Source organism: Bufo gargarizans, chromosome 2, assembly GCF_014858855.1.
Source record: "Bufo gargarizans isolate SCDJY-AF-19 chromosome 2, ASM1485885v1, whole genome shotgun sequence".
NCBI lineage: Eukaryota > Metazoa > Chordata > Amphibia > Anura > Bufonidae > Bufo > Bufo gargarizans.
Genome location: NC_058081.1, coordinates 442,743,990 through 442,816,078, shown reverse-complemented (window position 1 = coordinate 442,816,078; position 72,089 = coordinate 442,743,990).

Here is a 72,089-nt window from a genome sequence, read left to right as displayed (position 1 = left end):
TCCTAAGGCTCAGCGCCGCAAACGGAGCCCCTCAAGGGACCCTCCACGCCGGGGGTCAGCGGGGAAAGCTTCCTCCGTTACTCCCCGGCGTGGGAGGAATCCGGCCAGTAGGCGGAGCCTGCGAGGTGGCCGGGCCCGGTCACCTCGTCCTTCATTGACGATCGGCGAGGGAGATGGACCAGGTGCGGGGGTCTCCAGCCCGGGACCGGTGGCTGTGACCCCCCAGCGTGTGCAGGACGTCGGGAGGAACGGGGCTGCCGCAGTTGCAGTGGTGTCCGGCGGCAGGCCCCTGGCTTCGGTGGTTACAGTTCCAGGAAGAGGATGCTCCGCCCACTCGCCTGCTCGGGAAGATGGATGTCCTAACGTCCCTGGCCTGGGCCTGGCCAGGGGACTGGATGAAGAGGCGGCGACGCGGAGGGATGTTCAGCAGGATTCCGGATTGTCGGCTGGTGGGGACACAGCACCCAGGCAGCCAGGTGAGGCCTCTTGGGGAACGTTAGCGCAGTTTGTTGGGGGGGCTGGGGGTGTTGGGGGGTCCCCAGTAGATGTTAGCAGGGGTTTGGGGCAGCTGTTAGGGGGGCTGGCAGGTTTGCTTGCGGGTTGGGGTATGGGGCGGGCATCTCCGTTACCTGCGTGGGGGGTGTCCGGGCCCTCTGGGGGAGCGAGTGCGGTTGGGGGGGCCAGTTCAGGTGTGGGGTCTGCGGTGGCGTCGGTGCAGACGCAGGCGGGGGGCGCGGTTGAGGACGAGACGGTGCGGATGGACGATAGGGCAAGAGGGGAGGTGTATGTTTGCTTTGAGGGTCCATTGGGGGCGCATTTGAAACAGGAGGTGAGGGAAAAGATTTGGAGGGGGGAGTATGTAGAGATTTTTTCTTTGCTTCCTTTGGACAAATTTAACCTGGATAGGGCGAGACGGGATGAGGGTAAGAAAGAGGAGGAGGAGAAGCGTAGGAACCGCCTAATACCGCGGACGTTTGCAAACTGGCTGCAGGCGTTCGCGATATTAGCGAGCGTGATTGGGGAGAAGGCGCCGGAGTGCTGTTCGGCGTTGTTTTGTTATTTGGATGCAGTGGGCGAGGCGTATAGGGTGTATGGGGGGATAGCGTGGCTGCGGTACGACGAACAGTTTCGGCAGCGGAAGGCGGTGCGGCCCGAAATTAAGTGGGATCACAAGGATATAGCCTTGTGGTTGAAGGTTACCGCGCCGGTGAGACAGGGCCAGTCCTTTCGGGGGGAGGCAGGAGGCGGTGGGCAGCCCAATGTTGCGGCAGCTTCAGCAAAGGGGCTTTGTTTCGCATTTAATGACGGAACATGTAAGTTTGGAGCAAAGTGTAAATTTAAACACGAGTGCGGCGCGGTGCTTTAGGGGTAACAGACAGAGGGGGGGGGATTTCAATAGCAAAGGGGGAGACGCCGGTGCGTCTGGGAAGGATGGGCCCGTTCCTAGACAGATATCCGGATAGGGAGGCGGCAGTTTTATTGCGGGAAGGTTTTTCAGTTGGGTTTCGGATCCCGTTTGTTCAAGGGGAAGCGGTTTTGGTTAGGAAAAATCTGAGGTCAGCGTTGGAGCATCCGGAGGTGGTGGCCGAGAAACTTAGGAAGGAGGTCAGTTTGGGCAGGATGGCGGGCCCCTTTTCGGCCCCGCCGTTGCCGAATTTAAGGGTGTCACCATTGGGGGTGGTTCTGAAGAAGGAGATGAATAAGTTTCGGCTTATTCATCATCTGTCTTTTCCAAAGGGCTCGTCGGTCAATGACGGTATAGACCCCGCCTTGTGTTCGGTGGTTTATACCTCATTTGATGCGGCAGTGCAGTGGGTTAAGAAGTTGGGGAGGGGGGCGCTATTAGCAAAGACTGACATCGAGGCTGCGTTCAGGTTGCTGCCGATTCACCCAGATTGTTTACACTTGTTGGGGTGTTTTTTGGGGGGGGAGTTTTTTGTGGATAGGTGTTTGCCTATGGGCTGTTCCCTTTCCTGTGCGTATTTTGAGGCGTTTAGTTCATTTTTGGAATGGGCAGTGGTGGATTCGTCGGGTTGTGAGTCTATTATTCATTACCTGGACGATTTCTTATATATTGGTCTGGCGGGTTCCAGGGTGTGCGCCTTGTTGTTGCATACCTTGGAGTCTGTCATGGAACCATGAACCAGACGTACAACAAGAGATAAGTGGAAAATAAGAAGGTTTTATTGAAGAGCAAGCCGTAAGCAAAGTCCGAACGGATGGCTAAACCGAAGCAGGGTCTTGCGGAGACAGAGGTCAGGAACCAGAAGGGTAGTCAGACGAAGCCAGGAACAGGAACCAACGGGGTAGTCAGACGAAGCCGGAATCAGGAACCAACGGGGTAGTCAGACGAAGCCGGAATCAGGAACCAACGGGGTAGTCAGACGAGGCCAGGATCAGGAACCAGAAGCAGCAGCAGTCTTGGAAGCATGTGAACACAGGAGGACCAAGCAAGGAACTGAAGCCACAGACCTCCTATATATATGAGCTGGGCATCCAGCTCCTCCCAGTGGGAAGGAGGAGCCGCAGGGTGGGAGGCTACAAGAAAACCCAGAAACCAAGATGGCCGCCAGCACATGTCAAACGAAGGGAACAGCAAGGAGGTAAGACCATGACAGTACCTCCCCCTCAAGGGCCCCTCCTCCGCGGAGTAAGGAACGGTTTCTGAGGGAAGCGTGCGTGGAAGGCTCGGAGCAAAGCAGGAGCATGGACATCTGCGGAGGGAACCCAGGAACGCTCCTCTGGACCATAACCACGCCAATGGACCAAAAACTGCACCCGGCCGCGGACCAGGCGTGAGTCCAGGATATTGCTCACCTCATACTCCTCACGATTGCCCACTTGGACCGGACGAGGCCGAGGAATCGAGGAAGTGAAACGATTACACACCAGTGGCTTCAACAGGGAGACATGAAACACGTTGGAGATCCGCATGCCAGGAGGAAGCGCAAGGGCATAGGCTACCGGGTTTACCCTGCGAAGCACTCGGAAGGGACCAACAAAGCGAGGCGCCAGCTTGGGAGTGGGCACTCGAAGGTTGAGGTTGCGGGTGGACAACCATACGCGGTCTCCGACCTGGTAGGAAGGAGCGGGCGCTCGTCTGCGATCAGCCTGGAGTTTCTGGCGCTGCGCAGAGACCTCAAGGGACCTCTGGATCTGTACCCAAGAAGCACGTAGGACGGAAAGGTGATCCTCCACAGCCGGAATATCCTGGGGAGAGAATACCTCCGGTAACACGGCAGGTTGGAACCCATAATTGGCCATGAAGGGAGACGTCCCAGAGGAAGAGTTCACCGCCGTGTTCCTGGCAAACTCAGCCCAAGGCAGGAGGTCAACCCAATTGTCTTGGTGATCGGAGACATAGCAACGAAGGAATTGCTCCAAGGCCTGATTGGATCGTTCTGCGGCCCCATTGGACTGAGGGTGGTAGGCCGAGGAGAAAGAGAGATGAATCCCCAACTGGGAGCAAAAGGCGCGCCAGAACCTGGACACAAACTGACTCCCCCGATCCGACACAATCTCCTTGGGCAAACCGTGCAACCGGAAGACCTCCCTGGCAAAAATCGAGGCCAACTCTTGTGCAGAGGGTAACTTCTTGAGAGGAACACAGTGGCACATTTTGGAAAACCGATCCACAATCATGAGAATGACCGTATGGCCTCGGGATGCAGGGAGGTCCACAATGAAATCCATCCCCAGGTGTGACCATGGACGCTCCCCGGTGGCTATGGGTTGCAAAAGGCCCAACGGAAGGTGCCGAGGGGACTTACTCTGGGCACAAACGGAGCATGCCGCTACACGGAACGTAGAGAAGGCCACCAGAACAGACGTGAAACCGCCCAGGACAGCTGATTCTTTCCAGGGTGCCCCGCGGCCTTGGAGTTATGGTAGGTTCGCAACAACCGAGTGCGCAACTCCTCAGGCACAAAACCTCTGCCGTTGGGTCTCCCAGAGGGAGCACCAGATTGAGCCGCCAAAATCTGCTCACCCAGAGGAGAAGTCAGGCTGGTGCGAATAGCGGCCAGGATCTGATTCGGGGGTATGACCGTAGTCGGAATCGACTCCTCCCCGGACAGCTCGGAGTACTGCCGTGATAAGGCATCCGCTCTGATGTTCTTGGAGCCGGGTAGGTAGGAGACCACGTAATTAAAACGTGACAAGAACAGAGCCCATCTGGCCTGACGTGGTGTCAATCTCTTGGCCTCAGAGAGGTAGGTCAGATTCTTGTGGTCCGTCAGGATGAGAACCGGAACCACCGAGCCCTCGAGCAAGTGCCTCCATTCTTTAAGGGCCTGCACGATGGCCAATAACTCCCTGTCACCAATCTGATAGTTGCACTCCGCGGAAGACAGTTTCCGGGAGTAAAACCCACAAGGAAGCAGAGGACCCTCTGGTGTTCTACGCTGAGACAGGAGGGCGCCTACTCCCGTCTCAGACGCATCCACCTCGAGGACAAAAGGCAACCCAGGGTTGGGATGCGACAGAATCGGAGCCGACACAAAGGCGGACTTTAGAGCCTCAAAAGCTCGGATGGCCTCGAGCGGCCAGACCTGAGGATTACTGCCCTTCCTGGTCAGATCCGTGAGAGGCTTGGCTAGCATGGAAAAGTCCCTGATGAACTTCCGATAATAATTGGCGAAGCCCAAAAAGCGCTGCAGGGCACGAAGCCCACTGGGCTGGGGCCACTGTAAGACAGCCGAAACCTTCTCAGGATCCATGGAGAACCCCTCAGCGGAAATGATGTAACCTAAGAAGGTTACCTGGGATCGGTGAAATTCGCATTTCTCAAGCTTACCGAACAGCTTGTTCTCTCGTAAGCGTTGCAACACTCGTCTGACATCCAGAATGTGGGCCTCCATGGATGCAGAATATACCAAGATGTCATCCAAATAGACCACCACACACTGCTGCAACAGGTCACGGAAAACATCGTTGATGAATTCCTGGAAGACTGCGGGCGCATTGCACAACCCAAAGGGCATAACCAAGGATTCATAATGACCGGTCCTGGTGTTAAACGCGGTCTTCCACTCATCGCCCGCCTTGATCCTTACCAGGTTATATGCCGCCCTCAGGTCGAGTTTGGTAAAGACCGTGGCCCCTTTGAGGCGATCGAACAGCTCGGAAATCAAGGGTATCGGGTAAGCGTTCTTGATCGTGATGCGATTGAGACCCCTGTAATCGATGCAAGGCCTCAACTCGCCGCCCTTCTTTTTCACAAAGAAAAATCCAGCCCCTGCCGGGGACGAGGATTTGCGAATGTGTCCGCGTGAAAGCGCCTCCCTCACGTACTCCTCCATGGCCTCATTCTCCGCTACCGACAGTGGATAGACTTTGCCACGAGGAGGAACGGCACCGGATTGTAACTCTATGGCACAATCGTATGGGCGGTGCGGAGGTAGGGCAACCGCGCGCACCTTATCGAATACATCCCGGTACTCTTCGTATTCAGGAGGCAACAGAGAGTCCGAGGAAGTACACAGCAACTTGACAGGCCCATGGATGCAACTAGCCCCACACTGTGGTGACCACGAGAGGATCTCGACCGATCTCCAATCGAAAGTCGGATTATGCTTCTGGAGCCAGGGGTACCCCAAGACCACCGAGTAGTGTGGAGACGAAATAACCTGGAGACAGACCGACTCTCTGTGAACGGCACCAATGGCTATCCCCACTGGAAGGGTCTCATGAGTCACGTGTGGCGGCAGAAGGGGTCTGCCGTCTATCGCCTCAAGAGCCAGTGGGGAACCTCGAGGCTGCAGAGGAATGGAATTGGCGGCAACGAACACTCTATCAATGAACAAACCACCAGCACCAGAGTCCACCAACGCCTGGGTCGTCACCGAGCCCCCGACCCAGGAGAGGACAACCGTGATCAGTGGTTTGTCAACACGGGAAACCGGGGACGAGGAGACTCCACCCAAGATCTGCCCCCGACAGGACCTCAGGTGCGAGCGTTCTCCCGGACGGTTCGGACATGCCAACCGAAAATGCCCACCGAGACCACAGTACATGCATCGGCCCTCGCGTCTCCGGAGTACCCTCTCCCCCTCAGACAGGCGAGCAAACCCCCGCTGCATGGGTTCACCCCCAGACAAGTCATCCCCAGGAGGCGTGGGAGGAGAGGGAGGCACGGGTGGGACAGCAAACGTAGGCGCCAATCTGTTAGGAGACCTCCGCAGGCTCTCCTTAAAGGAAGGTCTCTCCCTGAGTCTGGTGTCAATCAAAATCAGGAAAGAAATAAGAGACTCGAGCTCCACTGGTAGGTCCTTAGCTGCAACCTCATCCTTCAAGGCATCCGAGAGACCATGAGAGAAAGCAGCGACCAGAGCCTCATTATTCCAGCCCACCTCTGCTGCCAGGGTACGAAACTCAATGGCGTATTCAGCTACGGATCGTGAACCCTGTCTGATGGACATAAGGAGCTTCGCAGCAGAGGCAGCACGAGCCGGCACATCGAATACCTTCCGAAGAGAAGCAACAAAACCGGAAAACTCGGCAACCACCGGATTGTTGTTCTCCCATAAAGGGCTGGCCCAGGCCAAGGCCTTGTCCGAGAGCAGCGAGATCAAGAAGCCCACCCTTGATCTCTCAGTAGGAAAGGCATGTGGCAGCAACTCGAAGTAAATGCCCACCTGGTTAAGGAAACCTCGGCACTGAGTTGGCTCTCCCCCAAAGCGCTGTGGAAGGGGGGCAGAACCGGTCATACCCTGAAACACCACAGGCGCAGCAACAGGTGTCAGGGTAGACTCTGGCGCAACAACCGGAGCGGCAGTAGGAGCGGGCCCAGGAGCGACAACCGACCCATCGGCAACGGAAGCTAAATGAGCCGTGCGTTCAAGCAGGGTTTGCAACGTCACAGCGAACCGACCCAACAGGTGATCCTGCTGATCAAGTCTGGCAACCAGCGTAGGTAGCGAGGGTGGCCCTGTACCGTCAGAATTCATGGCTTGGTCCTAATGTCATGGAACCATGAACCAGACGTACAACAAGAGATAAGTGGAAAATAAGAAGGTTTTATTGAAGAGCAAGCCGTAAGCAAAGTCCGAACGGATGGCTAAACCGAAGCAGGGTCTTGCGGAGACAGAGGTCAGGAACCAGAAGGGTAGTCAGACGAAGCCAGGAACAGGAACCAACGGGGTAGTCAGACGAAGCCGGAATCAGGAACCAACGGGGTAGTCAGACGAAGCCGGAATCAGGAACCAACGGGGTAGTCAGACGAGGCCAGGATCAGGAACCAGAAGCAGCAGCAGTCTTGGAAGCATGTGAACACAGGAGGACCAAGCAAGGAACTGAAGCCACAGACCTCCTATATATATGAGCTGGGCATCCAGCTCCTCCCAGTGGGAAGGAGGAGCCGCAGGGTGGGAGGCTACAAGAAAACCCAGAAACCAAGATGGCCGCCAGCACATGTCAAACGAAGGGAACAGCAAGGAGGTAAGACCATGACAGAGTCGTTGTTTGGGGTTTTCGGGGTACCGTTGGCCGCGGAGAAGACGGTTGGGCCGGTCACGGAATTGAGTTTTTTAGGGATAGTGATTGACACGGATAAGATGGAATGTAGGTTGCCCCTAGATAAGTTAGGGGATTTAAAGGGGGAAGTTGCGAGGGCGTGTCGTTTGAAAAAGCTACAGTTGCGGGAGCTTCAGTCGCTGCTCGGTAAACTCAATTTTGCGTGCCGAATTATGCCTATGGGGAGGGTGTTCTGTAGGAGGTTGGCTATGGCAACCGCGGGTGTGGTCTCACCGCATCACTATGTGCGTTTAGGGAGGGAGTTGAGAGCGGACTTGAGAGTGTGGGCTTCCTTTTTGGAATGTTATAATGGTCGCTCTCTATTTATGGGTGATGTGGTGAATTCGTTTGATTTTGAGTTGTTTTCAGATGCAGCAGGGAGCGAGGGTTTTGGGGTCTATTGCCAGGGGCAGTGGTGTGCGGGGCGGTGGCCGGACAGCTGGGTGGAAAGAGGTTGGGTGAAGAACGTGGCCTTGCTAGAACTGTTTCCTATTGTGGCGGCGGTGGTGTTATGGGGGGAAGTTTTTCAGGATAGGAAGGTGCGGTTTCACTGTGATAACTTGGGGGTGGTGCAGGCGATAAATGGGTTGTCAGCTTCGTCGGTGTTGGTGGTGCGGTTGTTGCAACGGTTGGTATTGGAGTGTCTGTTGATCAATGCGTGGGTGGTGGCAGGTTCATGTGCCTGGAGTGGATAATGGCATAGCTGACGCTCTTTCTCGTTCACAGTGGGACCGTTTCCGGCAGTTGGCTCCAGGCGCGGAAGAGTTTGGGAGGGAATGCCCGAGTTGTCTTTGGGAGGTACTGGAAGAACGGTAGCAAGTCTCATTCAGGCATCGCTTGCGCCTAGGACGTGGGAGTTGTATCTGAAATCGTGGCGGTACTGGGAGGATTGGTGCAGTAAGTTGGGTGTTGGGGAGGAGGAGCTAGAGGTCCCGATGCTGTTGTTTGTGGGTCACTGTAGAGAGGCAGGTTGGTCCGTGGCAAGGATGAATAGTTGCATGGCTGGATTGGCGTTCGGGTTTAAATGTAGACAACGGCCAGATGTGACTAAGTCATTCTTGGTCATGCGGGTGCTGAAGGGGTGGCGCAGGGCAGGTGCGGGGGGTGATAACAGGAGACCGGTGTCCTTCGGGTTGTTGTTGAGACTGGGGGAGCAGCTGGGAGTGGTGTGTAGTTCGGACTCAGAGGTCCGGTTGTTCCGTTTGGCCTTTTCATTTGCGTTTTTTGGGGCGTTACGGGTGGGGGAGTTGGTCAGTCCGTCGGTACGTAAGGCTGGGGGTTACAGAAGGCAGACGTGGAGTTATTCCAAGACAGGCTGGAGTTTGTTATTCGTCGGTCTAAGACGGATGTTGAAGGACGGGGGCGGAGAGTGGTGTTGTTTGGTGTCCCGGATTGCGCCATGTGCCCGGTTAGGAGTTTACGTGACTACTGGGGTGACAGGAAGAGCGGGATGTTGCCATTGTTAGTGCATAGGGATGATTCCTTTTTGTCGCGTTTTCAGTTTGCGGTGGTTTTTTCAAAATGTTTGGTTCGGTTGGGTTTGGGGCCTGAGGGGTACTCGAGTCATTCTTTTAGAATTGGGGCGGCAACGGAAGCAGCAAGGTGGGGGTTGGGAGATGAGATTATTAAGAGGATTGGGCGGTGGGAATCTATGCGGTTTAGATCGTACATTCGCTTGCACAGTTTATAGGGGAGCGGCCGGGGGGAGGGGTAGGAAGTTGGAGTATACGCAATGTCTTTACTGTTTGCTTTGGTTTTTTTTTTTGGTTTTTTTTTTCGTTACAGATGCAGTGCCGGCCCTAGTTTGGATCCTCGGGCATTCTTATGTCTTTTGGGGGGCTGTCCGGGCAGCGGTTCGGCCGGATGGTCAGCAGTTGGGGCTCCCGAGGTCTGTGGCGGTGGTGAGATGGCTAGGGCGGCGGGGTATGGTCTGGGTGGGGGTGTTGCCTGAGTTTCACAGGTTTGTGAGGCAGGATAGGGCACCCGAGGTGTTGGTTCTGCATGTGGGCGGTAATGACCTGGTGGCGCGGCCGTTCCGCGAGTTGCTGCAGGGGATTAAATTTGATTTGCTGCGGATATGGGCTATGTTCCCGCGGATGGTGACAGTATGGTCAGATATTGTGCCTAGGATGGTTTGGAGGGATGCACATTCTGTGGTGGGGGTGAATAGGGCCCGTATTAAGGTGAATAGGGCGATGGGCAGGTTCATGGCCAGGAATGGAGCGGTGGCAGTGAGGCATATGGAACTGGAGAAGGGTGTAGGGGGGTTTTGGCGGGCGGACGGTGTGCATTTAAATGCGGTTGGCTTGGACATGTGGTGCTTGGCAATCCAGGAGGGGATTGAAGTAGCCTTGCATTTGTGGAGGGACGCGCAGACTTAAGGTGGTCAAGTCGGCGCGTCAGTGGCGGGGGGAGGTCCTTGAAGTTGGTCACATTCACAGAGGAGGATGCTGGGAGGGCTCCATGGTTGGGGCTGGACTCCCAGTGGTGACGGATTTAAAAGAGGCCATTCAGTGGTGCTTCTGAGCTGGTGGGCAACGGCTGGAGGCAAGATGGCTTACCCGGTGGGGTATTTGCAGTTGTTTGGAGGCTTCAAGGACCTCCCCTCGGGGGGGGGGGGGGGGGAGAATTGTTATTTATTATATATGTTATGTTTATATGTTAATAAAAGACGGCTGCTGTGGCCGATTTATTCCAAGCCTGGTGTCCGTCTATCATTTGGGGCATGTTAGAGAGGAGTAAGGGTATTGGAACCGCGCTGCTCGGGGCTATGTGGTCCGTTTTGCCAGTGGATATAGCAGGGCACCCGCGTCTCTCCTCTTCACCTAAAGGGGATCCAATCCTTCACAGACCGCCTCCTCTACAAGGTCAAGAAGATTTCGCAAGATAGTGAAGTACCCTCCGTTATGTTGGTTTAAAAGGTTTTATTATACTCACAAGAGTTTACAGAAAACAGGCATAAAATACAAAAGAACCGTCACGTTCCTGCCCGACCCGGGTTTCGCTCACTAGCTTCCTCAGGGGCGACAACTGCGCATGTCCGCAGTCAGGCCCTTTAAATAGTCTGGCCTCTTATCTCACAAATGCCGAAAACGGCCCAAATTACATTTTCATATTCACTTTTGCAAGTCAAACAAACTCAATAAATAATAAAAGCATCCTATATATTCAAATTATAGCATTTTCTTTTAAAATACACTCTTTTCTTTACCGTTGTTATACAAAGGATCATTTGTCTTATTACAAACCCGCATCTTGCATACCACCTAAACAAGCTCTTTTTCGTTCCGGTTTACATAGTCAAATATTCTGATCTTCTAGGGTCACTCGATTTACATTTACTATTACATGCACATTTATCATTACGTTTCCCGTTGCATCATTATGCTTGCCGTTACATGTGATCCCACCCTCCTATGCCCACGTCATTCAGGTGTTCTCAGCCCTCCTCCCTCACAATATCCACGTCACCTAGCCTCGACACCCATCAGGTGGTCACTAGGGATGAGCGAACTCGAACTGTATAGTTCGGGTTCGTACCGAATTTTGGGGTGTCCGTGACACGGACCCGAACCCGGACATTTTCGTAAAAGTCCGGGTTCGGGTTCGGTGTTCGTCGCTTTCTTGGCGCTTTTGTGACGCTTTCTTGGCGCTTTTTGAAAGGCTGCAAAGCAGCCAATCAACAAGCGTCATACTACTTGCCCCAAGAGGCCATCACAGCCATGCCTACTATTGGCATGGCTGTGATTGGCCAGAGCACCATGTGACCCAGCCTCTATTTAAGCTGGAGTCACATAGCGCCGCCCGTCACTCTGCTCTGATTAGCGTAGGGAGAGGTTGCGGCTGCGACAGTAGGGCGAGATTAGGCAGATTAACTCCTCCAAAGGACTTGATTAACTGATCGATCTGCAGCTGTGGATCATTGAGCTGCTGATCCTCAATTGCTCACTGTTTTTAGGCTGCCCAGACCGTTTGTCAGTCACATTTTTCTGGGGTGATCGGCGGCCATTTTGTGTCTTGTGGTGCGCCAGCACAAGCTGCGACCAAGTGCATTTAACCCTCAATGGTGTGGTTGTTTTTTGGCTAAAGCCTACATCAGGGTGAAGCTGTCACACCAAGTGCATTTAACCAGCAATAGTCTGTTCATTTTTTGGCCATATACAAAATCAGGGGCAAGCTGCGCCTGTCACCAAGTGCATTTAACCCTCAATGGTGTGGTTGTTTTTTGGCTAAAGCCTACATCAGGGTGAAGCTGTCACACCAAGTGCATTTAACCAGCAATAGTCTGTTCATTTTTTGGCCATATACAAAATCAGGGGCAAGCTGCGCCTGTCACCAAGTGCATTTAACCCTCAATGGTGTGGTTGTTTTTTGGCTAAAGCCTACATCAGGGTGAAGCTGTCACACCAAGTGCATTTAACCAGCAATAGTCTGTTCATTTTTTGGCCATATACAAAATCAGGGGCAAGCTGCGCCTGTCACCAAGTGCATTTAACCCTCAATGGTGTGGTTGTTTTTTGGCTAAAGCCTACATCAGGGTGAAGCTGTCACACCAAGTGCATTTAACCAGCAATAGTCTGTTCATTTTTTGGCCATATACAAAATCAGGGGCAAGCTGCGCCTGTCACCAAGTGCATTTAACCCTCAATGGTGTGGTTGTTTTCTGGCTAAAGCCTACATCAGGGTGAAGCTGTCACACCAAGTGCATTTAACCAGCAATAGTCTGTTTATTTTTTGGCCATATACTACATCAGGGGCAAGCTGCGCCCGTCACCAAGTGCATTTAACCCTCAGTAGTGTGGTTGGTCAAGCTGTGACACCAAGTGCATTTAACCAGCAATAGTCTGTTCATTTTTTGGCCATATACTACATCAGGGGCAAGCTGCGCCCGTCACCAAGTGCATTTAACCAGCAATAGTGTGGTTATTTTTTGGCCATATCCCAGTCTAATTCTGTCACTAAATCCATACCGGTCACCCAGCGCCTAAATACTAGGCCTCAAATTTATATCCCGCTAAATCTCTCGTTACCGCTGTCCTGTTGTAGCTGGGAAAGTTATTTAGTGTCCGTCAAAGCACATTTTTTGTTCTGGGTTGAAGTACAATTCCCAATTTAGCAATTTCATAATTTAGTGGTTTCTGCTATATCCGAGCTATTTGAAATCTATCCCTAAAAGGGTATATAATATTCAAGGTGCACATTGGGTCATTCAGAATAACTTCACACACACCCGCTACTGTGTATTTTCAAGTCTAATTCTGTCACTAAACCCATACCTGTCACCCAGCGCCTAAATACTAGGCCTCAAATTTATATCCTGCTAAATCTCTCGTTACCGCTGTCCTGTTGTAGCTGGGAAAGTTATTTAGTGTCCGTCAAAGCACATTTTTTGTTCTGGGTTGAAGTACAATTCCCAATTTAGCAATTTCATAATTTAGTGGTTTCTGCTATATCAGAGCTATTTGAAATCTATCCCTAAAAGGGTATATAATATTCAAGGTGCACATTGGGTCATTCAGAATAACTTCACACACACCCGCTACTGTGTATTTCCAAGTCTAATTCTGTCACTAAACCCATACCTGTCACCCAGCGCCTAAATACTAGGCCTCAAATTTATATCCTGCTAAATCTCTCGTTACCGCTGTCCTGTTGTAGCTGGGAAAGTTATTTAGTGTCCGTCAAAGCACATTTTTTGTTCTGGGTTGAAGTACAATTCCCAATTTAGCAATTTCATAATTTAGTGGTTTCTGCTATATCAGAGCTATTTGAAATCTATCCCTAAAAGGGTATATAATATTCAAGGTGCACATTGGGTCATTCAGAATAACTTCACACACACCCGCTACTGTGTATTTCCAAGTCTAATTCTGTCACTAAACCCATACCTGTCACCCAGCGCCTAAATACTAGGCCTCAAATTTATATCCTGCTAAATCTCTCGTTACCGCTGTACTGTTGTTGCTTGGAAAGATATTTAGTGTCCGTCAAAGCACATTTTTTGTTCTGGGTTGAAGTACAATTCCCAATTTAGCAATTTCATAATTTAGTGGTTTCTGCTATATCAGAGCTATTTGAAATCTATCCCTAAAAGGGTATATAATATTCAAGGTGCACATTGGGTCATTCAGAATAACTTCACACACACCCGCTACTGTGTATTTTCAAGTCTAATTCTGTCACTAAACCCATACCTGTCACCCAGCGCCTAAATACTAGGCCTCAAATTTATATCCTGCTAAATCTCTCGTTACCGCTGTCCTGTTGTAGCTGGGAAAGTTATTTAGTGTCCGTCAAAGCACATTTTTTCTTCTGGGTTGAAATACAATTCCCAATTTAGCAATTTCATAATTTAGTGGTTTCTGCTATATCAGAGCTATTTGAAATCTATCCCTAAAAGGGTAGATCATATTGAAGGTGCACATAGGGTCATTCAGAATAACTTCACACACACCCGCTACTGTGTATTTCCAAGTCTAATTCTGTCACTAAACCCATACCTGTCACCCAGCGCCTAAATACTAGGCCTCAAATTTATATCCCGCTAAATCTCTCGTTACCGCTGTCCTGTTGTAGCTGGGAAAGTTATTTAGTGTCCGTCAAAGCACATTTTTTGTTCTGGGTTGAAGTACAATTCCCAATTTAGCAATTTCATAATTTAGTGGTTTCTGCTATATCAGAGCTATTTGAAATCTATCCCTAAAAGGGTATATAATATTCAAGGTGCACATTGGGTCATTCAGAATAACTTCACACACACCCGCTACTGTGTATTTCCAAGTCTAATTCTGTCACTAAACCCATACCTGTCACCCAGCGCCTAAATACTAGGCCTCAAATTTATATCCTGCTAAATCTCTCGTTACCGCTGTACTGTTGTTGCTTGGAAAGATATTTAGTGTCCGTCAAAGCACATTTTTTGTTCTGGGTTGAAGTACAATTCCCAATTTAGCAATTTCATAATTTAGTGGTTTCTGCTATATCAGAGCTATTTGAAATCTATCCCTAAAAGGGTATATAATATTCAAGGTGCACATTGGGTCATTCAGAATAACTTCACACACACCCGCTACTGTGTATTTCCAAGTCTAATTCTGTCACTAAACCCATACCTGTCACCCAGCGCCTAAATACTAGGCCTCAAATTTATATCCTGCTAAATCTCTCGTTACCGCTGTACTGTTGTTGCTGGGCAAGATATTTAGTGTCCGTCAAAGCACATTTTTTGTTCTGGGTTGAAATACAATTCCCAATTTAGCAATTTCATAATTTAGTGGTTTCTGCTATATCAGAGCTATTTGAAATCTATCCCTAAAAGGGTATATAATATTCAAGGTGCACATTGGGTCATTCAGAATAACTTCACACACACCCGCTACTGTGTATTTCCAAGTCTAATTCTGTCACTAAACCCATACCTGTCACCCAGCGCCTAAATACTAGGCCTCAAATTTATATCCTGCTAAATCTCTCGTTACCGCTGTACTGTTGTTGCTGGGCAAGATATTTAGTGTCCGTCAAAGCACATTTTTTGTTCTGGGTTGAAATACAATTCCCAATTTAGCAATTTCATAATTTAGTGGTTTCTGCTATATCAGAGCTATTTGAAATCTATCCCTAAAAGGGTATATAATATTCAAGGTGCACATTGGGTCATTCAGAATAACTTCACACACACCCGCTACTGTGTATTTCCAAGTCTAATTCTGTCACTAAACCCATACCTGTCACCCAGCGCCTAAATACTAGGCCTCAAATTTATATCCTGCTAAATCTCTCGTTACCGCTGTACTGTTGTTGCTGGGCAAGATATTTAGTGTCCGTCAAAGCACATTTTTTGTTCTGGGTTGAAATACAATTCCCAATTTAGCAATTTCATAATTTAGTGGTTTCTGCTATATCAGAGCTATTTGAAATCTATCCCTAAAAGGGTATATAATATTCAAGGTGCACATTGGGTCATTCAGAATAACTTCACACACACCCGCTACTGTGTATTTCCAAGTCTAATTCTGTCACTAAACCCATACCTGTCACCCAGCGCCTAAATACTAGGCCTCAAATTTATATCCTGCTAAATCTCTCGTTACCGCTGTACTGTTGTTGCTGGGCAAGATATTTAGTGTCCGTCAAAGCACATTTTTTGTTCTGGGTTGAAATACAATTCCCAATTTAGCAATTTCATAATTTAGTGGTTCCTGCTATATCAGAGCTATTTGAAATCTATCCCAAAAAGGGTATATAATATTCAAGGTGCACATAGGGTCATTCAGAATAACTTCACACACACGCTTCTGTGCATTTCCAAGTCTAATTCTGTCACTAAATCCATACCGGTCACCCAGCGCCTAAATACTAGGCCTCAAATTTATATCCCGCTGAATTTGAATACAATACATTGGGCCAAATAATATATTTGTTGTTGTGGTGAACCATAACAATGAGAAAAACATCTAGTAAGGGACGCGGACGTGGACATGGTCGTGGTGGTGTTAGTGGACCCTCTGGTGCTGGGAGAGGACGTGGCCGTTCTGCCACATCCACACGTCCTAGTGTACCAACTACCTCAGGTCCCAGTAGCCGCCAGAATTTACAGCGATATATGGTGGGGCCCAATGCCGTTCTAAGGATGGTAAGGCCTGAGCAGGTACAGGCATTAGTCAATTGGGTGGCCGACAGTGGATCCAGCACGTTCACATTATCTCCCACCCAGTCTTCTGCAGAAAGCGCACAGATGGCGCCTGAAAACCAACCCCATCAGTCTGTCACATCACCCCCATGCATACCAGGGAAACTGTCTCAGCCTCAAGTTATGCAGCAGTCTCTTATGCTGTTTGAAGACTCCGCTGGCAGGGTTTCCCAAGGGCATCCACCTAGCCCTTCCCCAGCGGTGAAAGACATAGAATGCACTGACGCACAACCACTTATGTTTCCTGATGATGAGGACATGGGAATACCACCTCAGCATGTCTCTGATGATGACGAAACACAGGTGCCAACTGCTGCGTCTTTCTGCAGTGTGCAGACTGAACAGGAGGTCAGGGATCAAGACTGGGTGGAAGACGATGCAGGGGACGATGAGGTCCTAGACCCCACATGGAATGAAGGTCGTGCCACTGACTTTCACAGTTCGGAGGAAGAGGCAGTGGTGAGACCGAGCCAACAGCGTAGCAAAAGAGGGAGCAGTGGGCAAAAGCAGAACACCCGCCGCCAAGAGACTCCGCCTGCTACTGACCGCCGCCATCTGGGACCGAGCACCCCAAAGGCAGCTTCAAGGAGTTCCCTGGCATGGCACTTCTTCAAACAATGTGCTGACGACAAGACCCGAGTGGTTTGCACGCTGTGCCATCAGAGCCTGAAGCGAGGCATTAACGTTCTGAACCTGAGCACAACCTGCATGACCAGGCACCTGCATGCAAAGCATGAACTGCAGTGGAGTAAACACCTTAAAACCAAGGAAGTCACTCAGGCTCCCCCTGCTACCTCTTCTGCTGCTGCCGCCTCGGCCTATTCTGCTGCTGCCGCCTCGGCCTCTTCCTCCGCCTCTGGAGGAACGTTGGCACCTGCCGCCCAGCAAACAGGGGATGTACCACCAACACCACCACCACCACCTCCGTCACCAAGCGTCTCAACCATGTCACACGCCAGCGTTCAGCTCTCCATCTCACAAACATTTGATAGAAAGCGTAAATTCCCACCTAGCCACCCTCGATCCCTGGCCCTGAATGCCAGCATTTCTAAACTACTGGCCTATGAAATGCTGTCATTTAGGCTGGTGGACACAGACAGCTTCAAACAGCTCATGTCGCTTGCTGTCCCACAGTATGTTGTTCCCAGCCGGCACTACTTCTCCAAGAGAGCCGTGCCTTCCCTGCACAACCAAGTATCCGATAAAATCAAGTGTGCACTGCGCAACGCCATCTGTAGCAAGGTCCACCTAACCACAGATACGTGGACCAGTAAGCACGGCCAGGGACGCTATATCTCCCTAACTGCACACTGGGTAAATGTAGTGGCAGCTGGGCCCCAGGCGGAGAGCTGTTTGGCGCACGTCCTTCCGCCGCCAAGGATCGCAGGGCAACATTCTTTGCCTCCTGTTGCCACCTCCTCCTTCTCGGCTTCCTCCTCCTCTTCTTCCACCTGCTCATCCAGTCAGCCACACACCTTCACCACCAACTTCAGCACAGCCCGGGGTAAACGTCAGCAGGCCATTCTGAAACTCATATGTTTGGGGGACAGGCCCCACACCGCACAGGAGTTGTGGCGGGGTATTGAACAACAGACCGACGAGTGGTTGCTGCCGGTGAGCCTCAAGCCCGGCCTGGTGGTGTGTGATAATGGGCGAAATCTCGTTGCAGCTCTGGGACTAGCCAATTTGACGCACATCCCTTGCTTGGCGCATGTGCTGAATTTGGTGGTGCAGAAGTTCATTCACAACTACCCCGACATGTCAGAGCTGCTGCATAAAGTGCGGGCCGTCTGTTCGCGCTTCCGGCGTTCACATCCTGCCGCTGCTCGCCTGTCTGCGCTACAGCGTAACTTCGGCCTTCCCGCTCACCGCCTCATATGCGACGTGCCCACCAGGTGGAACTCCACCTTGCACATGCTGGACAGACTGTGCGAGCAGCAGCAGGCCATAGTGGAGTTTCAGCTGCAGCACGCACGGGTCAGTCGCACTACAGAACAGCACCACTTCACCACCAATGACTGGGCCTCCATGCGAGACCTGTGTGCCCTGTTGCGCTGTTTCGAGTACTCCACCAACATGGCCAGTGGCGATGACACCGTTATCAGCGTTACAATACCACTTCTATGTCTCCTTGAGAAAACACTTAGGGCGATGATGGAAGAGGAGGTGGCCCAGGAGGAGGAGGAGGAGGAGGAGGAAGAGGGGTCATTTTTAGCACTTTCAGGCCAGTCTCTTCGAAGTGACTCAGAGGGAGGTTTTTGGCAACAGCAGAGGCCAGGTACAAATGTGGCCAGCCAGGGCCCACTACTGGAGGACGAGGAGGACGAGGATGAGGAGGAGGTGGAGGAGGATGAGGATGAAGCATGGTCACAGCGGGGTGGCACCCAACGCAGCTCGGGTCCATCACTGGTGCGTGGCTGGGGGGAAAGGCAGGACGATGACGATACGCCTCCCACAGAGGACAGCTTGTCCTTACCCCTGGGCAGCCTGGCACACATGAGCGACTACATGCTGCAGTGCCTGCGCAACGACAGCAGAGTTGCCCACATTTTAACCTGTGCGGACTACTGGGTTGCCACCCTGCTGGATCCACGCTACAAAGACAATGTGCCCACCTTACTTCCTGCACTGGAGCGTGATAGGAAGATGCGCGAGTACAAGCGCACGTTGGTAGACGCGCTACTGAGAGCATTCCCAAATGTCACAGGGGAACAAGTGGAAGCCCAAGGCCAAGGCAGAGGAGGAGCAAGAGGTCGCCAAGGCAGCTGTGTCACGGCCAGCTCCTCTGAGGGCAGGGTTAGCATGGCAGAGATGTGGAAAACTTTTGTCAACACGCCACAGCTAACTGCACCACCACCTGATACGCAACGTGTTAGCAGGAGGCAACATTTCACTAACATGGTGGAACAGTACGTGTGCACACCCCTCCACGTACTGACTGATGGTTCGGCCCCATTCAACTTCTGGGTCTCTAAATTGTCCACGTGGCCAGAGCTAGCCTTTTATGCCTTGGAGGTGCTGGCCTGCCCGGCAGCCAGCGTTTTGTCTGAACGTGTATTCAGCACGGCAGGGGGCGTCATTACAGACAAACGCAGCCGCCTGTCTACAGCCAATGTGGACAAGCTGACGTTCATAAAAATGAACCAGGCATGGATCCCACAGGACCTATCCGTCCCTTGTCCAGATTAGACATTAACTACCTCCCCATAACCATATATTATTGGACTCCAGGGCACTTCCTCATTCAATCCTATTTTTATTTTCATTTTACCATTATATTGCAAGGCTACCCAAAGTTGAATGAACCTCTCCTCTGCCTGTGTGCTAGGCCTAAATATATGCCAATGGATTGTTGCAGTGGTGGCTGACGTGAAGCCTCATTCTCTGCTATGACATGCAGACTGATTCTCTGGTGACATGAAGCCAGATTGTCTGTTACGGGACCTCTCTCCTCTGCCTGGGTGCTGGGCCTGAATTTATGACAATGGACTGTTGCAGTGGTGGCTGACGTGAAGCCTGATTCTCTGCTATGACATGCAGACTGATTCTCTGCTGACATGAAGCCAGATCCTCTGTTGCGGGACCTCTCTCCTCTGCCTGGGTGCTGGGCCTAAATTTATGAAAATGGACTGTTGCAGTGGTGGGTGACGTGAAGCCTCATTCTCTGCTATGACATGCAGACTGATTCTCTGCTGACATGAAGCCAGATCGTCTGTTACGGGACCTCTCTCCTCTGCCTGGGTGCTGGGCCTAAATTTATGAAAATGGACTCTTACAGTGGTGGGTGACGTGAAGCCTGATTCTCTGCTATGACATGAAGACTGATTCTCTGCTGACATGAAGCCAGATCCTCTGTTACGGGACCTCTCTCCTCTGCCTGGGTGCTGGGCCTAAATATCTGACAATGGACTGTTGCATTGGTGGCTGACGTGAAGCCTGATTCTCTGCTATGATATGAAGACTGATTCTCTGCTGACATGAAGCCAGATTGTCTGTTACGGGACCTCTCTCCTCTGCCTGTGTGCTAGGCCTAAATATATGCCAATGGATTGTTGCAGTGGTGGCTGACGTGAAGCCTGATTCTCTGCTATGACATGCAGACTGATTCTCTGGTGACATGAAGCCAGATCCTCTGTTACGGGACCTCTCTCCTCTGCCTGGGTGCTGGGCCTAAATTTATGAAAATGGACTGTTGCAGTGGTGGGTGACGTGAAGCCTGATTCTCTGCTATGACATGCAGACTGATTCTCTGGTGACATGAAGCCAGATCCTCTGTTACGGGACCTCTCTCCTCTGCCTGGGTGCTGGGCCTAAATTTATGAAAATGGACTGTTGCAGTGGTGGGTGACGTGAAGCCTCATTCTCTGCTATGACATGCAGACTGATTCTCTGCTGACATGAAGCCAGATTGTCTGTTACGGGACCTCTCTCCTTTGCCTGGGTGCTGGGCCTGAATTTATGACAATGGACTGTTGCAGTGGTGGCTGACGTGAAGCCTGATTCTCTGCTATGATATGAAGACTGATTCTCTGCTGACATGAAGCCAGATTGTCTGTTACGGGACCTCTCTCCTCTGCCTGGGTGCCGGGGCCTAAATATCTGAGAATGGACTGTTCCAGTGGTGGGTAACGGGAAGCCAGATTCTCTGCTATGATATGAAGACTGATTCTCTGCTGACATGAAGCCAGATTGTCTGTTACGGGACCTCTCTCCTTTGCCTGGGTGCTGGGCCTAAATTTATGAAAATGGACTCTTACAGTGGTGGGTGACGTGAAGCCTGATTCTCTGCTATGACATGAAGACTGATTCTCTGCTGACATGAAGCCAGATTGTCTGTTACGGGACCTCTCTCCTCTGCCTGGGTGCCGGGGCCTAAATATCTGAGAATGGACTGTTCCAGTGGTGGGTGACGGGAAGCCAGATTCTCTGCTATGGAACCTCTCTCCAATTGATTTTGGTTAATTTTTATTTATTTAATTTTTATTTTAATTAATTTCCCTATCCACATTTGTTTGCAGGGGATTTACCTACATGTTGCTGCCTTTTGCAGCCCTCTAGCCCTTTCCTGGGCTGTTTTACAGCCGTTTTAGTGCCGAAAAGTTCGGGTCCCCATTGACTTCAATGGGGTTCGGGTTCGGGACGAAGTTCGGATCGGGTTCGGATCCCGAACCCGAACATTTCCGGGATGTTCGGCCGAACTTCTCGAACCCGAACATCCAGGTGTTCGCTCAACTCTAGTGGTCACGCCTCTTGACGCACCAAGTGACATCATAGGAAAGGATCGTTCATATTATGCAGGGTTTTAAATCAAATTCGATATTCAGTCCCCCAGGCTGCAGGGTCCCCAGCTGGTAGATCCATTCTACTTCTTTTCTATTGATCTGTGCCAGCGAGTCCCCCCCTCGCCAGTGCGGCTTGACAACTTCCACTCCGGCAAACTTCAAGCCCCGCGGATCTTTCCCATGCATAAGTTTGAAGTGAGCCGACACACTGTGAGTCATCAGTCCCTTTTTAATATTCCGTATATGTTCCTGAATCCTTATTTTTAATTTTCTCACTGTCCTGCCAACGTACTGGAGCTCACAAGGACACTCCAGCACGTATATGATCCCCTCATTTTCGCATGAACAGTTCCCTTTTATGCGGAACTCTTCGCCATTTTTTTTGGATATCATACAGTTAGTGTTTTTTAGACGTCCTTTACTGTCCCGGTTTCTGCATCCAGTGCAGAAGCCGCACCATGTGAATTTTCCTCCATCCTTCTTCGGTTTTACAATTACTGGGGGGATAGCGCTATGAACAAGCTTCGTTTTAATGCTCGCAGCTTTCCTAAAGATAAAAGAGGGATTGTCGGGAATGACCTTACCTAACACTGGGTCGTTCTTTAGGACGCGCCAGTTCTTTTTCACCGCTTTTTTGATCTTATCGGCCATCGAACAGTACTTTGTCACAAAAGAGAATCTGTAGTCTTGTTCATTCTTTTTCCTTTTTATGTCCTCCCTGTCTTGCTTACATTCATTCTCTTTCTTTTCTTCCTCCTCTACCATTTTAATACATGTATCCAGGACGACTTCGTCGTAACCCCTTTCAAGAAACCTATCTTTTAGCACCTTACACTGTGTCCTATAATCTTCTACTACTGTGCAATTACGGGCCATCCTTTTAAATTGCCCTTTAGGTATGTTTTTGAGCCATGGCCCGTAATGGCAACTTTTCGTATCGATATATGAGTTCACATCAGTATCCTTGAAGTACGAGCTAGTTTTAAATCGCCCCTCCTCTATCTGTATGCACAAGTCCAGAAAGTTAACAGATGTATTACTGACCTCCCCCACAAAACGCAGGTTCCAGTCGTTCATATTTAGTCCCTGGATAAAGGTCTCAAGTCCCTCCCTCTCTCCTGTTAGAGAGGAGGTCTGGGTGGAGGTAGGTTATGGGGGGTTTGGTGGGAAGGATTGGCGTAGAGTTAGGGGTCGGACGGCAGATAACCAATACCACCGTCATGAAACAGAATGCACACGGAGTAACTTCAGTTTTTTTTGCAGGCCCATTGAAATAAATGGTTCCACATATCGTCTGCAAAAAAAAAAAACGGACACGGAAAGAAAATACGATTGTGTACATGAGCCATAAGGTGCAGTGGTTGCAGTTGCACCAGGGACCTAGAGCCTGATGGGGCCCAAAACATCCCTCTTTTCCATGGGAAAAGCAGTACTATAAATATTGTGTGATATTTTGGGTGCACCTGTAAGACATTTTGTACTTGGGAGGAAAAACTTCAAGTAATGCCTCTCTACAGGTCCAAAGCGCCTGAGGAGAGATTCTGGATCAACTTTGCAGGATAACAATCTGACCTGGATGGGCGTATTAGTAAATATTAGTATTAGTTACTACTACACGTTGGATGGCGGTGGATTGGTGGTCCCATCACGGCTGATGCATTCCGGATAGGTCAGAAGGTCCATTTTGTGCTGCTCTACAACTACTTCTTATAACTGGATGGGCGTATGTCCTTTTTCAACCTTACACACTATGTTACTAAATGAATAATTACTACAATATCTACAGCAGTGGTGGCCAAACAGTAGATAGGGATCCACCAATAGACTTCAATGTATTAAGCCACTAGATTATTATCTTGTTGACTTCCTTGTAGATTCGTGTTCCAGAGTACTTGTCGCTATTATATTGCTTATAGGGGTGAATATCTCTGTATATACGGCATGTGCATGCGTCCTTTCTGAGAATAAATATGAATCATAGGAATAAGGAGATGGTTGATTATTGGATTTCTGAATGAATATATATAGTATTACCTCAAATTCATCATTAAAAACATTGGAACAAATTTACTATCATTGTTGTACCTGAATGCTGATGTCATTTGCTCCTTCATTTTGGCGCAAATCAATATGGACAAATTTATTGTTGAACAGAATAGCTTGAGCATTTTTAGGCCTTTTTCAAAAGTGTCTAGAAAATAGGGTATAGTTTTTTTTTTGCACTGTTAAATGCACCACATACATTAGTGGCATCTTGGGTTTTATATCACTGTCTTCATGATGCTCCAGATTTACCACACAATGTGCACCATGGTGCTTGAAATTAATGTTTGAGAAAATGTGGGCAGTGGTATTCCAAAATAACTACTTTCTAAAAAAAACTCTGCACAGGTTACATTCCTCTAGCCAGTGATTTCAGAGTACTTAGGGTGCCTTCCCATGTGGCAGATTTTGCTGCATTAATTTGAAAGGAGCTGGCAGAAATCCATGCGCATGCCGCCAAAACAACCTCATTCATATGAATGGAATTGCTTTTCAGTCGCAGAAAGGTCTGCACCAAAATCTGCAGCATGCAAAGGCACCCTTCCAGTGTTCTAGACCAGAGATTTCTAACCATTTATTGCTTGTAGTCCTCTTTCAAATATGACAAGTGGTTTCTACAAGTTCATTGAACCCCTGATGAGCCAGTGCAGGTGATGGTAGTGGTAGTGACCTGAAGAGGTGTTGTGTCATGGTGTATTCCCTCAGGCCATTTCTACCTGCGATCGATGCAGTGGAAAGGTGGTTTGAAGAATCAGGCCGGAAGTGAAAGTATAACAGTCTCTAACTTATGGTAAATCCAGCATGGTTACAAAGTACAGTTTTGGTCACCAGGTGATGAGGTATGGTGGCTGGTTATGTGGCAATAAAAGGGCACTTTCAGGCACTGGTGGATATAGGTATCCGCAATGTCATACAGGACTGGAGTTGGACTGGCCTTGAAGAGGTCTAGGTGTTGGGTATCTGAGCCATAGTCCATTACCTGCAGCAGAGTCTGTAAAGAAATTGTTTTTGTGATCACTATGCCGCCTAAGCACACTGAAGCTTTTTGGAACCAGTCTTCTTAACTCTAACAACATTCCCGGAGAAAGAGTCTCACAAGAGGACTAGTTTAGGGGTTCCTGAAGAAGGAGCTCAGGCATTAGGTTCTTTCCTCTTCGCCATCTCACTGGAACCTCCTAGGAGGAAGTAGGACCAGCCCACTCCTATCAAGAGGGGGCAAAACAGTGTGGTTAGCCCTGTTCCTGCCACAACCATTACCAAACATACCCCCTCTGCTGGAGTACACAGCAGAAGTATAATATGACTAGTGATGGACGAGCATCTGCCGGGACGGTTCGCGTCCCATTTATTTTATTGGCAGGCAAACCTGAAAAAACTTTATCTCATATTTGCAGCCAAGAAATAATTACTAGAAGTGCACAAATAGTCCCACAACATGGACAGTGACATACCAGATGTATTACTCGAATTTGCAATCTCCATTCATTATTTTTTTCAGTGCAAAATATCGGCAATATAATTTTCGCGTAAGCGCATGCGCACACCAGTTATAATTATTTTTTCCAATACCGTTTGTCACTGTGTGTAGCAGAGGGAACGCAGCAAAACCGCAAACAAATGCTGCTGTACCCAAATGCACTATATAGAAAGTATATTATTGGTATATAACACCCCCCTTCTATCAGTTTTTTTTTTGGGGGGGCAACTGGTATATCACACCAGTTATAATTATTTTTTCCAATAGCGTTTGTCCCTCTGTGTAGCTGCAGTATCACAGCAGAACCGGACACAACTGCTGCACAATACAAATCCACTACAATATGCTTTCTATGTTAGAAAGTATATTATAAGTGTATTACACCCCTCTGTACTGCACACCTATACCAGTCCTTAAACGGACTTTTGTGGACCTATTTGATAGCGTTTTTGTCCCTAACAACCTATCCCTGCTCCACACAGCAACCTCTCCCTACACTGACAAAAGACTGAATGTAAAATGGCTGCCAAATCGGGTCTATTTATAAGGCAGGGGGTATGTCCATGTGCTGAAACTTTTCAATTGGCTGTCCTGTACCACCTGATGGATGTGTCATGGGTCAAAGTTCTTCACAATGTAAAAGAATATGGCAGGCGCGAATATCGCCATATGTTCGCATGTTCGGCGAATCGTGAACAAGCAAAGTTCGCTGATGAACCGCAAGGCCATCACAAAATATGACATTACAATACATAACAGAATTGCAGATACCCCCAGGTCTGGGGGACTGGATAGTATTTTGGGGGTGGGGGGATGTTTGTTTAAAAAAAATAATAATTCTGTCTGAATGTTCAGAGCACACTACGATAAAAAAAAACAAGGGAGGGAAAAACACTTCTTAAAGCTACATGCACACGAACGTTGTTTGTTTCCGTGTCCGTTCCGTTTATTTTTTTTGCAGATAGGATGCGCACCCATTCATTTCAATGTGTCCGCAAAAAACGCGGACAGCACATTGTGTGCTGTCCGCATCAGTATGTCAGTTCCGTTGCCCCGCAAAAAAAAATAGTGCATGTTCTATTTGCAGTACGCCAGTCCCTTAGGGTGAGCGATTGCAAGGTCACAGGGGACAGTTAACAGACCGAGGGTTGCTATTGGTACTCACAGTTTTTAATACCCTGGGCAGGCGTACAGCAGTGATGGAGAGGCTGGAACATAGATCCTCTGGGGCACTCTCTGGGTATAGGTACCAGGCCTGGTGGTAGGTGAGGTGCCCTGGGTGTTGTAGGTTTAGTGTGCCGGTGGCAAGATCCCTTATAGTTTGTGACGCCAGTGCCAGTAACGGTGGCACACCGATTTATTGTAGGAATAATTGAGGTACACACAGTTGTAGTGAACCAGAACTCTTTTTTACTGAACAGTTCAACTATATACAGGCTTCAGTTAGTTCCATATGCAGGGTCTTGATAACAGGCAGGCTTTAAATAAATGGCAGGCAAAGTCTTTGCAAGATACTCAGAGGGAATAACACTCACAGATCAGGCTGTACTTTCTTCAGCTCCTGTCTGGCTTTCTCCAAGGCCCGTATGCCCTATAGCTGGCTTTATCCTTGGGTAGGGAAACCTTCCTCTGGTATAAATCCTCTTGCTGTAAATCCTTCTGCCCTTCAGCTTTCTACTTGGCTGGATAAAATTGGCTCTCTGCTCTGTACTTTACAAAATGCTAGATATCTTCAGGAGGCAACTTCTTCCCCTGGATTAACTTCTGAGCTTCACTTGCTCAGCACAGGTAGGCTAGACTGCACTACTCAGCCTTCTGGACTAGACTGAACTAACTCTTTCCTGTCTGGGCCTAACTATATGCACTAGGGGGTTCCCTAGCTCCCTCTACAGCTTGGGAGGAGAAACTACACCCCTAACAGGCCTGGTACACAGGAGATAACATGACAATATACATTATAATGCAATACAAAATACCAATCTCCCACAGGAGGTGGGGGCAACATGACCCATCTTTACATAGTGGGACACTACATATTTTTTTCTAGTTTGCGGACAAGGATGGGCATTATTACAATGGATCCTAAAAAAAAAAAAAGGATGCGGAACATCATCAATTTTTTTGCGGACCACAAAACACATATGGTCGTGTGCATGTAGCCTAAAGCACCACTACAAAAAACTGTGTTTGTAGGGCATTGGTGGTGAGAAACACATCAAGACACCTTCACCGCAGTTCAGGACTGGCATAGCTAGAAGCCTGCATCATACAGTGGATCCAGACAGCTACAGATGACAGAGGGAAGGCAATCCAGAGAGAGGCAACGTCAACTAGAAAATTTCTGAGTGACATCTTTTGCAGCATTACTAGCCGCCATACCCCATCATCTGGGAAGAAAGCAATTGCACTTTGTACAAACTGCTACTGAAAGTGGTGCAATGAATTTTTACACTCAGTAAAGAAAGACATACTTTGTTCTACATTTTCTCCCTGGTTCCTTTCATCATCACCTTTTCCACTGCACCAAACCCCAGGGAGCGACGGTCTAAGGTAGGACACCATGACACATCTCACCAGGGTCACTACCACTCCCATCCTCTGCACTGGCTCCTGCACACATGCATGGGGTCTTTACTGTACCGCTGTATGGCTCTACCATGTGCATGTGGCCTTATAGTGATAAATACAGACTGAAGAATGCAGGATAGCAGGGGCGTCGTTAGGTCAAAACATTCGGGGCTTGAGCCTTGGATGTTTTGTCCAATGCCCCAAATGTTATGATGGCCGCCTGGCCCCCTCCCCCTTGCACTTGTTCCTCTACTTGCATGGTGCGCGGACATGAGTTTAGTCACTTCGGTGCGCAATCCCGTCCTGCAGCGCATGATCCCGCGAGACCCGCCGCTCTAGGTCACTGGTCTCGCGGGATCACGCGCCACAGGACGGGATTGTGCACCGAAGTGACTGAAGTTGAACTCATGCCCATGCAGCCAGCAGAACAAGTACAAGGGGGATGAGGGAATGATCTGTGGGGTTTTCCAGATAGCTAGGCCCTTCACAGTAGTTATTAACCCCTTACAGCAGTCCCATATTCACTGAAGGGGGAACTGCTGAAAGCGGTTAATAACTACTGTGAAGGCAGGACTGCTGAAAGGGGTTAAAGTACAAGGGGGGTGGGGGGATGATCTGTAGGGTTGCCCAGACGGCTAGGCCCTTTACAGTAGTTATTAACCTCTTTCAGCAGTCCCCCATTCACTGAAGGGGGGACTGCTGAAAGGGGTTAATAACTAATATGATGCCCCCCCTGTTATGGGAGCGTAGCTTCATTGAGTGGGTGGGGGCTTGGCTTCACTGGGGCGTGATAGAGTGGGCTTGTGCCCCGGATGTTTTCAGACCCTAGCAATGCCCCTGCAGGATAGACTATATAGATGTACAAAATGGAGATGGCAGAATTTTTGTCAAGTTGCCCATAATAATTACAGCAAGGGGGTTTTGAGCAGGTTTGAATAACAGAAGAGTTAAGAGACACACAGGTGGGGTGCCCAGCAGGCCTCAGCCTGAGTTCCATTAACACTCAGGAAGATTAATGACAGACACTGTCTGATATAAGCAAACACTGAGGACATAAGCCCAGCATGTAGTCATTCCCAGATATGAGTGAGAAAAATAAAATACCATACATGATCTATTTTATACAACGCTTGGTGCCCGCTTCATACATTGCAAATAAGCGTATGGTTGATTGCTGTTAAGCCCCTCACCCTCCCTCTGTGCAGTCATTTTCAAATTGTGTATTTCTTCTGTATGCAGTTCTGACAAGCATATATATTGCTTAAAGGGATATTACATTAATTTGTTATTATCCGCTATCCACAAGTAGAGATCATATGTCTGGGACCACCACAGATCATGAAAACCGGGACCGTGTTTCCTGCAGGACACCTCCAATTGAATGGAGGTGCAGGTCCAGCGTTCGCCTGGCTGCTCTATTCATTTCTAGGAGACCTGCCAGAAATAGAGCAGTGTTTTGCTTAGCTATCTCCAGAAGTCTCATAGAGATGAAAGAGGGGGCAGTGCGCATGCTCAACCTGCCGCTCCATTCATTTATCCTGTGAATTATTCGGTGGATCAGGGGCGTAGCTATAGGGGAAGCAGGGGAAACGGCTGCTTTGGGGCCCAGACCCACAAGGAGCCCCCTCAGGAGGAAGACTAAGAGATGTTATTGTCAGGGCTGGGGCCCTCTCAACAGCATTATACAATGACATTATATACAGATACACTGTAGGAAACGGACAGAGCGGCTACCGGGCCTCGTCTGAGAGCTCAGTTCTGACTAGCCACAGGAATGGGGTTTGCACGTTAGTTGGGCTTGCAAAGAAGTTGCTGGGGGTGGGGGCGTTCAAAAATGTGCTGTGGGGCCCAGTTAATTATAGTTACGTCACTGGTTGCGTGACATAGTTGTGCGACTCATGTCACAGTGTAGATCTTCCCGTGTACTATCTGAACACATATGTTAATACTGTATTGCCTGTTTTATAGGACGTGTCCAAAATCTGCAAAGCTTTTGGAAATCAGCGCATTTGGGAATTCTCAGAAGTGATTTCAAAAAGTAATCAGCCGCGAGGAAGAAGTGTAAATTCATTATCTGTATTTTATTACATTCAATATGGCTGCTGTCATGTTGAGACTGCTTGTGATGTCATCATTAGAATCCTGGCAGATGAGTCACCTACTTGTGATGTCATAATGGGGTATAAAGTGAGGTGACGCACTGACCCAAGCCTCGGTCTTCCGGGCTGGCTCTCACCATTTGGGGTGTTCTGACGAGCAGCACGGGACCAGATCGGGTAAGTTTGGCCAGTTTTCTCCTCATGTTTGGGAATTGTTTTGCTGATCTTTATTTTCTTTCTCTTCCATACAATGTGAGAGCTGCATGTGACCCTTTCCGACCTCCGAAAATCTGCCTTAGGTGCGACACTCAACCTATTCCAATGGAAGAACCCCAGGAGAAAGTAAAGAAGGAGCATCCACCCTCCACCTCTGTTCAAAGGTCAGCGCCACAGAAATCCAAGACCATTTTATAATAAATAAAGTTTTTTGTGTGTGTTTCTTTTAAAAAATATATATTTTTTTCTTAAATACCAAATTTGCGCCATTTCTCCTGCGCCTAGATATCCCAGGGGTGTATTAAACGGGTACAGGGCTGAACCCTTGAAAGATGGATAACCAATAAACTCCAGAGAGGAAATTTATTAAAGGGATATTACCATCAGGGACATTTATGGCGTACTGCTAGGATATGGATCCATGGATTTCTGTGCGACTGTCGTTTCGTAGTCACAGCATGTCGCATGTTGCAGTGTGACACTATTGACTACCATGACAAAAATGTCATGCTACATTGGTGCGACACATGTAATGTGCTTGTATTTTTTTGTTGCGTGCAGTGGCATAGATATAGGGTTAGCATGGGAAGCGGATGCTTTGGGGCCCAGACCCACAAGGGACACCTTCAGGAGGAAGACTTAAAGATTTTATTGTCTGGCTCCCCTCAACAGTATTGCAATGCAATGACATTATATACAGATACACTGTAGGAAACGGACGGAGAGGCTACCGGGCCTTGTCTGAGAGCTCAGTATTGACTAGCCACAGGAGTGGGGTTTGCACGTGAGTTGGGGGTTGCAAAGAGGTTGCTGGGGGGGAGAGTGTTTAAAAAAAATTGCTGTCTGTGAAAATTAAGACCAGTTTCTATGCTTAAAACAGGCGTAGAAAATGATGAATAAGACTGGCCTGTTGGCCTATCACGGCCCACACCACACCTACTTTTTTAGATCTGGCGTGAGTGGGGAAAAGTCGCAGATTGCAGCACAACGGCCAGTATGTAGGTCTATTATAGGCGTATTTCTGGATCATACATGAACCCCAAAGAGCCTAATACTCAGCAGGAAATTTAAAACTTCAAGGGGTTTTCCTGGAGTTCAGTATTGTTGACCTATCTTCAGGATAGGTCATCAGTATCCTACTACTCAAGTTCCTACTCCCGGAATCTCCAGCGATCAGCTGTTTTAAGAGGCCATAGTGCTTTAGGTCAGCGACGATAAGTAAATTGGTCGCATGGCCTTTTTCCATCTCAGGCCTATTTCAGTGAATGGTCCTGAGCTCCAACTCCTAGCACATCCACTGTACAATGTAAACTCTCTGTACTTGGTTTGCTGATCGGCAAGGGTAGTAGGAGTCTGACCCCCACCGATCAGATATTGATGACTTATCCTGAGGATAGGCTATCAATATTGATGGCCTATCTTCAGGATAAGTCATCAATATCTGATCAGTGGGGGTCCGACTCCCACTACCCTTGCCGATCAGCAAACCAAGTAGAGAGAGAGTTTACATTGAACTATTAAAAGAAGTATAAAAATATACTATACTTATGTCCTGCAACTCATGTAGCCGGCCTACATTTTTGGGACTTGCATCCTTAGACCATAAGGAAGGGTATGTGCTGCCTCTAATATGCAAAGTGAATCATCATTTGTCCCCCTTTGATTTTGTATGAAAACCTCTGTAGGATAACAAATGCACCATATTATATAAGCAGTGATTAATACAGTAATAAGACTAACTATAAGCTATATATTAAAAGTAATGTGATGAGGATGCAATCCATAATAGTATTCAGACTTTTTCCCTTGTTCTCTATGAACCATTAAAGGGGTTGTCGAATCTTAACATTTATGGCTTATCACTAGAATTTGTCACAAATGTCAGATAGGTGGGACCCATACTTGTCTCCAGAACAGGGCCCCCAAAGTGAAGAGAGAGCAGCTGAGCCTATGTGGCCCCCTCAAACGCCATGAGAGTCCAGAAAAATGCTGACCACTGGCTCTGCCATTTCTAACAGTCCCATATGAGTAAATGGAGAGGTGGCCATGCATGCACAGTGTGCTCTCCCTCACTTCAGAGACCCCATTCTGGAGTAATGAGCAGTGGGATCCGCATCTATCTGAAACTGAGATTGAGATGGGACAACGCCTTTAAATTCCTGAAAACTTGCATGCAAATATGCAGTCCAGCAGGGGTGTAGCTCAGGGCCGACCCTAGCCTTTCTGCTGCCTGAGGCAAAAATTGAAATGGCACTACACCCCTTCATCTCCTTCCAAAATACCAACCTAACCTCTTCCTTCCTATTCCTAACATTACATACAGCGCTACAAAACATACAGGGTAATACAGTGCCACATACCTCTTATTTCCAGTGACATCTCTTCTGATGTAGATGTTCTTTTTCCTCATCTTCTCCATTCGGCCAGACCACCATTATGATTTCTTTCAGTCGCGTCTCATCTCTGCAAAGTTTCCTATTTTCCCATCATCCTTCCACCTTCTGAACACCCCATCCTGCCACCCCCAACATTGTGCCAGCTGTGCTTCCCAATACTTAACTGCAGAAACAGTCCACCGGAAAATACTAATTCCACAGTGTCCCCCTCAATAATCATTGACACACAATGCCCTAAAAAAATAACTGAACCAATCAAATAGTGCCCCTGACACTAATAATGTAAAGATGTCCCCCAAAAGTAATTATACCAAGCCGGGTGCACCCCAAAGTCATGCTAAAGACTTAGCCAAATTGGCGGTGCAGCCCTGGTGTAGCTATAGGAGATATAGAGGTAGCAGTCAGATTTGGTCCTCTATCACCGAAGTCACAAAAGTCGCCTATCACTGTTCCCACCACACCTCTTAGACAGCGGCCTGGTGAATGGCGTAACACCACCTGAAACATTGTATTTCATGCATTCACTTTGCTTTTGGCCATAATAAATTCCTAATTTGCAAGCATATTGTCTCTAAATCTGGCATTGCTTGGCACAACACCGAAGATGGGCACCAATACACAGAAGCAGTGTGGTCATCCAGACCCTTTTAGTAACAAACAAAGGCCCTTATGTCACATAAGAAGACACCAGTATTATAAATGATGACTTTTGCAATGTAATGAATGTCCTGTGACTGTATAGCATATTGACTATGGTATATTGGATATGCTGGATATGGTATATTTGCATACCCTATCTCAGTTTGTATACACAGAAGACTTTCAATCATCCTGGGTTGGCGGGGTAATCAGGACTCTCACTGTCTCTCCTAGGAGTCCTATCAGGATTTAATCCACTTTTTTGTTCAGAATTCCTGATCCAAATCATATAGCCCTACTGTATATGTCACAAAGCTCAGCGACTCTCCCCCTCTCATATACTGCTCTGGGCATTAATCGCCAGACCGTTCACTTTAAGGACAGATATTGAGGAGGGTAGTGGCCTGTTGCCTGACCTTTAGGGGAGGCTGTGCTGGATCATTTATAATGATAATACTTCCCCTGACTCCTCTGCTTCTTTGACTCTGCTTGCCTTTTAAATGAATATACCACATCAACCAGGGTGATAACGTATTTTTAGATCTCCAGGTACTATATGGCGGCAGCTTTCATTGGGTATCAACAGAGACTCCATGTCATATGCAAAATGACGGCTGCTGTAATAATTACATGGCTGATCTGACTTCATGTGATCGTCAGTAAAAGCTGTCAGACCCGAATACAGCTCCGTGATCACATGATGCCGTTTTGATGTTCGCCTGTCTTCCCTGACTATCACTCCTGCCATATGCTGTGGGCCTCATACATGGATTTATCAAAACTTCTCAGCATTTGTTCTGCGCTGTCTTCTCGTCTTTCCCCATCCTCCTCTGTTCGCTCCGTGATTCTGTGTTCTCCTTCTTTCATTGTCTGCGTATTTATTGTCATCCGTCCTCGCCGCCTCCTCTCCCCAGTCTCTGTCTTTAATAACCTGAAGGTGATTAGCAGAAATCATATTTGATTTTGACACTCAACCTGCCAGTTAAATACAGGCTAACAAAACCGTTCTGCCATCCAATATGCGCCATGCTCTCCCCCCTTAATTAGGTAGATAAATACAGTGTTTCCATGGCAACATCTTCCTCTGTTTGTAACCCAATGCAATTGAGTTTTATGGATGTTATGGCATGTTATTGTTTAACCCTGTGTGATCTGGAATCCCTGATAGTTTTCAATCTTTTTTTTTGTTCAAAACACCTCTTTTTAACCCATACTTGCTTAAAAATAAGCATTAATGACAACATTATAATATGCATATTCCAACACCATGTGAGAACCTGGCAGTACCATTTATGATGCAATTAAATTGTTAAAGCAAGGGGTATTCTGATTGAAGAAAATTATCCTCTAGCCTGTGGGATTGGTGAAGGTCTTACTACTGGAACTACTACTACTACCAATCACGAGGATGGAGACCCCATAGGACTCCCCAAGATGAACAAAGCAGCAGGCCAAGCACACTCAATGGATAGAAGAATACTTGCTACAACAGGAATACCCCTTTAAAGGCAGTAACATTACTAACTTAGATTTAAAGGAGAAGCGTAATACCCCCAATAGCACCCTAGTGAAGCTGAATATAGTTGTGATTCAGACACACCTTTGTTGGCAGAGTCGTAATTTGAAGCTCAGGCAGAATCTGTAACAGGGCCCTGCACCCACCATTTTTAAAACTGGTGTCTTCATATGTGCTTTTGGCCCCTTTAAGCACCAGGGACCATGTACCTCAGCACCCTCAATAGCTACATCATCTGCTTTTGGATACCAATATAATCTCTTACTGTATGAATGAGATGTAATTAACTCTAGGGCTACATGGCAAAAGATTAAAATGCTACACAACTCTATCACAATTAATGATAGTGAATGTGGGCTGCATTTCGACCTGTTAAGTGCTGTGCCTCAATGGTCGGCAGAGATTTGTGACGTTAATGTCACATAGCCAGAAATTGTTGTGAAGCACTAGCCTAAAGGCAACTGCTGTTATCAGGACCAATTTGGTATAGTAGATAATATTCACGACTCCACCAACCAATTTGGATAATTCTTTTTTCCCTGGATTGATCAGCTGTTATATCCAGAAAGACTGCTATATAAATGTGTATTCTTGCTGCAGCACCAAACAAAAATGTAATTGCACCCACTAAAACTAACAGAGATGCATAGATTTCCATAGATGGTTCTTGCTAATGGAACGTTGGTCACAGGCCCACCTGGTCACAACATTTATTATGTAGACAAATAAGATTTTGCTTTTTGCTGAGATCTACTACGGGGACTATTAGAAGGAAGGCCCAGCTCAAGGTAGCTCTATACTCTTCTTTTATGGGCTATATGAACAAGCCCAGGGTTCACTATCTTCTCAGTCACAGCAATGGAGTGATGGAGAAGTAGTCAGAGGGTCAATATGCCTTTCTCTCCTACAAGAGATGGGTATGGCGGGAGGGTTGAAGTGGAAAAGGAGTACAACTTTTTGCCCCAGGCCATACCTACTGGTGTATATAGAAGCCAGAGGGAACCTTATAGCAGAGAGGAAAATGGGCCTACTATTATGGTGCAAAAGGCCTTGTGTTTATTCTTCCCCAACATTCCCTTGGCCCAGTTCCTCACCCCCATGTTTAAAGTGGCTAGAAAAGGAGAAAGAAGTCTTGTCCAGGTTCTTGCAACCTAATAGCAAAGTTGATAGAACCAACCTGGACTGTGTCTCCCTTCTCCAAGGGCTTCATAGCAATAGTATTGTATATTACACTATGTAATATACTTGTAGGTCCTTTCCATTCCATTCCATGTGAGAAGTAGAACAACTCTAATTGTGGTTCCTCTTTACTTTGCAGGTTCACACTGTCTATTGTGAAGACCAGTCTAATAAGGAGATCTTTTTCCTGACCTTCCCCATACATTAGCTGGGGCAGAATTTCACATATAGCCTCATGAAGGATGGACAGAGCCCCCATAAAGGTGCACACTTTGTAATCACAGAGATGAACAGCCGCAAGCCTAACTTTCTAGCATTATCCAATTTGTATTCACTGCTAGCATTAGCAAAGATGCTATTTATGTCCCAGATTCAGCATAAAAGTTCACGGTCCATACACATATTATTAATGTATCCCTCTAAGTGGTATAGAATATATCTTATTACCTCATTATTGCTCATGAATACATATAACTATTTACATATTTCTATGATTCTCAATCTCCTTATTGTAGATGTCTGCTGCTGAGGTGCAAAGACAGAGATCATGTAATGAAAGCAAATATCTATGTTGCTGAACTTTCATATATAGGCATCATTTATGTGTAGATACAGTGCGGTACAATATATATACAATTATACACAGACACGTGCTAGGCTAAAAAGCTGTGGTCAGAGTCTTCATTGGTAGTGTTGATCGAGCACCAAAGTGCTCGGGTGCTAGAGTAGAACACCTCGGGATGCACAATGGAAGTCAATGGGAGAACCCAAGCATTAAACTAGGCACCCCCTGCTCTGAAGGGGGATGGTGTCTGGTTCACATGAAAAGGTCAGAAATTGATGGGAACACTATTGAAATGGTTCGGGAATAGCATGGGGAGGATGTCTGGATGCATCTTGGACTCCCAGGTCGCTGCTGGGAACGATGTTGTCCGAATAGTAAGCCATTTTTACAGACTGACAATAATACGCACAAAACCGAAGATAAAATTGATTTGCAAGGAAAAATTGTTAGGAAACATTCTTTTGTGTATATTTACTTGTATACAAAGTGCAAGTGCTGCCAAATATTACAAGGAAGAGGCACTCCGATACAACCTGTATATCACATAAAGGAGGGCCTCATTCACATTGTGGTACAATTGTTCAGGTAGTGGGATTCCTACACCTATAAAGCCTATGGACTAAGTGAAAGGGCTGCCAAAAATTACAAGGAACCAGCACTACAATACACCCTTTATTACACATAAAGGAGGGCATCATACACACGCTTGAAAAATTATGATTGATGGCCTGCTGGTGACCCTCAAAAACATTAGGAACAAGGGGCTGCTAGTGACCCTCTAAAACATTAGGGGCGAGGGCCTGCTGCTGATCTGACCATCTAAAACATTAGGGGTGAGGGTCTGCTGCTGAGCTGACCCTCTAAAACATTAGTTGCAAACGCCTGCCGCTGATCTGACCATCTAAAACATTAAGGGTGAGGGTTTGCTGCTGAGCTGACCCTCTAAAACATTAGGGGAGAGTGCCTCCTGCTGATCTGACCATCTAAAACATTAGGGGCGAGGGCCTGCTGCTGATCTGACCATCTAAAACATTATTGGCGAGGGCCTGCTGGTGACCCTCTAAAACATTAGGGGTGAGGGTCTGCTGCTGACCTGACCATCTAAAACATTAAGGGTGAGGGTTTGCTGCTGAGCTGACCCTCTAAAACATTAGGGGAGAGTGCCTGCTGCAGATCTGACCATCTAAAACATTAGGGGCGAGGGTCTGCTGCTGATCTGACCATCTAAAACATTATGGGCAACGGCCTGCTGGAGACCCTCTAAAACATTAGGGGTGAGGGTCTGCTGCTGAGCTGACCATCTAAAACATTAGGAGCGAGGGAAGCCTAATAAGCATGTTGATATGAAGGAGGAGGAGGACGAGGATGAGAAAAGGAAGATTGAACCATATACCCTTTTTTTTGTGGTGAAAGGGGTGCATGGGAATACAGTGTATTCAATACACCATAAAAACCACATTTAAAGTGCCTTTATGTTCATCCGCTTTCCTCCGGTGGAGTAGAGAAATCAGGGGCAATCCAGGCCTTGTTCATTTTAAAAAGAGTCAACCTGTCAGCATTTTCAGTTGACAGGCGGATGTGATTATCAGTAGTGATGGACGAACATCGGCCGTGATGTTTTGCGAATGCGCGCTCGCGATCAATTGTTCGCGGCGTGCCCCACTGAATTTAATGTCAGGCGAACCTGAAAAACCTTCAAGTCATATTTGCAGCCACTAAATACTTACTAGAAATGCACAAATAGAAATAGTCCCACAACATGGACAGTGACATAACAGAGGGGGATCATTGGCAAAAATTCCCACAGAAAATATATATTTCAATCAGGGGCCATTTTTATGCATCTTAAAGGGAAACTTTCAAAAATGTGCACTGCTGAAGCCCAGAAACTTTTTATTTTAGGCCACGGGAGTACAGGCCCTATAAATTAGGCATTCATCTGACAGATAAAAACTTGTGATGATGTGGCTGGAGATACATTAGGCTGTCACTGGATACAAATTTTACTGTAGGTCACGGGAGTACAGGCCCCCAAAAATGAGGCATTCACCTGACATAAAAGAACTTGTGATGATGTGGCTGGAGGTACATTAGGCGGTCACTGGATACAAATTTTGTGCCGTTGTCTATACATAAGACAAGGACCATTCTTTGTTCTTTGTGGTGGCGGATATGTGTGGGCTGGCATGAGGAAATTCAATTACACGTGGTCGTCACAGGTGAGATCCATGCCTCGTTCATTTTTAGAAAAAGCAAGTGCGCTTATCAGTCACGATCCCCCCTGCTGCGCTGAACGTCCTTTCAGACAAGACACTTGATGAGGGGCAAGCCAAGAGTTCCATGGCAAATTGTGCCAGCTCTGGCCACAGGTCAAGCCTGCACACCCAGTAGTCCAGGGGTTCCTTGTTTCTCTGAGCTTGACAAAGGCTAGATATAGCCAAAATGTTGCGATTTCTGTACACTGTACTATGGAGCTTTGCGCACTAAAGAAGTAACTGGTTGGATATGCTGCTGTGGCCTTTGCTTTCTACTGTCTACTATTGGACCACCTTGGATCTGGGGTCTTTTTCGCTCAGCTGTTGCATCCATACAACCACAGCTCTGAAAAGCCGAGTTGAGTGCTGCTCCTACCCCTCTTTTTCTTGCTTCTCTGAGCGTCCACATCGGCCGTTAACCCGATGTAGTGAGACACCTGTCGGTTTAGGCTTTCACTGAGGCTGGATCCAGAGGGAGGCTGTCGATGGGTTGGCTGAAAGAATGATCTCATATCCAAAGTGACCAACACTTCTTCCAACCACCCTCTTCTTGCAGGCACGGTAGGATTGGTACCCGCACCTGTTTCGCTGTGGGTGGAAACTTCTCTGCCAGCGCCCACAACAGCAGAATGCAGCATTTCTCGCTGCAAGGCCTGGAAATGCTGCATTCTGATAGCCCTTTGTGATGGTGGTAACATGTCCGCCATTTTGTGTTTGTATCGGGGGTCTAAGTACGTTGCCACCCAGTACTGGTTCTTGCACTTTATGATTTTTATACCGGGGCCACGGACAATACCAGGGATCCCCTAAAAATTTAAAGTCCCCCTAAAATCCTGCTCTTCTTGTTCCTCCTCCCCCCAACCACCATCCTCCTCTGACTCCTCTTCAGACTCCTGCTGACTTGTCTCAGATGGAGTAGCCCCCCCTTAAAAAATTAATTCAGCATTGCGACTTCCTCATCTTCCAGCTCCTGCTCCTCGACGGCTTGTTCAATGACACAACGCAATGCATGCTCCAGAAAGAAGGCATTAGGTACGATGTCACTGATGGCGCCCTGGCTCTGACTGACCAGTTTGGTGATCTCATCAAATGGCCACAGAAGTTTGCATGCATCGCACATGAGCAGCCACTGGCGCGGTGAAAAATAACAAGCTCCCCAGAACTTGTCCTACTGCAGAGTTCGTACAGGTAGTCGTTAATGGCACGTTGCTGCTGGAGCAGCCTATCAAGCTTATTCAAGGTGGAGTTCCAACACGTCGGGCTGTCACAAATCAGACAGCTGACAGGCAAGTGGTGTCACCACTGAACGTCAGCAAGGTGAGCCATGGCCGTGTAAGATGCTCTGTTTCGGCGTGCTTAGCAAAATCACACCGTTGTCGCACATCACTTTACCAACTGTCAAATTGAGCGGGGTTAGCCACTGATTGGCCTGTGACCACAGAGCTGAAAGCAGTGCAGGACCAGTGTGGCTCTTGGCTTCCAGGCACAACAGCCGCAGCACAGCATGGCAAAGTCTCACCTGGCATGTCGAATAGCTTCTGGGGAGTTTGGGGGGTGCAGCGGAAGAGGTGGTATCAGTGGAAAAGTAGGAGTCAGCCGAGGAGGAGACAGAGGATGGAGTAGGAGAAGAAGAGGCAGGCCTGCATGCAATCCGTGGCGGTAACACCAAATCCACACGGGAGCCACGGGCTACATGCTTGATGGCCGTCAGGAGGTTCATCCAGTGGGCAGTAAAAGTTATGTATGTCCCTGCCTGTGTTTGCTAGACCACGTGTCTGTGGTCAGATGTATCTTGGCACCGGAACTGTGTGCTAGAAATATATTCTCTTGCCGCTGAACATGGCCATAAAGCTCTGAGATGCCCATCTGGGAGAAATATTTCCTTCCCGGGACCTTCCTTTGCGGTGTGACAATGGCCACAAATTTTCTAAAGACCTCCAAGTCCACCAGTTTATATGGCAGTAGTTAGAAGCCAGCGGTCTAGTCGTTGGGCAAGAGGGTTATCCGGCGTTATCAACTTTTTACACTCGAACATTTGGACCACAGAAGCCTGCCTTCTGCCAGATGCATGCGCCAACGGAATGGTGGAAGGTGGAGTGGAGGACAAATGGGAGGAGAGAGGAGAAGGATAAGTGGAAGAAGCAGGACGTGCAGCGTCAGCAGTGTGGCTTTGTGGGTTCTGACGGCGTTGCTTCCACTTTGCTCAGTGATGGGAGGCCAGGTGCCTTCTTAAGGCGGTCGTCCTTAGGTGAGTATTGAGCTTACCGTGACTTATGCGTTGACAACACAGGCTGCAGATGGAAACACTATTGTCAGCAGCTGACACGTTATAAAAGCCCACAATGCGGAGCCAAGTGCCGGCCTTCTGGGAGCACCAGAAATGACCGTGCATGGTGGATGGCTTGCTCCAGATACATTTGCAGTCTGTTTTTGCCTCCTATGCCATGCAAGCTCTGCCTGTTTCTCCTCCCTCTCTGCTGCTCCGTATGTCCCTCCATTGACACATCATCATCGTCACCTTCACCAGCACTGACATTTGAGATCTCGGAGTAGGCAGCAACAGTGGGTACCATCCTCCTTGGGTTGATCTGGGTATTGTCGTCAGACCGCTGGGTGGAGGCCGTTGCTACCTCCTCTTCCTCATTCGATGTCAAGAATGGATGCTCATTGGTAAGGTCTGGAAATGGATTGGAAAATAATTCCTCTGACTCAAGTGAAGGGGCTATGGTGGTGGTGGTGTCTTTGGGGGTGCATACAGCAGAGAGTGAGGAGGGTGCAGATACAGAGGATGAGCAGAGTGCAGAAGAAGAAGGCTGAATGAGCCACTCAACCAACTCTGGTGCGTGTTTTGAAGTAATCTCACTTGCCCTCTCCAACTTCCCACTTAGGCTCCGGCCTGGTGCACCTACCCGATCCCTATCACCGCTGTGGAAAGGCCTGCCTCTTCTTCTGCCTGTCATTTTCAAAATGACTCTGTGCCTAAGTCCCTAGAGAAGAGCAGCATTTGTGGAAACTGCTATCTCACAGGCCTCAATCAATATTTGGTGGAAACAGGTATATCAAACCCCTTAATCAGTATTTTGTGGAAGCAGGTATATTGCAGCCCTCAATCCGTGTTTTGTGGTAGCAGGTATATCAATCCCCTTAATCAGTATTTTGTGGAAGCAGGTATATCACAGCCCTCAATCAGTATTTTGTGGAAGCAGGTATATCAATCCTTTTAATCAGTATTTTGTGGAAACAGGTATGTCACAGGCCTCAATCAATATTTGGTGGAAACAGGTATATGAAACCCCTAAATCAGTATTTTGTGGAAGCAGGTATCTTGTAAGCTTCAATCAAATTTTTTTTAAAGCAGGTATATCAATCCCCTTAATCAGTATTTTGTGGAAGCAGGTATATTGCAGGCCTCAATCAATATTTGATGGAAACAGGTATATCAAACCCCTTAATTAGTATTTTGTGGAAGCAGGTATCTCTCAGGCCTCAATCAATATTTTGTGGAAGCAGGTATATCGCAGGCCTCAATCAATATTTTGTGGAAGCAGGTATATCAATCCACTTAATCAGTATTTTGTGGAAGCAGGTATATTGCAGCCCTCAATCAATATTTTGTGGAAGCAGGTATATCAATCCCCTTAATCAGTATTTTGTGGAAGCAGGTATATTGCAGGCCTCAATCAATATTTTGTGGAAGCAGGTATAGCAAACCCCTTAATCAGTATTTTGTGGAAGCAGGTATCTCCCAGGCCTCAATCAATATTTGGTGGAAGCAGGTATATCAAACCTCTTAATCAGTATTTTGTGGAAGTAGGTATCTCGCAGACCTCAATCAGTTTTTGTCGAAGCAGGTATATTAAACCCATTAATCAGTATTTTGTGGAAGCAGGTATATCGCAGGCCTCAATCAATATTTTGTGGAAGCAGGTATATCAAACCCCTTAATCAGTATTTTGTGGAAACAGCTATCTCGCAGGCCTGAATCAATATTTGGTGGAAACAGGTATATGAAACCCCTAAATAAGTATTTTGTGGAAACAGGTCTCTTGTAAGCTTCAATCAATATTTTGAGGAAGCAGGTATATCAAATCCCTTAATCAGTATTTTGTGGAAGCAGGTATATCGCAGGCCTCAATCAATATTTGGTGGAAGCAGGTATATCAATCCCCTCAATCTGTATTTAGTGGAAGCAGGTATATCAATACACTTAATCAGTATTTTGTGGAAACAGGTATATCGCAGCCATCTATCAATATTTTGTTGAAGCAGGTATATCAATCCCCTTAATCAGTATTTTGAGGAAGCAAGTATCTCTCAGGCCTCAATCAATATTTAGTGTATGCAGACATATCAATCCCCTTAATCAGTAATTTGTGGAAGTAGGTATATTGTAGGCTTCAATCAATATATGGTAGAAACATATATATCAAACCCCTAATTCAGTATTTTGTGGAAGCAGGTATATCGCCGGCCTCAATCAATATTTGGTGGAAATAGGTATATTAATACCCTTAATCAGTATTTTGTGGAAGCATGTATATTGCAGGCCTCAATCAATATTTGGTGGAAACAGGTATTTCAAACCTCTTAATCAATATTTTGTGGAAGCAGGTATATCAATAACCTTAGTCAGTATTTTGTGGAAGCAGGTATATCGCAGGCCTCAATCAATATTTTGTGGCAGCAGGTATATCAAACCTCTTAATCAGTATTTTGTGGAATCAGGTATCTCGCTGGCCTCAATCAGTATTTTGTGGAAGCAGGTATATCAATAACCTTAGTCACTATTTTGTGGAAGCAGGTATATTGCAGGCCTCAATCAATATTTTGTTGTAGCAGGTATCTCAAACCTCTTAATCAGTATTTTGTGGAAGCAGGTATATTGCAGGCCTCAATCAATATTTTGTGGTAGCAGGTATATCAAACCTCTTAATCAGTATTTTGTGGAAGCAGGTATCTCGTAGGCCTCAATAAATATTTGGTGGAAGCAGGTATATCAATCCTCTTAATCAGTTTTTTGTGGAAGCAGGTATATTGCAGGCCTCAATAAATATTTGGTGGAAACAGGTATATCAAACCCATTAATCAGTATTTTGTGGAAGCAGGTATATTGCATGCCTCAATCAATATTTGGTAGAAGCAGATATATCAAACCACTTAATCAGTATTTTGTGGAAGCAGGTATATTGCAGCCCTCAATCAGCATTTTGTGGAATCAGGTATCTGGCAAGCCTCAATCAATATTTGGGGATGCAGAATTATCAATCCCCTTAATCAGTAATTTGTGGAAGTAGGTATATTGTAGGCCTCAATCAATATTTTGTGGAAGCAGGTATATCAAACCTCTTAATCAGTATTTTGTGGAATCAGGTATCTCGCAGGCCTCAATCAATATTTGGTGTGTGCAGGCATATCAATTCCCTTAATCAGTAATTTGTGGAAGCAAGTATATTGTAGGCCTCAATCAATATTTGGTGGAAACAGGTATATAAATCCCCTTAATCAATAGTTTGTGGAAGCAGGTGTATCGCAAGCCTCAATCAATATTATGTGGAAATAGGTATACAAATTCCCTTAATCAATATTTTGTGGAAGCAGGTATATCTTTGCCCTCAATCAGTATTTTGTGGAATCAGGTATCTCGCATGCCTCAATCAATATTTGGTTGAAGCAGAAATATCAATCCCCTTAATCAGTATTTTGTGGAAGTAGGTATATCGCAGCCCTTAATCAGTATTTTCTGGAAGCATGTATATCAATCTCCTTAATTAGTTTTTTGTGGAAGCAGGTATATCGCAGGCCTCAATCAATTTTTTGTGGAAGCATGTATATCAAACCCCTTAATCAGTATTTTGTGAAAGCAGGTATATCACAGGCCTCAATCAATATTTTGTGGAAGCAGGTATATCGATTCAAACCCCTTAATCATTATTTTGTGGAAGCAGGTATATTACACCCCTTAATTATTATGTTTTGCCACAACAGTTATATCACACTACCCTGTTTATTTGGGGCAGCAGGTATAACGCAGCCCTCAATCAGTATTTTGCGGAAGAAGGTATATCACACCCGTCCATCCGTTTTTTGGGGGGCAACAGGTATATCACACCTGTTGCAATTAGTTGTTCCGATAGCACTTGTCCCTCTATATAGCTGCGGTGTCACAGCAGAACCGCACATAACTGCTGCACAATTGTCATGGAACCATGAACCAGACGTACAACAAGAGATAAGTGGAAATAAGAAGGCTTTATTGAAAATCAAGCTGTAAGGCAAAAGTCCAAACGGATGGCTAAACCGAAGCAGGGTCTTGCGAAGCCAGAGGTCAGGAACCAGAAGGGTAGTCAGACGAAGCCTGGATCAGGAACCAGCAGGGTAGTCAGACGAAGCCTGGATCAGGAACCGGCAGGGTAGTCAGACGAGGCCAGGATCAGGAACCAGAAGCAGCAGCAGTCTTAGAAGCATGTGAACACAGGAGGACCAAGCAAGGAACTGAAGCCACAGACCTCCTATATATATGAGCTAGGCATCCAGCTCCTCCCAGTGGGAAGGAGAAGCCGCAGGGTGGGAGGCTACAAGAAACCCAGAAACCAAGATGGCCGCCAGCACATGTCAAACGAAGGAGAGCAGCAAGAAGGTAAGACCATGACAGTACCTCCCCCTCAAGGGCCCCTCCTCCGCGGAGTAAAGAACGGTTTCTGAGTGAAGCGTGTGTGGAAGGCTCGGAGCAAGGCAGGAGCATGGACATCTGCGGAGGGAACCCAGGAACGCTCCTCTGGACCATAACCACGCCAATGGACCAAAAACTGCACCCGACCGCGGACCAGGCGTGAGTCCAGGATATTGCTCACCTCATACTCCTCATGATTGCCCACTTGGACCGGACGAGGCCGAGGAACCGAGGAAGTGAAACGATTAAACACCAGTGGCTTCAAGAGGGAGACATGAAACACGTTGGAGATCCGCATGCCAGGAGGAAGCGCAAGGGCATAGGCTACCGGGTTTACCCTGCGAAGCACTCGGAAGGGACCAACAAAGCGAGGCGCCAGCTTGGGAGTGGGCACTCGAAGGTTGAGGTTGCGGGTGGACAACCATACGCGGTCTCCGACCTGGTAGGAAGGAGCGAACGCTCGTCTGCGATCAGCCTGGAGTCTCTGGCGCTGCGCAGAGACCTCAAGGGACCTCTGGATCTGTACCCAAGAAGCACGTAGGACGGAAAGGTGATCCTCCACAGCCGGAATATCCTGGGGAGAGAATACCTCCGGTAACACGGCAGGTTGGAACCCATAATTGGCCATGAAGGGAGACGTCCCAGAGGAAGAGTTCACCGCCGTGTTCCTGGCAAACTCAGCCCAAGGCAGGAGGTCAACCCAATTGTCTTGGTGATCGGAGACATAGCAACGAAGGAATTGCTCCAAGGCCTGATTGGATCGTTCTGCGGCCCCATTGGACTGAGGGTGGTAGGCCGAGGAGAAGGAGAGATGAATCCCCAACTGGGAGCAAAAGGCGCGCCAGAACCTGGACACAAACTGACTCCCCCGATCCGACACAATCTCCTTGGGCAAACCGTGCAACCGGAAGACCTCCCTGGCAAAAATCGAGGCCAACTCTTGTGCAGAGGGTAACTTCTTGAGAGGAACACAGTGGCACATTTTGGAAAACCGATCCACAATCATGAGAATGACCGTATGGCCTCGGGATGCAGGGAGGTCCACAATGAAATCCATCCCCAGGTGTGACCATGGACGCTCCCCGGTGGCTATGGGTTGCAAAAGGCCCAACGGAAGGTGCCGAGGGGACTTACTCTGGGCACAAACGGAGCATGCCGCTACATATGCGGCGATGTCGGAACGTAGAGAAGGCCACCAGAACAGACGTGAAACAGCCCAGGACAGCTGATTCTTTCCAGGATGCCCCGCGGCCTTGGAGTTATGGTAGGTTCGCAACAACCGAGTGCGCAACTCCTCAGGCACAAAACATCTGCCGTTGGGTCTCCCAGAGGGAGCACCAGATTGAGCCGCCAAAATCTGCTCACCCAGGGGAGAGGTCAGGCTGGTGCGAATGGCGGCCAGGATCTGATTCGGAGGTATGACCGAAGTCGGAATCGACTCCTCCCCGGACAGCTCGGAGTACTGCCGTGATAAGGCATCCGCTCTGATGTTCTTGGAACCGGGTAGGTAGGAGACCACGTAATTAAAACGTGACAAGAACAGAGCCCATCTGGCCTGACGTGGTGTCAATCTCTTGGCCTCAGAGAGGTAGGTCAGATTCTTGTGGTCCGTCAGGATGAGAACCGGAACCACCGAGCCCTCGAGCAAGTGCCTCCATTCTTTAAGGGCCTGCACGATGGCCAATAACTCCCTGTCACCAATCTGATAGTTGCACTCCGCGGAAGACAGTTTCCGGGAGTAAAACCCACAAGGAAGCAGAGGACCCTCTGGTGTTCTACGCTGAGACAGAAGGGCGCCTACTCCCGTCTCAGACGCGTCCACCTCGAGGACAAAAGGCAACCCAGGGTTGGGATGCGACAGAATCGGAGCCGACACAAAGGTGGACTTTAGAGCCTCAAAAGCTCGGATGGCCTCGAGCGGCCAGACCTGGGGATTACTGCCCTTCCTGGTCAGATCCGTGAGAGGCTTGGCTAGCATGGAAAAGTCCCTGATGAACTTCCGATAATAATTGGCGAAGCCCAAAAAGCGCTGCAGGGCACGAAGACCACTGGGCTGGGGCCACTGTAAGACAGCCGAAACCTTCTCAGGATCCATGGAGAACCCCTCAGCGGAAATGATGTAACCTAAGAAGGTTACCTGGGATCGGTGAAATTTGCATTTCTCAAGCTTACCGAACAGCTTGTTCTCTCGTAACCGTTGCAACACTCGTCTGACATCCAGAATGTGGGCCTCCATGGATTCAGAATATACCAAGATGTCATCCAAATAGACTACCACACACTGCTGCAACAGGTCACGGAAAACATCGTTGATGAATTCCTGGAAGACTGCGGGCGCATTGCACAACCCAAAGGGCATAACCAAGGATTCATAATGACCGGTCCTGGTGTTAAACGCGGTCTTCCACTCATCGCCCGCCTTGATCCTTACCAGGTTATATGCCGCCCTCAGGTCGAGTTTGGTAAAGACCGTGGCCCCTTTGAGGCGATCGAACAGCTCGGAAATCAAGGGTATCGGGTAAGCGTTCTTGATCGTGATGCGATTGAGACCCCTGTAATCGATGCAAGGCCTCAACTCACCGCCCTTCTTTTTCACAAAGAAAAATCCAGCCCCTGCCGGGGACGAGGATTTGCGAATGTGTCCGCGTGAAAGCGCCTCCCTCACGTACTCCTCCATGGCCTCATTCTCCGCTACCGACAGTGGATAGACTTTGCCACGAGGAGGAACGGCACCAGATTGTAACTCTATGGCACAATCGTATGGGCGGTGCGGAGGTAGGGCAACCGCACGCACCTTATCGAATACATCCCGGTACTCCTCGTATTCAGGAGGCAACAGAGAGTCCGAGGAAGTACACAGCAACTTGACAGGCCCATGGATGCAACTAGCCCCACACTGCGGTGACCACGAGAGGATCTCGGCCGATCTCCAATCGAAAGTCGGATTATGCTTCTGGAGCCAGGGGTACCCCAAGACCACCGAGTAGTGTGGAGACGAAATAACCTGGAGACAGACCGACTCTCTGTGAACGGCACCAATGGCCATCCCCACTGGAAGGGTCTCCTGAGTCACGTGTGGCGGCAGAAGGGGTCTGCCGTCTATCGCCTCAAGAGCCAGTGGGGAACCTCGAGGCTGCAGAGGAATGGAATTGGCGGCAGCGAACACACTATCAATGAACAAACCACCAGCACCAGAGTCCACCAACGCCTGGGTCGTCACCGAGCCCCCGACCCAGGAGAGGACAACAGTAATCAGTGGTTTGTCAACACGGGAAACCGGGGACGAGGAGACTCCACCCAAGATCTGCCCCCGACAGGATCTCAGGTGCGAGCGTTTCCCGGACGGTTCGGGCATGCCAACCGAAAATGCCCACCGAGACCACAGTACATGCATCGGCCCTCGCGTGTCCGGAGTACCCTCTCCCCCTCGGACAGGCGAGCAAACCCCAGCTGCATGGGTTAACCCCCAGACAAGTCATCCCCAGGAGGCGTGGGAGGAGAGGGAGGCACGGGTGGGACAGCAAACGTAGGCGCCAATCTGTTAGAAGACCTCCGCAGGCTCTCCTTAAAGGAAGGTCTCTCCCTGAGTCTGGTGTCAATCAAAATCAGGAAAGAAATAAGAGACTCGAGCTCCACTGGTAGGTCCTTAGCTGCAACCTCATCCTTCAAGGCATCCGAGAGACCATGAGAGAAAGCAGCGACCAGAGCCTCATTATTCCAGCCCACCTCTGCTGCCAGGGTACGAAACTCAATGGCGTATTCAGCTACGGATCGTGAACCCTGTCTGATGGACATAAGGAGCTTCGCAGCAGAGGCAGCACGAGCCGGCACATCGAATACCTTCCGAAGAGAAGCAACAAAACCGGAAAACTCGGCAACCACCGGGATTGTTGTCCGAGAGCCTTGTCCGAGAGCAGCGAGATCAAGAAGCCCACCTTTGATCTCTCAGTAGGAAAGGCATGTGGCAGCAACTCGAAATAAATGCCCACCTGGTTAAGGAAACCTCGGCACTGAGTTGGCTCTCCCCCAAAGCGCTGTGGAAGGGGGGCAGAACCGGTCATACCCCGAAACACCGCAGGCGCAGCAACAGGTGTCGGGGTAGACTCTGGCGCAACAACCGGAGCGGCAGTAGGAGCGGGCCCAGGAGCGACAACCGACCCATCGGCAACGGAAGCTAAATGAGCCGTGCGTTCAAGCAGGGTTTGCAACGCCACAGCGAACCGACCCAACAGGTGATCCTGCTGATCAAGTCTGGCAACCAGCGTAGGTAGCGAGGATGGCCCTGTACCGTCAGAATTCATGGCTTGGTCCTAATGTCATGGAACCATGAACCAGACGTACAACAAGAGATAAGTGGAAATAAGAAGGCTTTAAGGCAAAAGTCCAAACGGATGGCTAAACCGAAGCAGGGTCTTGCGAAGCCAGAGGTCAGGAACCAGAAGGGTAGTCAGACGAAGCCTGGATCAGGAACCAGCAGGGTAGTCAGACGAAGCCTGGATCAGGAACCAGCAGGGTAGTCAGACGAGGCCAGGATCAGGAACCAGAAGCAGCAGCAGTCTTAGAAGCATGTGAACACAGGAGGACCAAGCAAGGAACTGAAGCCACAGACCTCCTATATATATGAGCTAGGCATCCAGCTCCTCCCAGTGGGAAGGAGAAGCCGCAGGGTGGGAGGCTACAAGAAACCCAGAAACCAAGATGGCCGCCAGCACATGTCAAACGAAGGAGAGCAGCAAGAAGGTAAGACCATGACAACAATACAAATGCACTATATACTTTCTATGTTAGAAAGTATATTATAGGTATATCACACCCCTCAATCAGTTTTTAGGGGGCAACAGGTATATTACACCCATTGCAATTATTTGTTCCAATAGTGTCTATCCCTCTGCATAGCTGTGGTATCGCAGCAGAACTGCACACAACTGCTGCACAATTCAAATGCACTATAATATACTTTTTATGTTAGAAAGTATATTATAAGTATATCACACCCTCAGTATATCACACCTATCGATAGCACACTTATACCAGTCATTAAAAGGACTTTTGTGGCTCTATAAGCTGACGTTTGGTGTCCCTAACAGCCTGTTCCTATTCCACAAAGAAACTTTACCCCTACACTGGCAAAACACAGAATGTAAAATGGCTGCCAGATCGGTTTCTGTGATAGGGTGGGGGTGTGTCCATGTGCTGAAACATCTCAATTGGCTGTCCTGTCCCACCTGATGTATGTGTCATGGGTCAAAGTTTGGCGCAATACAAAAGTTTGGCGCAATATGTTCGCACGTTCGGCGATTCCTGAACGCACAAAGTTCGCCGCAAAACGACCGCCGGGCGAACCGCAAGGCCATCTTATCAGTTATTATGCCCCCAGCAGCACTAAATACCTGCTCTGACAAAACGCTGGTGGCAGGGCAGGCCAGCACCTCCAAGGGGTAGAGTGCCAGTTCGTGCCACGTGTCCTGCTTGGATACCCAAAAATTGTAAGGTACATACGGATCTCCAAGGATGCTTAGACGGTCTGCTACGTACTCCTTCACCATCTTCCAAAACTTTTTCCTCCTTGTCACACTCGGCTGTGCATCAGGGTGAGGGTGATGGCAGGGTGTCATGAAACTGTCCCAGGCCTTGGAGAGTGTTGCCCTGCCTCTGTTGGAACTGCTGTGTGTTCTCCTTGTCTCCCCTCCTCGGTTGCCCAAGGAACTACGTACTCTGCCGTCAGCGTAGTCAGCTGGAAATTTTTGGAGCAATTTTTCCACAAGGACCTTCTGGTATTGCACCATTTTGCTAGTCCTCTCCATCACAAGAATGAGAGATGAGAAGTTGTCTCTGTAGCGGGGGTCGAGAAGGGTGAACAACCAGTAATTGGTGTTGGCCAAAATGCGCATTACACAAGGCTCACAGGAAAGGCAGCATAACATAAAGTCAGCTATGTGTGACAGAGTCCCAACAGACAAGACTTTGCTGTCCTCATCAGGAGGATGAATCTCAATCTCCTCATCCTCTTTCTCCCTTTTGACCCATCAACGCTGAACAGATGGAATAAACCTGCTATGGGTACTACCCTCTGTAGCAGAGGCAACCGTCTCCTGCTCCTCCTTCTTATCATCCAATTTGCGCTGAAAAGACAAACTGAGTGTGGTCTGGCTATGGCCCTGTGTACAGTCTTCCCCCCATTTCCACCTTTTCCACATGCAAAGCGTCCACCTTCATTGTGAGCAGTGAGAGTTTCAGTAGACACAGAAGTGGGATGGTTATGCTGATAATAGAAGCATCGCCGCTCAACATTTGTGTTGATTCCTCAAAGTTGCGTAAAACCTCAAATAGTTCAGACATCCATGCCCACTCGTCGCTTGTAAATAGCGGAAGCTGACTGGAAAGGCGATGACCATGTTGCATCTGGTATTCCACTACTGCCCTCTGCTGCTCACAAAGCCTGGCCAATATGTGGAACTTGGAGTTCCAGCACGTGCTCAGTTAGCTGGCAATTGCAAGCGCGGCTACAGCATTGCCAGACCGGCAGCAGCTGTAGATTACTTTCAGAAATGGGCACACACGCAGCGCACCTTCACCAGTAGCTCAGGCAAATCGGTGTAGGTTTTGAGAAACCGCTGAACCGCTAAGTTGAACACGTGGACTAGGCATGGTATGTGTGTGAACTTGCCAAGCTCCAAAGCCGCCACCAAGTTATGGCCATTATCAGACACAACCATGCCTGGTTGTAGGTTGAGTGGCGAGAGCCACAGCTCAGTCTGGTCCCTTATACCCTGCCACAGCTCTGCGGCGTTGTGCTGTTTGTCACCTAAGCAAATAGGTTTCAGCTCGGCCTGTTGCCGCTTCCCCACTGCAGTGTTACACTGCTTCCAGCTACTGACTGATGGCTGACTGGTGCTGCAAGATGACAATTCATAGGTGGAAGTGGAGGAGGGGTGGAGGAGGAAAAGAGGGGTTGCAGACACTAATGTAGGTGGTGTCGGTAATCCTGATGGATTGGCGTCAGTAGCAATTGTGCTATCCCAGGGTATGACTCGCTCCCGGCCTCCAAAACATTCACCCAGTGTGCCGTCAGGGAAATGTAACATCCCTGGCCACAAGCGCTTGTCCATGTGTCAGTCATTAAGTGGATCTTCCCAATAACTGCGTTGGTCAAGCCACAGGTGATGTCACGGGACACATGCTGGTGTAACGCGGGGACGGCACACCGTGAAAAATAGTGGCGGCTGAGGACTGAGTAACGATGGACAGCCTCCGCCATCAGGCTGCGGAAAGCCTCAGTGTCCACAAGCCTAAATGGCAACATTTCCAGGGCCAGCAATTTGGAAAGATGAGCATTTAGTGCTATGGCTTGTGGGTGGGTGGCTGGGTATAGGGCTGGAGGCATCCAGGCCTGTGTCTTGGACAGGGGATTGGCCAGCACATAACACAGGGGAAGAGCAGGCAGTGGTGTGACCCTGATTGTGGAACCAGGCGTTCGGCCCACCTATTAGGGTGCTTTGATGCCATGTGGCAGATCATGCTGGTGGTGGCGAGGTTGCTAGTGTTTACTCCCCTGCTCATTTTGGTACTGCACAGGTTGCAAATGACAATTCTTTTATCGTCTGCACTTTCAGCAAAAAAGCGTCAGACTGCGGAACACCTAAGGGGGTGTTTCAGGGAACAGTTGCGGGCCTGTTTGGTGTGGCCCGCCTTCTCCCTTTTGCCACCCCACTGCCTCTTCCAGCCTGTTGTGGTGCTGCGGATCTCTCCACCTCTGTACTGCTGCTCTTGCTTGGCTTGCCACCTTCCCAGGTTGGGTCAGTGATTTCATCGTCCACCACCTCCTCTTCCACTTCCTCACCCTGGTCCTCCTCCTGACTTGTTGACCTAACAACAACCTCACTTATTGACAACTGTGTCTCATCCTCATCATCAACCTCTTGAGAGACTAATCGCGGTTGACTTATTGGCAACTGTGACTCATCATCATCATCCACCTTGTGAAACACTAATTGCCATTCCCCACCATCATCTTCTTCTGACTGTGGATGCTCAAGAGTTTGGGAATCAGGGCACAAGATCTCCTCATGTTCCTCTTCAAGTGGGCTTGGCAAGAGGCCCAAATTAAGGAATGGTGATAAAAAGAGCTCCTCGGAAGATCCGAGTGTGGGATCACTTGTTTGCAAAGACTCTCCATGGTGGGAGTAAGGAGAATCAGGGTGAGGATTCTGTTGACCAGACTCTTGGCTACTGAGACTGGACTCTGTGGAAGATATAGTGGTGCTTAACTGACTGGAAGCATTATCTCCTGCATTCCAAACGACCACCTGGTTGCACTGGTGTGATGTCGAGAGTGGTGTCTTGCGCCACCCTGCAAACTGGGAAATTAAGCTAGGTATTGTGGATGAGTGTGTTTCTTGTGCTCTGGCAGCAGGTACAATTTCACCGTGCACAGTGCCACGGCCTCTGATTGTACTATCAGCAGCTTGGCCACTTCTCCGTCCCTTACTGGTCACCTTCCGTATATTAAATGGTATATATGCTTACAAATATGTCACACTTACAGTAGAGAAGGTTTTTTAAGTGTATGCACAAATACATTAGACAGAATGCAAAAAATGTAAAAATCAGCGGCTCACCCCAAAACTGAATGGATATGGTGCACACCTCTCGGTCCACCCAGACCGCACAGGAGGAAAATTATATAGTAAAAGAATGAGGGGCACTCCGTATAAGGGAACAGGAGACAATGGTTCACAATTTAAATTTAATATCACATATATTCACTATACATAAAATCAACCATAAGATCTATAAAATCAGATGAATGTTATAACAAATGAGAATAAGGATCCTTGATCATTAATATAATTTCCAAAAAGTCCATAGAACAACAAACATCCGATATTCAATCACCACGGATGGTAAGGGCAAATTGCCGTTTCAGGATGTCTCTTTCAAATGTATCACAAAGAGATACAAAACTTCCTCAAAGTCCCATATATAACAGCCGAATTCCGACAGATAAGGGTCAGGTATTAAGCTTTGGTAAGACACTTTGGCTGTTGCTGTGATATTATACATGAGTAGGGATGAGCGAACTCGAACTGTATAGTTCGGGTTCGTACCGAATTTTGGGGTGTCCGTGACACGGACCCGAACCCGGACATTTTCGTAAAAGTCCGGGTTCGGGTTCGGTGTTCGTCGCTTTCTTGGCGCTTTTGTGACGCTTTCTTGGCGCTTTTTGAAAGGCTGCAAAGCAGCCAATCAACAAGCGTCATACTACTTGCCCCAAGAGGCCATCACAGCCATGCCTACTATTGGCATGGCTGTGATTGGCCAGAGCACCATGTGACCCAGCCTCTATTTAAGCTGGAGTCACATAGCGCCGCCCGTCACTCTGCTCTGATTAGCGTAGGGAGAGGTTGCGGCTGCGACAGTAGGGCGAGATTAGGCAGATTAACTCCTCCAAAGGACTTGATTAACTGATCGATCTGCAGCTGTGGATCATTGAGCTGCTGATCCTCAATTGCTCACTGTTTTTAGGCTGCCCAGACCGTTTGTCAGTCACATTTTTCTGGGGTGATCGGCGGCCATTTTGTGTCTTGTGGTGCGCCAGCACAAGCTGCGACCAAGTGCATTTAACCCTCAATGGTGTGGTTGTTTTTTGGCTAAAGCCTACATCAGGGTGAAGCTGTCACACCAAGTGCATTTAACCAGCAATAGTCTGTTCATTTTTTGGCCATATACAAAATCAGGGGCAAGCTGCGCCTGTCACCAAGTGAATTTAACCCTCAATGGTGTGGTTGTTTTTTGGCTAAAGCCTACATCAGGGTGAAGCTGTCACACCAAGTGCATTTAACCAGCAATAGTCTGTTCATTTTTTGGCCATATACAAAATCAGGGGCAAGCTGCGCCTGTCACCAAGTGCATTTAACCCTCAATGGTGTGGTTGTTTTTTGGCTAAAGCCTACATCAGGGTGAAGCTGTCACACCAAGTGCATTTAACCAGCAATAGTCTGTTCATTTTTTGGCCATATACAAAATCAGGGGCAAGCTGCGCCTGTCACCAAGTGCATTTAACCCTCAATGGTGTGGTTGTTTTTTGGCTAAAGCCTACATCAGGGTGAAGCTGTCACACCAAGTGCATTTAACCAGCAATAGTCTGTTCATTTTTTGGCCATATACAAAATCAGGGGCAAGCTGCGCCTGTCACCAAGTGCATTTAACCCTCAATGGTGTGGTTGTTTTCTGGCTAAAGCCTACATCAGGGTGAAGCTGTCACACCAAGTGCATTTAACCAGCAATAGTCTGTTTATTTTTTGGCCATATACTACATCAGGGGCAAGCTGCGCCCGTCACCAAGTGCATTTAACCCTCAGTAGTGTGGTTGGTCAAGCTGTGACACCAAGTGCATTTAACCAGCAATAGTCTGTTCATTTTTTGGCCATATACTACATCAGGGGCAAGCTGCGCCCGTCACCAAGTGCATTTAACCAGCAATAGTGTGGTTATTTTTTGGCCATATCCCAGTCTAATTCTGTCACTAAATCCATACCGGTCACCCAGCGCCTAAATACTAGGCCTCAAATTTATATCCCGCTAAATCTCTCGTTACTGCTGTCCTGTTGTAGCTGGGAAAGTTATTTAGTGTCCGTCAAAGCACATTTTTTGTTCTGGGTTGAAGTACAATTCCCAATTTAGCAATTTCATAATTTAGTGGTTTCTGCTATATCAGAGCTATTTGAAATCTATCCCTAAAAGGGTATATAATATTCAAGGTGCACATTGGGTCATTCAGAATAACTTCACACACACCCGCTACTGTGTATTTTCAAGTCTAATTCTGTCACTAAACCCATACCTGTCACCCAGCGCCTAAATACTAGGCCTCAAATTTATATCCTGCTAAATCTCTCGTTACCGCTGTCCTGTTGTAGCTGGGAAAGTTATTTAGTGTCCGTCAAAGCACATTTTTTGTTCTGGGTTGAAGTACAATTCCCAATTTAGCAATTTCATAATTTAGTGGTTTCTGCTATATCAGAGCTATTTGAAATCTATCCCTAAAAGGGTATATAATATTCAAGGTGCACATTGGGTCATTCAGAATAACTTCACACACACCCGCTACTGTGTATTTTCAAGTCTAATTCTGTCACTAAACCCATACCTGTCACCCAGCGCCTAAATACTAGGCCTCAAATTTATATCCTGCTAAATCTCTCGTTACCGCTGTCCTGTTGTAGCTGGGAAAGTTATTTAGTGTCCGTCAAAGCACATTTTTTGTTCTGGGTTGAAATACAATTCCCAATTTAGCAATTTCATAATTTAGTGGTTTCTGCTATATCAGAGCTATTTGAAATCTATCCCTAAAAGGGTAGATCATATTGAAGGTGCACATAGGGTCATTCAGAATAACTTCACACACACCCGCTACTGTGTATTTCCAAGTCTAATTCTGTCACTAAACCCATACCTGTCACCCAGCGCCTAAATACTAGGCCTCAAATTTATATCCCGCTAAATCTCTCGTTACCGCTGTCCTGTTGTAGCTGGGAAAGTTATTTAGTGTCCGTCAAAGCACATTTTTTGTTCTGGGTTGAAGTACAATTCCCAATTTAGCAATTTCATAATTTAGTGGTTTCTGCTATATCAGAGCTATTTGAAATCTATCCCTAAAAGGGTATATAATATTCAAGGTGCACATTGGGTCATTCAGAATAACTTCACACACACCCGCTACTGTGTATTTCCAAGTCTAATTCTGTCACTAAACCCATACCTGTCACCCAGCGCCTAAATACTAGGCCTCAAATTTATATCCTGCTAAATCTCTCGTTACCGCTGTACTGTTGTTGCTTGGAAAGATATTTAGTGTCCGTCAAAGCACCTTTTTTGTTCTGGGTTGAAGTACAATTCCCAATTTAGCAATTTCATAATTTAGTGGTTTCTGCTATATCAGAGCTATTTGAAATCTATCCCTAAAAGGGTATATAATATTCAAGGTGCACATTGGGTCATTCAGAATAACTTCACACACACCCGCTACTGTGTATTTTCAAGTCTAATTCTGTCACTAAACCCATACCTGTCACCCAGCGCCTAAATACTAGGCCTCAAATTTATATCCTGCTAAATCTCTCGTTACCGCTGTCCTGTTGTAGCTGGGAAAGTTATTTAGTGTCCGTCAAAGCACATTTTTTGTTCTGGGTTGAAATACAATTCCCAATTTAGCAATTTCATAATTTAGTGGTTTCTGCTATATCAGAGCTATTTGAAATCTATCCCTAAAAGGGTAGATCATATTGAAGGTGCACATAGGGTCATTCAGAATAACTTCACACACACCCGCTACTGTGTATTTCCAAGTCTAATTCTGTCACTAAACCCATACCTGTCACCCAGCGCCTAAATACTAGGCCTCAAATTTATATCCCGCTAAATCTCTCGTTACCGCTGTCCTGTTGTAGCTGGGAAAGTTATTTAGTGTCCGTCAAAGCACATTTTTTGTTCTGGGTTGAAGTACAATTCCCAATTTAGCAATTTCATAATTTAGTGGTTTCTGCTATATCAGAGCTATTTGAAATCTATCCCTAAAAGGGTATATAATATTCAAGGTGCACATTGGGTCATTCAGAATAACTTCACACACACCCGCTACTGTGTATTTCCAAGTCTAATTCTGTCACTAAACCCATACCTGTCACCCAGCGCCTAAATACTAGGCCTCAAATTTATATCCTGCTAAATCTCTCGTTACCGCTGTACTGTTGTTGCTTGGAAAGATATTTAGTGTCCGTCAAAGCACATTTTTTGTTCTGGGTTGAAGTACAATTCCCAATTTAGCAATTTCATAATTTAGTGGTTTCTGCTATATCAGAGCTATTTGAAATCTATCCCTAAAAGGGTATATAATATTCAAGGTGCACATTGGGTCATTCAGAATAACTTCACACACACCCGCTACTGTGTATTTTCAAGTCTAATTCTGTCACTAAACCCATACCTGTCACCCAGCGCCTAAATACTAGGCCTCAAATTTATATCCTGCTAAATCTCTCGTTACCGCTGTCCTGTTGTAGCTGGGAAAGTTATTTAGTGTCCGTCAAAGCACATTTTTTCTTCTGGGTTGAAATACAATTCCCAATTTAGCAATTTCATAATTTAGTGGTTTCTGCTATATCAGAGCTATTTGAAATCTATCCCTAAAAGGGTAGATCATATTGAAGGTGCACATAGGGTCATTCAGAATAACTTCACACACACCCGCTACTGTGTATTTCCAAGTCTAATTCTGTCACTAAACCCATACCTGTCACCCAGCGCCTAAATACTAGGCCTCAAATTTATATCCCGCTAAATCTCTCGTTACCGCTGTCCTGTTGTAGCTGGGAAAGTTATTTAGTGTCCGTCAAAGCACATTTTTTGTTCTGGGTTGAAGTACAATTCCCAATTTAGCAATTTCATAATTTAGTGGTTTCTGCTATATCAGAGCTATTTGAAATCTATCCCTAAAAGGGTATATAATATTCAAGGTGCACATTGGGTCATTCAGAATAACTTCACACACACCCGCTACTGTGTATTTCCAAGTCTAATTCTGTCACTAAACCCATACCTGTCACCCAGCGCCTAAATACTAGGCCTCAAATTTATATCCTGCTAAATCTCTCGTTACCGCTGTACTGTTGTTGCTTGGAAAGATATTTAGTGTCCGTCAAAGCACATTTTTTGTTCTGGGTTGAAGTACAATTCCCAATTTAGCAATTTCATAATTTAGTGGTTTCTGCTATATCAGAGCTATTTGAAATCTATCCCTAAAAGGGTATATAATATTCAAGGTGCACATTGGGTCATTCAGAATAACTTCACACACACCCGCTACTGTGTATTTCCAAGTCTAATTCTGTCACTAAACCCATACCTGTCACCCAGCGCCTAAATACTAGGCCTCAAATTTATATCCTGCTAAATCTCTCGTTACCGCTGTACTGTTGTTGCTTGGAAAGATATTTAGTGTCCGTCAAAGCACATTTTTTGTTCTGGGTTGAAGTACAATTCCCAATTTAGCAATTTCATAATTTAGTGGTTTCTGCTATATCAGAGCTATTTGAAATCTATCCCTAAAAGGGTATATAATATTCAAGGTGCACATTGGGTCATTCAGAATAACTTCACACACACCCGCTACTGTGTATTTCCAAGTCTAATTCTGTCACTAAACCCATACCTGTCACCCAGCGCCTAAATACTAGGCCTCAAATTTATATCCTGCTAAATCTCTCGTTACCGCTGTACTGTTGTTGCTTGGAAAGATATTTAGTGTCCGTCAAAGCACATTTTTTGTTCTGGGTTGAAGTACAATTCCCAATTTAGCAATTTCATAATTTAGTGGTTTCTGCTATATCAGAGCTATTTGAAATCTATCCCTAAAAGGGTATATAATATTCAAGGTGCACATTGGGTCATTCAGAATAACTTCACACACACCCGCTACTGTGTATTTCCAAGTCTAATTCTGTCACTAAACCCATACCTGTCACCCAGCGCCTAAATACTAGGCCTCAAATTTATATCCTGCTAAATCTCTCGTTACCGCTGTACTGTTGTTGCTGGGCAAGATATTTAGTGTCCGTCAAAGCACATTTTTTGTTCTGGGTTGAAATACAATTCCCAATTTAGCAATTTCATAATTTAGTGGTTTCTGCTATATCAGAGCTATTTGAAATCTATCCCTAAAAGGGTATATAATATTCAAGGTGCACATTGGGTCATTCAGAATAACTTCACACACACCCGCTACTGTGTATTTCCAAGTCTAATTCTGTCACTAAACCCATACCTGTCACCCAGCGCCTAAATACTAGGCCTCAAATTTATATCCTGCTAAATCTCTCGTTACCGCTGTACTGTTGTTGCTGGGCAAGATATTTAGTGTCCGTCAAAGCACATTTTTTGTTCTGGGTTGAAATACAATTCCCAATTTAGCAATTTCATAATTTAGTGGTTTCTGCTATATCAGAGCTATTTGAAATCTATCCCTAAAAGGGTATATAATATTCAAGGTGCACATTGGGTCATTCAGAATAACTTCACACACACCCGCTACTGTGTATTTCCAAGTCTAATTCTGTCACTAAACCCATACCTGTCACCCAGCGCCTAAATACTAGGCCTCAAATTTATATCCTGCTAAATCTCTCGTTACCGCTGTACTGTTGTTGCTGGGCAAGATATTTAGTGTCCGTCAAAGCACATTTTTTGTTCTGGGTTGAAATACAATTCCCAATTTAGCAATTTCATAATTTAGTGGTTCCTGCTATATCAGAGCTATTTGAAATCTATCCCAAAAAGGGTATATAATATTCAAGGTGCACATAGGGTCATTCAGAATAACTTCACACACACGCTTCTGTGCATTTCCAAGTCTAATTCTGTCACTAAATCCATACCGGTCACCCAGCGCCTAAATACTAGGCCTCAAATTTATATCCCGCTGAATTTGAATACAATACATTGGGCCAAATAATATATTTGTTGTTGTGGTGAACCATAACAATGAGAAAAACATCTAGTAAGGGACGCGGACGTGGACATGGTCGTGGTGGTGTTAGTGGACCCTCTGGTGCTGGGAGAGGACGTGGCCGTTCTGCCACATCCACACGTCCTAGTGTACCAACTACCTCAGGTCCCAGTAGCCGCCAGAATTTACAGCGATATATGGTGGGGCCCAATGCCGTTCTAAGGATGGTAAGGCCTGAGCAGGTACAGGCATTAGTCAATTGGGTGGCCGACAGTGGATCCAGCACGTTCACATTATCTCCCACCCAGTCTTCTGCAGAAAGCGCACAGATGGCGCCTGAAAACCAACCCCATCAGTCTGTCACATCACCCCCATGCATACCAGGGAAACTGTCTCAGCCTCAAGTTATGCAGCAGTCTCTTATGCTGTTTGAAGACTCCGCTGGCAGGGTTTCCCAAGGGCATCCACCTAGCCCTTCCCCAGCGGTGAAAGACATAGAATGCACTGACGCACAACCACTTATGTTTCCTGATGATGAGGACATGGGAATACCACCTCAGCATGTCTCTGATGATGACGAAACACAGGTGCCAACTGCTGCGTCTTTCTGCAGTGTGCAGACTGAACAGGAGGTCAGGGATCAAGACTGGGTGGAAGACGATGCAGGGGACGATGAGGTCCTAGACCCCACATGGAATGAAGGTCGTGCCACTGACTTTCACAGTTCGGAGGAAGAGGCAGTGGTGAGACCGAGCCAACAGCGTAGCAAAAGAGGGAGCAGTGGGCAAAAGCAGAACACCCGCCGCCAAGAGACTCCGCCTGCTACTGACCGCCGCCATCTGGGACCGAGCACCCCAAAGGCAGCTTCAAGGAGTTCCCTGGCATGGCACTTCTTCAAACAATGTGCTGACGACAAGACCCGAGTGGTTTGCACGCTGTGCCATCAGAGCCTGAAGCGAGGCATTAACGTTCTGAACCTGAGCACAACCTGCATGACCAGGCACCTGCATGCAAAGCATGAACTGCAGTGGAGTAAACACCTTAAAACCAAGGAAGTCACTCAGGCTCCCCCTGCTACCTCTTCTGCTGCTGCCGCCTCGGCCTATTCTGCTGCTGCCGCCTCGGCCTCTTCCTCCGCCTCTGGAGGAACGTTGGCACCTGCCGCCCAGCAAACAGGGGATGTACCACCAACACCACCACCACCACCTCCGTCACCAAGCGTCTCAACCATGTCACACGCCAGCGTTCAGCTCTCCATCTCACAAACATTTGATAGAAAGCGTAAATTCCCACCTAGCCACCCTCGATCCCTGGCCCTGAATGCCAGCATTTCTAAACTACTGGCCTATGAAATGCTGTCATTTAGGCTGGTGGACACAGACAGCTTCAAACAGCTCATGTCGCTTGCTGTCCCACAGTATGTTGTTCCCAGCCGGCACTACTTCTCCAAGAGAGCCGTGCCTTCCCTGCACAACCAAGTATCCGATAAAATCAAGTGTGCACTGCGCAACGCCATCTGTAGCAAGGTCCACCTAACCACAGATACGTGGACCAGTAAGCACGGCCAGGGACGCTATATCTCCCTAACTGCACACTGGGTAAATGTAGTGGCAGCTGGGCCCCAGGCGGAGAGCTGTTTGGCGCACGTCCTTCCGCCGCCAAGGATCGCAGGGCAACATTCTTTGCCTCCTGTTGCCACCTCCTCCTTCTCGGCTTCCTCCTCCTCTTCTTCCACCTGCTCATCCAGTCAGCCACACACCTTCACCACCAACTTCAGCACAGCCCGGGGTAAACGTCAGCAGGCCATTCTGAAACTCATATGTTTGGGGGACAGGCCCCACACCGCACAGGAGTTGTGGCGGGGTATTGAACAACAGACCGACGAGTGGTTGCTGCCGGTGAGCCTCAAGCCCGGCCTGGTGGTGTGTGATAATGGGCGAAATCTCGTTGCAGCTCTGGGACTAGCCAATTTGACGCACATCCCTTGCTTGGCGCATGTGCTGAATTTGGTGGTGCAGAAGTTCATTCACAACTACCCCGACATGTCAGAGCTGCTGCATAAAGTGCGGGCCGTCTGTTCGCGCTTCCGGCGTTCACATCCTGCCGCTGCTCGCCTGTCTGCGCTACAGCGTAACTTCGGCCTTCCCGCTCACCGCCTCATATGCGACGTGCCCACCAGGTGGAACTCCACCTTGCACATGCTGGACAGACTGTGCGAGCAGCAGCAGGCCATAGTGGAGTTTCAGCTGCAGCACGCACGGGTCAGTCGCACTACAGAACAGCACCACTTCACCACCAATGACTGGGCCTCCATGCGAGACCTGTGTGCCCTGTTGCGCTGTTTCGAGTACTCCACCAACATGGCCAGTGGCGATGACACCGTTATCAGCGTTACAATACCACTTCTATGTCTCCTTGAGAAAACACTTAGGGCGATGATGGAAGAGGAGGTGGCCCAGGAGGAGGAGGAGGAGGAGGAGGAAGAGGGGTCATTTTTAGCACTTTCAGGCCAGTCTCTTCGAAGTGACTCAGAGGAAGGTTTTTGGCAACAGCAGAGGCCAGGTACAAATGTGGCCAGCCAGGGCCCACTACTGGAGGACGAGGAGGACGAGGATGAGGAGGAGGTGGAGGAGGATGAGGATGAAGCATGGTCACAGCGGGGTGGCACCCAACGCAGCTCGGGTCCATCACTGGTGCGTGGCTGGGGGGAAAGGCAGGACGATGACGATACGCCTCCCACAGAGGACAGCTTGTCCTTACCCCTGGGCAGCCTGGCACACATGAGCGACTACATGCTGCAGTGCCTGCGCAACGACAGCAGAGTTGCCCACATTTTAACCTGTGCGGACTACTGGGTTGCCACCCTGCTGGATCCACGCTACAAAGACAATGTGCCCACCTTACTTCCTGCACTGGAGCGTGATAGGAAGATGCGCGAGTACAAGCGCACGTTGGTAGACGCGCTACTGAGAGCATTCCCAAATGTCACAGGGGAACAAGTGGAAGCCCAAGGCCAAGGCAGAGGAGGAGCAAGAGGTCGCCAAGGCAGCTGTGTCACGGCCAGCTCCTCTGAGGGCAGGGTTAGCATGGCAGAGATGTGGAAAACTTTTGTCAACACGCCACAGCTAACTGCACCACCACCTGATACGCAACGTGTTAGCAGGAGGCAACATTTCACTAACATGGTGGAACAGTACGTGTGCACACCCCTCCACGTACTGACTGATGGTTCGGCCCCATTCAACTTCTGGGTCTCTAAATTGTCCACGTGGCCAGAGCTAGCCTTTTATGCCTTGGAGGTGCTGGCCTGCCCGGCAGCCAGCGTTTTGTCTGAACGTGTATTCAGCACGGCAGGGGGCGTCATTACAGACAAACGCAGCCGCCTGTCTACAGCCAATGTGGACAAGCTGACGTTCATAAAAATGAACCAGGCATGGATCCCACAGGACCTATCCGTCCCTTGTCCAGATTAGACATTAACTACCTCCCCATAACCATATATTATTGGACTCCAGGGCACTTCCTCATTCAATCCTATTTTTATTTTCATTTTACCATTATATTGCAAGGCTACCCAAAGTTGAATGAACCTCTCCTCTGCCTGTGTGCTAGGCCTAAATATATGCCAATGGATTGTTGCAGTGGTGGCTGACGTGAAGCCTCATTCTCTGCTATGACATGCAGACTGATTCTCTGGTGACATGAAGCCAGATTGTCTGTTACGGGACCTCTCTCCTCTGCCTGGGTGCTGGGCCTGAATTTATGACAATGGACTGTTGCAGTGGTGGCTGACGTGAAGCCTGATTCTCTGCTATGACATGCAGACTGATTCTCTGCTGACATGAAGCCAGATCCTCTGTTGCGGGACCTCTCTCCTCTGCCTGGGTGCTGGGCCTAAATTTATGAAAATGGACTGTTGCAGTGGTGGGTGACGTGAAGCCTCATTCTCTGCTATGACATGCAGACTGATTCTCTGCTGACATGAAGCCAGATCGTCTGTTACGGGACCTCTCTCCTCTGCCTGGGTGCTGGGCCTAAATTTATGAAAATGGACTCTTACAGTGGTGGGTGACGTGAAGCCTGATTCTCTGCTATGACATGAAGACTGATTCTCTGCTGACATGAAGCCAGATCCTCTGTTACGGGACCTCTCTCCTCTGCCTGGGTGCTGGGCCTAAATATCTGACAATGGACTGTTGCATTGGTGGCTGACGTGAAGCCTGATTCTCTGCTATGATATGAAGACTGATTCTCTGCTGACATGAAGCCAGATTGTCTGTTACGGGACCTCTCTCCTCTGCCTGTGTGCTAGGCCTAAATATATGCCAATGGATTGTTGCAGTGGTGGCTGACGTGAAGCCTGATTCTCTGCTATGACATGCAGACTGATTCTCTGGTGACATGAAGCCAGATCCTCTGTTACGGGACCTCTCTCCTCTGCCTGGGTGCTGGGCCTAAATTTATGAAAATGGACTGTTGCAGTGGTGGGTGACGTGAAGCCTGATTCTCTGCTATGACATGCAGACTGATTCTCTGGTGACATGAAGCCAGATCCTCTGTTACGGGACCTCTCTCCTCTGCCTGGGTGCTGGGCCTAAATTTATGAAAATGGACTGTTGCAGTGGTGGGTGACGTGAAGCCTCATTCTCTGCTATGACATGCAGACTGATTCTCTGCTGACATGAAGCCAGATTGTCTGTTACGGGACCTCTCTCCTCTGCCTGGGTGCTGGGCCTGAATTTATGACAATGGACTGTTGCAGTGGTGGCTGACGTGAAGCCTGATTCTCTGCTATGATATGAAGACTGATTCTCTGCTGACATGAAGCCAGATTGTCTGTTACGGGACCTCTCTCCTCTGCCTGGGTGCCGGGGCCTAAATATCTGAGAATGGACTGTTCCAGTGGTGGGTAACGGGAAGCCAGATTCTCTGCTATGATATGAAGACTGATTCTCTGCTGACATGAAGCCAGATTGTCTGTTACGGGACCTCTCTCCTCTGCCTGGGTGCTGGGCCTAAATTTATGAAAATGGACTCTTACAGTGGTGGGTGACGTGAAGCCTGATTCTCTGCTATGACATGAAGACTGATTCTCTGCTGACATGAAGCCAGATTGTCTGTTACGGGACCTCTCTCCTCTGCCTGGGTGCCGGGGCCTAAATATCTGAGAATGGACTGTTCCAGTGGTGGGTGACGGGAAGCCAGATTCTCTGCTATGGAACCTCTCTCCAATTGATTTTGGTTAATTTTTATTTATTTAATTTTTATTTTAATTAATTTCCCTATCCACATTTGTTTGCAGGGGATTTACCTACATGTTGCTGCCTTTTGCAGCCCTCTAGCCCTTTCCTGGGCTGTTTTACAGCCGTTTTAGTGCCGAAAAGTTCGGGTCCCCATTGACTTCAATGGGGTTCGGGTTCGGGACGAAGTTCGGATCGGGTTCGGATCCCGAACCCGAACATTTCCGGGATGTTCGGCCGAACTTCTCGAACCCGAACATCCAGGTGTTCGCTCAACTCTATACATGAGAACTTTCTTGCTTAATACCTGACCCTTATCTGTCGGAATTCGGCTGTTATATATGGGACTTTGAGGAAGTTTTGTATCTCTTTGTGATACATTTGAAAGAGACATCCTGAAACGGCAATTTGCCCTTACCATCCGTGGTGATTGAATATCGGATGTTTGTTGTTCTATGGACTTTTTGGAAATTATATTAATGATCAAGGATCCTTATTCTCATTTGTTATAACATTCATCTGATTTTATAGATCTTATGGTTGATTTTATGTATAGTGAATATATGTGATATTAAATTTAAATTGTGAACCATTGTCTCCTGTTCCCTTATACGGAGTGCCCCTCATTCTTTTACTACATTAGACAGAATGTCACAGATATTTAGGATGGGCAAACGTTATACAGGAGATGTAGCACAGGTAATTTCGCTGACACCAGCAGTGAAAAAATGACACTGAATGTCACTGATATTTAGTATGGCCAAACATTACACAGGAGATGTAGCGCAGGTAATGTCGCTGCCACCAGCAGTGAAAAAATTAGACTGAATGTAACTGATATTTCGGATGCGCTAACGTTATACTGGAGATGTAGGGCAGGTAATGTCGCTGCCACCAGCGACGAAAAAATTAGACTGAATGTCACTGATATTTCGGATGCGCTAACGTTATACTGGAGATGTAGCGCATGTAATGTCGCTGCCACCAGCGGCGAAAAAATTACACTGAATGTCACTGATATTTAGGTTGGGCAAACGTTATACAGGAGATGTAGCACAGGTAATGTCGCTGTCACCAGCAGTGAAAAAATTACACTGAATGTCACTGATATTTCGGATGCTCTAACGTTATACTGGAAATGTAGAGCAGGTAATGTTGTGGTGGTAATGCAGCGGCGAAACAATTGCACGCATTTTAGCACAGGTTGCGCTAAAAATATATATTACTGCCAGACACAACAGTAGTCCTTAAAAGGACTTTTGGGTCACTACAATAGCACGAAACTTAACGCAAGGTTGCGCTAAAAATATATATTGCTTTCAGACACAGCAATAGTCCTTAAAAGGACTTTTGGGTCTCTAACACCAACCCTGCATAAAAAAAAACATCCCTACACTATCTGTCCCTTCTACAGCACAGCTCTCCCTGACTAACACTGAGCCGAACCACGTGTCATCGGGTGCTTTATAGCATCCGATGACGAGTTCCGGCCAGCCAATCACTGTAATGCCAGTAATCAATATGGCTATGGCATTACAGTGAGTGGCAGTACTTACCTGCACGTTTATTGGCTGCATGCTCAATCAAAACTATTCATTTGCAGTCCTGTATCAAAGCAACATATACTACCACAAAGCGCAATGGACTCCATTATAAGTCAATGAAGTCTAATGAATTTGGCTATGCATTTTAATTCTCATTATAAATGGAAACCATGACGTAGTGTGAACAGAGCCTTAGGCCCCATGCAGACGAGCGTGTCCGGATTAGGTCCGGATGTGTTGCGTCTGTAATCAGGGAAAAATTGTGTGAGTAGGTACGCAACCCGAACCCATACCCAAACCCGGACTTCTTCACTGAAGTTCGGGTTTGGGATCGTGTTCTGTATATTTTATTATCCATTATAACATGGTTATAATGGAAAATAATAGCATTCTTTAATTCAGAATGCTAAGTAAAATGTCCATTAACCACCTCAGCTCCCCTAGCTTAAACCCCCTTAATGACCAGACCACTTTTTACAATTCTGTACTACACTACTTTCATGGTTTATTGCTCGGTCATACAACTTACCACCCAAATGAATTTTACCTCCTTTTCTTCTCACTAATAGAGCTTTCATTTGGTGGTATTTCATTGCTGCTGACATTTTTACTTTTTTTGATATTAATCAAAATTGACCATTTTTCACTTTCTGTATGTAATTTCAATTTAAACTACATTTCCAAATAAAATTTTCTCTAAATGTATTGTTCTACATGTCTTTGATAAAAAAAATGCAATAAGTGTATATAAAAGTTATAGCGTTTACAAATTATGGTGCAAAAATGTGAATTTACGCACTTTGACTTTCTGAGCACCTGTCATATTTCCTGCGGTTCTACAATGCCCAGGCAGTAGAAACACCCCACAAATGACACCATTTCGGAAAGTAGACACCCTAAGGTATTCGCTGATGGGCATCGTGAGTTCATGGAAGCTTTTATTTTTTGTCACAAGTTAGCGGGAAAAAAAATTCTTTTTTTTTTCTTACAAAGTCTCATATTCCACTAACTTGTGACAAAAAATAAAATTTTACATGAACTCACCATACCCCTCACGGAATACCTTGGGGTGTCTTCTTTCCAAAATGGGGTCACTTGTGGGGTATTTATACTGCCCTGGCATTTTAGGGGACCTAAAGCGTGAGAAGTAGTTTGGAATCCAAATGCATAAAAAATGCCCTGTGAAATCCTAAAGGTGCTCTTTAGAATTTGGGCCCCTTTGCGCACCTAGACTGCAAAAAAGTGTCACACATGTGGTATCGCCGTACTAAGAAGAAGTAGGGCAATGTGTTTTGGTGTGTATTTTTACATATACCCATGCTGGGTGAGATAAATATCTCTCTAAAAGATGACTTTTCCCATTTTATACAAAGATGTCACTTTACAGAGATATTTATCTCACCCAGCATGCCCTACTTCTCCTGAGTATGGCGATACCACACGTGTGACACTTATTTGCAGCCAAGATGCGCAAAGGGGCCCAAATTCCAATGAGTATCTTTTAGGAGGGCATTTTTAGGCATTTGGATTCCAGACTTCTTCTCACGCTTTAGGGCCCCTAAAATGCCAGGGCAGTATAAATACCCCACATGTGACCCCATTTTGGAAAGAAGACACCCCAAGGTATTCCGTGAGGGGCATGGAATATATTTTTTGGGGCACAAGTTAGCGGAAAATGATTTTGTAAGAGAAAAACCTCACCATGCCCCTCACGGAATACCTTGGGGTGTCTTCTTTCCAAAATGGGGTCACTTATGGGGTATTTATACTGCCCTGGCATTTTAGGGGCCTTAAAGCGTGAGAAGTCTGGAATCTAAATGTCCAAAATTTTTTGCGCATTTGGATTCCATGAGGGGTATGGTGAGTTCATGTGAGATTTTATTTTTTGTCACAAGTTAGTGGAATATGAGACTTTGTAAGAAAAATTAAAAAATTTCCGCTAACTTGTGCCCCCCCCCAAAAAAAATCTTCTATGAACTCGCCATGCCCCTCAAAAGTGATCTTTATAGCGCCGCAGCGATTTTACAGTGTTTTTGCAGTGATCAGAAAAAATTAATTTCTGTCACTGCGGTGGGGCGGACTGAACGCAAGTCCGGGCGAACACTGCGTTTTTTGTAGAGCCTATAGAATATGTCCTATTCTTGTCCGCAATTGACGACAAGAAAAGGCATTTTCTATATAGTTCTGGCAATGTGCGGATCTGTAAAATGCGGAAAGCACATTGTCGGTGTCTGTGTTTAGTGGATCCGTGGATCCACGGATCCTCAAAACACATACAGACGTCTGAATGGAGCCTTACAGGGGGGTGATCAATGACAGGGGGGTGATCAGGGGTTAATAAGGGGTTGATAAGTGACGGGGGGTGTAGTGTAGTGTGGTGCTTGGTGCTACTTATTACAGAGCTGCCTGTGTCCTCTGGTGGTCGATCCAAGCAAAAGCGACCACCAGCGTCTGATATACCTTTCAAGGGTTAAATAAAAATCGCATCTACAGCCTGCCAGCGAATGATCGCCGCTGGCAGGCTGTAGATCCACTGGTTTACTGTCCGATCCTGTGAACGCGCTCCTGTGTGCGCGCGTTCACAGGAAATCTCTCCTCTCGCGAGATGACGCGTCGGCGAGTCCAAGAGGAATAACCGGGCCGCTGCCAGGATGCAATCCTGCGTTCGGCGGTCCTGAGGCGGTTAAAACATTTAACTCACCTCATCCACTTAATCCTGCAGCCGGGCTAGTCTTCTTTCTTCTTCTTCTTGTAGGACCTGGCTGGAAAAGGACCTTTGGTGACGTCATCGTGCTCACCACTTGGTAAGTGCGGTGACATCAGCGCAGGTCCTGCTGAATGAAGATAGAAGGTTCTGCGCTGACATCACCGAACGTCCTTTTCCAGCCAGGTCCTGCAAGAAAAAGAAGAAGAATAAAGAACAAAGACAAGACCGGCTGCGCTATCAAGTGGATGAGGTTAGTTACATTTATTTTTATTTTTAACCCCACAATGGATCTTTTACTTAGCATTCTGAATTAAAAGATGCTATTATTTTCCATTATAACCATGTTATAATGGAAAATAATAAAGTAAATGGGGTCCCTGGTAACTCATACCTCGTCTCCTTAGCAACCATGCGTGAATATTGCATTGCATCCGTACTTGCTTGCAGATGCTTGCGATTTTCATGCATCCCCATTCATTTCTATGGGGTCTGCGTTGCGTGAAAAAATGCATAATATAGAGCATGCAGCGATTTTCAAGCAACGCACAAGTGATGCGTGAAAATCACCGCTTATCTGAACAGCCCTGTTGAAGTTAAAGGGTCCGGATTCAGTGTGGGTGCAATGCATTCACCTCATGCATTGCACCCGCGCATAATTTTAGCCCGTGTGAAAGGGGCCTTAATGTTGCAGGTCAGTTCAGGACATGGTTCTTAACTAGCGGCACCATTGCCTAGTAGGCTATGCAAGACTGTACTGAGAAGTCTTGCAAACATGGAGACTACTAGTGGTGGGATGAGGAGTGGTAGACAGAGTAAGTGATCAATTAAAGGAGGAGCAAAATTGGATTAAAACATATAGAAACACGGACTGGTGAGGTGAAACGGCACAGTTATAAATGTTTGTTCATCATGCTGAGCTTCACTAACCATGGGTGGTGTGGCTTCTGAAAACACTGCCATGGTCATCAACAGAGCTTGTATAGCTACTGGAGACCACTCAGACTTTGGCTATTTACACAAAATTGGTGAAGACAAATATTATCTGATATTACTTTTGACTTATTTGTAATGAAAGTCACACGTGGACCATAATGACTTTTAACATGATGGCAGATGTTGAGTTGTGTAATTAAACATTTCTCTGTCTCAGCAGTGTGCTTCTGAGGTATCAACAGGGAATTTCTAGCAAAAGGACCCTATGTCATGTATAAAGAGTAGGTTCTAATATCGGACAGTATAAAATACTAATTAGGCAAAATCATTGTATAGTTCAGATGTGGCATAATGCAAAGCCATCTGGTGCTGTAGACAAGTCTGCATTCTGCAAGGCAGAAATTAATTTGCTGTCTGATTTTTCCATACTGACAGACAAATTGCACTTAAAATTTCTTATATACCAATTATAAATGAAGGTGTACTATATACTGTTCCTGTGTTCCTAGTGTTCCTGTATCTTTAAAAGGAACCTAAAAAAAAACCACAATGCACTCTGCAAACCAAATAATGTACAATAATGTCATAGTTGCAGAGAATATTCTGGTGCTAATGCTACGCTTGTTTCATAAAATTGAGATTCTTGGCAAATACATTTTGTACAAAATTATTTGGGCCCGTCTGCCAAACGCCAAGGCAGTCTCTGTAAGATGGGAACCTAACACTAAATACTACCTGTTATGCACTATAATGGCCACCATAAAGTTCAGGGAGTGTTGGTTCCACATGCATGCTGGGTCCACTCTGCCTTTTACCATTTTTGGTGCCATAATGGCCTCCATTACTTCCAAGGGATGCCGGTACCAAAATGCATGTGCAACGGGCCCACGGTTTCAGCATCTGGGGTATCTTTTGCACCTTAAGAGGTTTCTACAAAATATGTCCCTCTTATAGAGCAAGTAAATGTGACTCCAGCTGCGGTTACGCAGAGGAAGCACAAGGCTTCGTTTGTAGATGGTAATGTTGGTACCCAGAGGTTGGATTGCCAGAGTGGTGC